This window comes from Micropterus salmoides, unplaced genomic scaffold (genome assembly GCF_014851395.1).
Source record: "Micropterus salmoides isolate LMB-PRFRI ecotype aquatic unplaced genomic scaffold, ASM1485139v1 Ms_hic_scaffold_2, whole genome shotgun sequence".
Lineage (NCBI taxonomy): Eukaryota > Metazoa > Chordata > Actinopteri > Centrarchiformes > Centrarchidae > Micropterus > Micropterus salmoides.
In genome coordinates, this window is record NW_024041150.1 from 45,976,574 (window position 1) to 46,035,856 (window position 59,283).

Sequence of the window (59,283 nt, forward strand, 5' to 3'; positions counted from 1 at the left end):
AATGTAGCTAGAGTTATCCTAATGTTACACTTGTGAGCTGTTTCTATTAGAAGCGTCTCACTTGGTCCTGACTCTCCCTGTTCTGTCACTTCATCTCACATCTAGAAAACAACACGTTTATGAACCCAGAACTGGCTTCAGTGCAAACTCGGACTTGCCACTGGCCTAACAAAGTCATTTTACTGTGTGAATTTTAGAAGGTACTAGACAGCATGTTTACTAACTGTCCATTTAACTTACAAACTCGTCCTCCTCAGTTTTCTCTACTCCTCTGTCCTCTTCAAATACTGCAGGATGAACCTTTTCAGGTTGTTCATGGACACGTAGCAGAGACACGCACACCTCAGGACACAAGTTTTTAAGGTCAGGGATGGTCAGGGGAAGAGAAGAGGCCCAGGACTTTGTCCCTGGTCAGCCCACTCTCCAGACATGTCCATTTGTCAGGGTCTCTATTCCTAGAGCTAAATGAGCCATTGAGAAATTTTCAAAACTACTCAAAACTCTCCTAAAGTACATAAATCAGCTCAGCTGAGCCTTTGAGTTAGTTAAATAAATAAGTTGTATCACCATCATACTTACCATAAACTGGTGCTGTGACTTTGTTCCCCTCATCTATTGCTCTGTGCTGCCTGGCTCATGCTCACCAGCCTAGTGCTGGGGCTGGGGGGGGGGGGGGGGTGCTCAAGAAAAAGTGCAGTTACTCCCAAAAACATTCATTCAAGTAAAAGAAAAAAAAGACAAACCTGCTCAAGTAAAAGTAGAATACCGAGGGAGAAGTATTAATACACACATCTGTACTCTGCGTTACTGAGGACAAGTATTACTACACACCATCTGTACTCTGCGTTACTGAGGAGAAGTATTACTACACACATCTGTACTCTGCGTTACTGAGGAGAAGTATTACTACACACATCTGTACTCTGCGTTACTGAGGAGAAGTATTACTACACACATCTGTACTCTGCGTTACTGAGGAGAAGTATTACTACACACATCTGTACTCTGCGTTACTGAGGAGAAGTATTACTACACACATCTGTACTCTGCGTTACTGAGGAGTAGTATTACTACACACATCTGTACTCTGCGTTACTGAGGAGTAGTATTACTACACACATCTGTACTCTGCGTTACTGAGGAGTAGTATTACTACACACATCTGTACTCTGCGTTACTGAGGAGTAGTATTACTACACACATCTGTACTCTGCGTTACTGAGGAGTAGTATTACTACACACATCTGTACTCTGCGTTACTGAGGAGTAGTATTACTACACACATCTGTACTCTGCGTTACTGAGGAGTAGTATTACTACACACATCTGTACTCTGCGTTACTGAGGAGTAGTATTACTACACACATCTGTACTCTGCGTTACTGAGGAGTAGTATTAATACACACATCTGTACTCTGCGTTACTGAGGAGTAGTATTAATACACACATCTGTACTCTGCGTTACTGAGGAGTAGTATTAATACACACATCTGTACTCTGCGTTACTGAGGAGTAGTATTAATACACACATCTGTACTCTGCGTTACTGAGGAGTAGTATTAATACACACATCTGTACTCTGCGTTACTGAGGAGTAGTATTAATACACACATCTGTACTCTGCGTTACTGAGGAGTAGTATTAATACACACATCTGTACTCTGCGTTACTGAGGAGTAGTATTAATACACACATCTGTACTCTGCGTTACTGAGGAGTAGTATTAATACACACATCTGTACTCTGCGTTACTGAGGAGTAGTATTAATACACACATCTGTACTCTGCGTTACTGAGGAGTAGTATTAATACACACATCTGTACTCTGCGTTACTGAGGAGTAGTATTAATACACACATCTGTACTCAGCGTTACTGAGGAGAAGTATTAATACACACATCTGTACTCAGCGTTACTGAGGAGAAGTATTAATACACACATCTGTACTCTGCGTTACTGAGGAGAAGTATTAATACACACATCTGTACTCTGCGTTACTGAGGAGAAGTATTAATACACACATCTGTACTCTGCGTTACTGAGGAGAAGTATTAATACACACATCTGTACTCTGCGTTACTGAGGAGAAGTATTAATACACACATCTGTACTCTGCGTTACTGAGGAGTAGTATTAATACACACATCTGTACTCTGCGTTACTGAGGAGTAGTATTAATACACACATCTGTACTCTGCGTTACTGAGGAGTAGTATTAATACACACATCTGTACTCTGCGTTACTGAGGAGTAGTATTAATACACACATCTGTACTCTGCGTTACTGAGGAGAAGTATTAATACACACATCTGTACTCTGCGTTACTGAGGAGAAGTATTAATACACACATCTGTACTCAGCGTTACTGAGGAGAAGTATTAATACACACATCTGTACTCTGCGTTACTGAGGACAAGTATTAATACACACATCTGTACTCAGCGTTACTGAGGAGAAGTATTAATACACACATCTGTACTCTGCGTTACTGAGGAGAAGTATTAATACACACATCTGTACTCTGCGTTACTGAGGAGAAGTATTAATACACACATCTGTACTCTGCGTTACTGAGGAGAAGTATTAATACACACATCTGTACTCTGCGTTACTGAGGAGAAGTATTAATACACACCATCTGTACTCTGCGTTACTGAGGAGAAGTATTAATACACACCATCTGTACTCTGCGTTACTGAGTAGTATTAATACACACCATCTGTACTCTGCGTTACTGAGTAGTATTAATACACACCATCTGTACTCTGCGTTACTGAGTAGTATTAATACACACCATCTGTACTCAGCGTTACTGAGTAGTATTAATACACACATCTGTACTCAGCGTTACTGAGGAGAAGTATTAATACACACCATCTGTACTCTGCGTTACTGAGTAGTATTAATACACACCATCTGTACTCAGCGTTACTGAGGAGAAGTATTAATACACACATCTGTACTCAGCGTTACTGAGGAGAAGTATTAATACACACATCTGTACTCTGCGTTACTGAGGAGAAGTATTAATACACACATCTGTACTCTGCGTTACTGAGGAGAAGTATTAATACACACATCTGTACTCTGCGTTACTGAGGAGAAGTATTAATACACACCATCTGTACTCAGCGTTACTGAGGAGAAGTATTAATACACACATCTGTACTCAGCGTTACTGAGGAGAAGTATTAATACACACATCTGTACTCTGCGTTAATGAGGAGAAGTATTAATACACACATCTGTACTCAGCGTTACTGAGTAGTATTAATACACACCATCTGTACTCAGCGTTACTGAGTAGAAGTATTAATACACACATCTGTACTCTGCGTTACTGAGGAGAAGTATTAATACACACATCTGTACTCTGCGTTACTGAGGAGAAGTATTAATACACACATCTGTACTCTGCGTTAATGAGGAGAAGTATTAATACACACATCTGTACTCTGCGTTAATGAGGAGAAGTATTAATACACACATCTGTCCTCTGCGTTACTGAGGAGAAGTATTAATACACACATCTGTCCTCTGCGTTACTGAGGAGAAGTATTAATACACACATCTGTACTCTGCGTTACTGAGTAGTATTAATACACACCATCTGTACTCAGCGTTACTGAGTAGTATTAATACACACATCTGTACTCAGCGTTACTGAGGAGAAGTATTAATACACACCATCTGTACTCAGCGTTACTGAGTAGTATTAATACACACATCTGTACTCAGCGTTACTGAGGAGAAGTATTAATACACACATCTGTACTCAGCGTTACTGAGGAGAAGTATTAATACACACATCTGTACTCAGCGTTACTGAGGAGAAGTATTAATACACACATCTGTACTCTGCGTTACTGAGGAGAAGTATTAATACACACATCTGTACTCTGCGTTACTGAGGAGAAGTATTAATACACACCATCTGTACTCAGCGTTACTGAGGAGAAGTATTAATACACACATCTGTACTCAGCGTTACTGAGGAGAAGTATTAATACACACATCTGTACTCAGCGTTACTGAGTAGTATTAATACACACCATCTGTACTCAGCGTTACTGAGTAGAAGTATTAATACACACATCTGTACTCTGCGTTACTGAGGAGAAGTATTAATACACACATCTGTACTCTGCGTTACTGAGGAGAAGTATTAATACACACATCTGTACTCTGCGTTAATGAGGAGAAGTATTAATACACACATCTGTACTCTGCGTTAATGAGGAGAAGTATTAATACACACATCTGTCCTCTGCGTTACTGAGGAGAAGTATTAATACACACCATCTGTCCTCTGCGTTACTGAGTAGTATTAATACACACCATCTGTACTCAGCGTTACTGAGTAGTAGTATTAATACACACATCTGTACTCTGCGTTACTGAGGAGAAGTATTAATACACACATCTGTACTCTGCGTTACTGAGGAGAAGTATTAATACACACATCTGTACTCTGCGTTACTGAGGAGAAGTATTAATACACACATCTGTACTCTGCGTTACTGAGGAGAAGTATTAATACACACATCTGTACTCTGCGTTACTGAGGAGAAGTATTAATACACACATCTGTACTCTGCGTTACTGAGGAGAAGTATTAATACACACATCTGTACTCTGCGTTACTGAGGAGAAGTATTAATACACACATCTGTACTCTGCGTTACTGAGGAGAAGTATTAATACACACATCTGTACTCTGCGTTACTGAGGAGAAGTATTAATACACACATCTGTACTCTGCGTTACTGAGGAGAAGTATTAATACACACATCTGTACTCAGCGTTACTGAGGAGAAGTATTAATACACACATCTGTACTCTGCGTTACTGAGGAGAAGTATTAATACACACATCTGTACTCAGCATTAATGAGGAGAAGTATTAATACACACATCTGTACTCTGCGTTACTGAGGAGAAGTATTAATACACACATCTGTACTCTGCGTTACTGAGGAGAAGTATTAATACACACATCAGTACTCTGCGTTAATGAGGAGAAGTATTAATACACACCATCTGTACTCAGCGTTACTGAGTAGTATTAATACACACCATCTGTACTCAGCGTTACTGAGGAGAAGTATTAATACACACATCTGTACTCTGCGTTACTGAGGAGAAGTATTAATACACACATCTGTACTCAGCGTTACTAAGGACAAGTATTACTACACACCATCTGTACTCAGCGTTACTGAGGAGTAGTATTAATACACACATCTGTACTCTGCGTTACTGAGGAGTAGTATTAATACACACATCTGTACTCAGCATTAATGAGGAGAAGTATTAATACACACATCTGTACTCAGCGTTAATGAGGAGTAGTATTAATACACACATCTGTACTCTGCGTTACTGAGGAGAAGTATTAATACACACATCTGTACTCTGCGTTACTGAGGAGAAGTATTAATACACACATCTGTCCTCAGCATTAATGAGGAGAAGTATTAATACACACCATCTGTACTCAGCGTTACTGAGTAGTATTAATACACACCATCTGTACTCAGCGTTACTGATTAGTATTAATACGTACCATGTGTACTCAGCGTTACTGAGTAGTATTAATACACACATCTGTACTCTGCGTTACTGAGGAGAAGTATTAATACACACCATCTGTACTCAGCGTTACTGAGTAGTATTAATACACACCATCTGTACTCTGCGTTACTGAGGAGAAGTATTAATACACACATCTGTACTCTGCGTTACTGAGGAGAAGTATTAATACACACATCTGTACTCTGCGTTAATGAGGAGAAGTATTAATACACACACATCTGTACTCTGCATTAATGAGGAGAAGTATTAATACACACCATCTGTACTCAGCGTTACTGAGTAGTATTAATACACACCATCTGTACTCTGCGTTAATGAGGTGAAGTATTACAGTTTTTTTCAGTCGCTAACTAGCGCTTACCCATACTTCAGATACTTTTTCTAAACTCTTAACACAGACTCAATCCTACAAAACACAATTGGCCAAATGGATAATTTTCTTCTCAAAAACACATTTTGTTAAATATATACTAACTCTTCATTTCAAAATATAACACATTTTTCTCTGCACACACCATCTTTACCAAAACACTGGAAATCTGACTCAAAATGAAATTATTCTGTCAAAGAATGACACTTGTTTTCACTTCACAAAGTACATGCAGTCAATCAAAGTACACCAGGTTTCAAAATACTGGCTATTGTTGACATTACGAAAACTACATAGACTTTTATGTTTCAGTTTTACAGGTATTTGCATGCAAAACATGCAATCCACCGTTTTTACACTAAATTTCTTGGTTGGTAACTGTATGACCACAGTAATGTTCACATTCAAAAGCATTCCAGTAAAAAGCAAATCCGTTTTTTTCTTTCCTTTACTGTTTACTACAGGAGGTACAGTAGAAACACGGTATGATAGAACAGAAAAAGTTTTACAGTATTTCTTACAGTGAACAAAATATCCATCCAAGACCATTCTGAACAAAAAAACAACAGCAAAAAGTCCAGATAAAAATTGGGGGAACTAAAAAATAAAAAACATTGCTGTATCTAATCTCTGCGATCTTCAGGGTTAGGCCACATGTTTTCATCAACATCACATCTGATATTATCCAAGGCGATGCACCTGGGATAAAACCGCTTGGTATGTCGGATCCACCCTTGACAATCCTGAACTGTGATGTCCCTGCAGCCAGCATCCATGGCGTCAAGGAGGGACATCTGGTCATGTGGCTGATGGTCATAAACCTTCCACCTCCATGCTGAAAAGAACTCCTTTAAGGGGTTGAGGAAAGGTGAATAGGGTGGAAGGAAGAGACTTACCAGTCTTGGGTGAACTTCAAACCATGTTGTTATTGCTTGCGCATGATGGAAAGCCACATTGTCCCAGGTAATCACAAAGGTCCTCATGTTTTCACCCTCCCGATCCTGCTCTGGAACCAGGCGCTGGTGGAGATCATTGAGAAAGGCAAGGATGCGCTCAGTATTATAGGGTCCAACCTGACATCTGTGAAGGAGTAATCCTGCATTTGCAATTGCTGCACACATGGTAATGTTTGCCCCTCTCTGTCCTGGCACATCAACTGTGGCCCTTTTTCCAATCACATTTCGTCCACGTCGACGCCTTTTGGCCAGATTGAATCCTGCCTCATCTATGTAAATGAATTCATGAGGGAAACAAAGTTTATGTAAATCATGTCATTACTGTAATCCATACTGTACTGTAACCTATTACTGTGTAGGTTACCTACTTGCAAAGTGCAAAGCTTATAGAACTGGACATTGAATTGAATATACACTATACCTGGACATATTGTCGACTCTCTCACTGTTCCTCTCAAAGGGAACAGTGTAGAGCTGCTTCATCCGCACTCTGTGTTTAGACAATGTCCGCGTAATGGTTGTGAGGCTGATGCTATCGATGTTATCAAACATCTCATGGTCCTCCACAATTCTAGTCTGAATTTCACGCAGTTTTATTGCATTGTTTGCAACAACTATTTCTACAATGGCAAGCTCTTGATCATTATTGAGGAGCTTTCCTCTTCCCCAGAGGGTGGAAGACGTTGCATTCTTTAGAGGGACAAAAAAATTAAACATATGCATTACTGTATGACCTTATTGACATGTCAAGTGAGAATAGAAACAATCCATGTAAAATGCAATACTTACCTGTTGGTTTGTTGAAAGATGCGTATAATGGAAGCAACCGTTGACCGCCTCAAATTGGGCTGCACTCTTTCACCAGCCTCTCTTAGTGAAAGACCGTGGTTGATTACATGGTCAATGATAGTGGCACGAATTTCATCACTGACTACTGTTCTTGGAGCCCTTGGAATGATGCCACCACCACGCATTCTTACACCTCTACCTGCTCCTCTCCCTGCTCCTGCTCCTCTCCCTGCTCCTGCTCCTCTCCCTGCTCCTGCTCCTCTCACTGCTCCTGCTCCTCTCACTGGCCCTGCTCCTCTCACTGCTCCTGCTCCTCTCCCTGCTCCTGCTCCTCTCACTGCTCCTGCTCCTCTCCCTGGCCCTGCTCCTCTCACTGGCCCTGCATCTCTCACTGGCCCTGCTCCTCTCCCTGCTCCTGCTCCTCTCCCTGCTCCTGCTCCTCTCACTGCTCCTGCTCCTCTCCCTGGCCCTGCTCCTCTCACTGCTCCTGCTCCTCTCACTGGCCCTGCTCCTCTCCCTGCTCCTGCTCCTCTCCCTGGTCCTGCTCCTCTCCCTGCTCCTGCTCCTCTCACTGCTCCTGCTCCTCTCACTGCTCCTGCTCCTCTCCCTGCTCCTGCTCCTCTCCCTGGCCCTGCTCCTCTCACTGGCCCTGCATCTCTCACTGGCCCTGCTCCTCTCCCTGCTCCTGCTCCTCTCCCTGGTCCTGCTCCTCTCACTGCTCCTGCTCCTCTCACTGCTCCTGCTCCTCTCACTGCTCCTGCTCCTCTCCCTGGTCCTGCTCCTCTCACTGCTCCTGCTCCTCTCACTGCTCCTGCTCCTCTGACTAGTCCTGCATCTCTCCCTGGCCCTGCATCTCTCCTTGCTCCTGCTCCTCTCACTGGCCCTGCTCCTCTCACTGGCCCTGCTCCTCTCACTGGTCCTGCTCCTCTCACTGGTCCTGCTCCTCTCACTGCTCCTGCTCCTCTCCCTGCTCCTGCTCCTCTCCCTGCTCCTGCTCCTCTCCCTGCTCCTGCTCTTCTCCCTGGGCCCCTTGCTCTTACTCTTCCTCGTCCAGACATTTCAGTGTTTGTCTTTTTCGGTTTCTGTTTCCAAACACATCACTCCTCAAAGTCCTCCTTTTATATATGTGTCAATGTAATAGAAGAAAAAAACCCTGCCACTAAGCCAGACTGGAATCAGCTGTGGTTGGCCCAATTTACCCAACATAAATCAGCTGTGTGTCAATTATTTAAATGTTTGTTTATTATCAGCCAAGATATATTGTTTTCGAACTGATATCATTGCAGAAACAGAGGTTTTTATACTGTATCTAAGGTTTGGAATATTGTTTTTGCTATTGTGAGATGGTGTGTCTTAACATTCATAAATACTACAAAAATAATCCATAATTTTGTTGGGAGGTATAGCTTGTCTGTTAAGAAAATTTAAGCATTGTGGAAATGTGTTCACTGACTGCGTATTGTGTGAAAACAACATGAAATGTGTGAATGGTATGGCCACAAAAGACCGATGCTGTGCTAACTGTGTTTAGAGTTTTGAAAATGTGACAACTGATTGGACAAACGCTTGTTAGCGACTGAAAAAAACTGTAATACACACCATCTGTACTCTGCGTTACTGAGGGGAAGTATTAATACACACCATCTGTACTCTGCATTAATCCATAGTTAGTTTCCTTACCAATAATATTCATCGGCTGTTTGTCTCAGGAAGGTAACGTTCTGTCCACGTCACAAAGCCATAACAGAACGCTGGAGAAGAACTAAATGAAATTACAATCCAGCTACATGTTTTTTCTACCAGCGCAGTAAAAGTTCAGCTGCTGATCTGAGCTTCGATGCTGGAAGCTGCCCTTTTATTGTCAATATGTCCTCACGAATGTACACCGCTGAAAACAGAGTTATGGATATCATATTGCATTTCTGTCAATAGATCCTCAGAAATATTACACACTGGACCTTTAATACACAGCACCTGATAAAACATTTTTAGATTTCATCCTGACATGTTCCACTGCGGCTTCAGCTGAAATGAAGTTATTCTGAACACATCACGTTCAGACAGCGAGCCCTGCAGCCGAGCTGTGATTTTAGAGAGGAGATCTTAATTAACGGGACAGTTTCTGAGGCTCTAACTGAAAACTCCTGAGTGTTTTCACATATTCAGATTGCCTATTTTGCGTGTCCAAAAAATACGGAGCCAGGTGGAGGTTAATAACCGAGAAAAATGTGTCAAATTTACAGGAACAAAAATCCTGAATTTCCCTGACATAAAAGTCAAAAAAAATAAAAATCACTCTGGTGTTTTCTTCTGAATACGCCCAATCCAAGGCAAAGTCTCTGATGTGCATGATAGTGATTGTGGGCTAAACTCACGAGTATTTCCTCACTGTTTAATATAACTTTCCACCACATGCACACTACACGGCAGACGTGTGTGTGATGTTGCAGCCTTGCAAAGTGAAGTGCGTGACTACAATATAAGGAGAATATTCAAGTTTTTTACTTGGAGATTAATCTTGGAAAGATGCCTATGAAGATTCTCAGTCATCCAGGTCATAGTTCTCCAACGAATGTTAAAATCAAGGGCAACTGGACTTGGTTGAAGATACTGGAAGACGTTTCGTCCCTCATCCAAAGGACTTCTTCAGTTCTGACTTGGAATCTTGGAATCTGTCTGTTTCTATTACAGTGGACCTTATGTGCAGTTGTACCTTTACATCTTAATCATATAACACATAAAAATAAAATACAGAACAGAGATTTGAACTACAATAAGAACAAATTTACTCCATGCGATGCCAACAAGCCTCCCTGGCTTTATAATACGGAGCATGCGCTGTTGTGAAGAAACTCTGCCTGCACGGCCGAACACGCCCCTTTTATGTGAACCAACTGCAATTAAGTTAACACCAACTCATCTAACCAACACTGTCGTAGTACCGTTTAACTCCAGTGTAGCGGTCAGAGTTTATTACCCTGAGTTTGCCTGATAACACGAGTTAACTCTGAGTAGGATGAACTCCCTTCATAGTACAGGCCACAGGTCACCTTAATGCAAGTCAGACAGTTAGTTCCTCCAAGATTTTGCTGCATTTTTGTGATCGTTGTGGAAAAAAATGTAAGATGTTCTTGGGTGTGTTTTTGTGTTGAAAGTGTGGGAATCTGTAAAAACTGCAAAGGTAGAACAAACATTTGTTGGGACTAATCCTGACCCGGCATATTTCAACCAGCTTACCTTGATTCTTTAAGGGATGCAGCAGCCTGTGTGAGACGTTGGTAACATGTCTGTTGCATCTTGTAAAAAAAGAAGTGAGTTTGCTGGTGTGTGACAACGTTCTGCAGGAAAAGGCAAAGATAGGTCACATTTCCAAATTGTTGTAATGGCGACATGGCAAAATCCTGAAGGGACTGTGCAGTCTCACTGGCGCAAAGCCAGTTGTAGGTGGAGAGCAGCGCAGAGATTTAAAAACATTTAATTCAATAGGTCAAATTTGCTAATCCTCATCCGAAAACATAGCCTCACCGAGTTTGAAAAAGTAGGTTTCACACATTTGCCGATTTTGCAAAAAACAGTATATTTTTATTGTAAATAAACACGTGCGTATAAGGTTTTTGAATGCAAGACATTATGTGGGAGTTGTCTGAACAATTTTAGTGTCAGCTAAAGGCCTCAGGGTGACACAGGAAACTAAAGGCCCAAGTTCCATGTTAATCATACTGATGTGGAGATATGAGATCACTTCATTTTTAGCACCACCTAGTGGCTAAATGGTGCCACATTTTGGGTAGAGTCTCTGTGGGGTATGTGAATGTACCGCCCCAAGTTGCATGTTGATCAGACAGACCTACACGGACATATGACATCACATCCTGTTTTCACTATAAGATACAGAAGGATGTTATTTTTGGAGCGTCCATGGATTCTACATGCAAAGGTCTGCGCAGATCGGACTCTCTGCCTACGAGGAGTTCCCAAAGTAGCCTTGGCATATTTTGCTAGGTATAATGGGCGTGGCCTATATCACAATTCAGACAGACTTCTGGATTCTTCGTGAAACACTACAGTCCTCAGGATGAGTTTACAGCCAGTATGCTTCAGTACCCCTGGGTTCTATCTTCTTACCGCTGGGTTTCTCCTAAACCTAACCATATTTAGTTCTGCTCTCTCCGGTGTAGGTGCACACTGCCAGGAGAACCCAGAGTAACATGTGCTGGCCGGTGTCCTGCCTTCGCCCCTCTTCCCCAAACCTTGAAGTTGTCAGACGACACGGGGAGAGGCATCGAGACAGATTTTTACCCCTAACCTTTAAAAGTGAATACTAGAATGAACACTGAAATATGAAATATACTACAAACAACATTCAACAAACATTTTACTGACTGACAGTGACAGTTTTAGTGAATATTTAATTTAATTAAAATACAGTAATAAATAAGTTCTGAAATCTGGGATCATTACAGGAAACAGTGATGGCAAAGGTAAAAATAATACTACTGGTGGCTTCTGGGATTATTACAACTTTGATTTACACTTGGAACCATAACACTTGTAGTGCTAAGCTCACATCTGCCCATCATTTATTTTGTCACTTTCGAAGGTCATCCAAGCTTGTATGCTGAGATTCAGTTAGAGGTCTTTAAAGACGGCTGGTTCGATTGAAAGGATGATGGGAAGTTTTCTCATGTATAATGAGATCTTAATATATTTTTCATGTTCTGTTCCTCTTTAATAATTCAGATATTTATCTAAAGATATTTATGACATCTTGTGACTTTAGACCAGAACAAACTACAGCAAAGTAATGACTCTCACTGTCTGAAATAATGGATAAATCAAACTGATTATCGATCACTGCAGCTCCATTAGGACAAAATGTTAAGAGGTGGGTAAGGAGGATATGAAAGCAGAAAAACATTCATTCATTCTGTACGTTGGGGGGGGTGTCTTTCCCAGCATGTAGTGCACTGAAGAACATGCCACTACAGTATGGGAAGGTGTTTGTTATCATTGGGTATGTACAGCCATACAGCAGGGTCAGTACTGTTAATTTACATGTATTATGTTAGGATGCTATAACTACTTAAAGCTGTCTTGACTGTGTTATGTATTATAGACCCATGTGAGGCACAGACAATATTAATGTGATGAAGGGAAGTTATTGACCAATCAGAGCCAAGCGTCTTCCAGCTACAAACAGAAAGTCACTGTCTTTTCAGAAGTCGCTTTAGTTTTCATGAGTTTTGGCTGAAAATGTCTCATCAGCTGATTTTAAACCAGAGTCCAGTCCTCGAGGTAGTGTGTGTTAATACATATATATATATGGGAATGTGTGTCTGTGCGTTTATTCATGTGTCTGTTTGTTCAAGCAACATTATGAAGTCATTCTATTAAGATGACAACTTCAGAACCCTTTGGATGCTACACTGACTTGAAATATCTGCCAGTGCCACTCTGGGCCCTGTGCTATTATTGTAACACTGAAATCCAGGCCGGTCATTCATCGTGAAAATGGCGTGATGCTTTACGGCACCAACATGAATCTTTAGCGAGCTATCAGAGGAAGCAACAAGTATACACTGTTAAATTTGTGGTATGTATGGATATCATGGCAGAATCTGAGAAGAGATAGAAGAACTCGTTGTCACATGGAGATAGGAAAAGTGACCAGGCAAGAGACTGACAGACGTTGGTGAGAGCTTTGTGAAATAAAAGGCTGTGAGACAGACAGCGAGCTGGCCTTCTTCCTGTTGGACTTGTCTGTAATATCGCTGTTTCATGTCTTGTTGCACCTGCTTGATGCTGCAAAGTTTGTGATTTGCTAGTTTTTGTTCACAAAATATGAAAATCACACACAAAACCACATCTTTCATAATGTTGCTTTGAGAAATATGTGTACATGTATGATTGTGACGGTCACATGTGTGTTGGCATCATTTCTTTATATTCTTCTGTCGGTCCAGAAACTTTTGTCTTCGTGCAACTGGAATCTCATCCAGGCTGATGCCATGGTTACTGGCCCTGAGAGAGAGACAAGTTAAAGACAGAGAGGGAGAGGCAGGTTAGGTGATGGAACAGTGGATAAGACACATGCCTTTGCTGTGGGAGACCCACGTTTGAATACACTGTGACACATGCACCACTGTGTCCCTGAGCAAGACACATAACCCCTCGCTGCTCCTGAGGCGTGCGACCTCTCTACATATAGCAGTTAGTCGCTTTGGATAAAAACATCAGCTAAATGTAAGTGGAGAGAGATCTTTTAATGTTAACTTAAAAATAGTTGAAATTTTTTTTTTCAAGCACAGTTGACTAATCGGACAGGCCGAGGTACCCACTTACTTGTCGGGAACAGAAACTAAATATTCACGTGGACGGACAGGCCGAGGTACCAACTGCCTGTCGGAAACAGAAGCTAATCATTCACGCGGACGGACAGGCCGAGGTACCGACTGCTCGTCGGAAACAGAAACTAAATATTCACATGGACGGAGAGGCCGAGGTAACCAACTGCCTGTCGGAAACAGAAACTAAATATTCACGCGGACGGAGAGGCCGAGGTAACCGACTGCCTGTCGGAAACAGAAACTAAATATTCACATGGAAGGACAGGCCGAGGTAACCAACGGCCTGTCGGAAACAGAAGCTAATCATTCACTCGGACGAGAGGCCGAGGTACTGACTGCCCATCGGAAACATGAACTAAATATTCATGCCAACGAAGAGGCCGAGGTACCGACTGCTCGTCGGAAACAGAAACTAAATATTCACATGGACGGACAGGCCGAGGTAACCGACTGCTCGTCGGAAACAGAAACTAAATATTCATGCCAACGAAGAGGCCGAGGTACCGACTGCTCGTTGGAAACAGAAGCTAATCATTCACGTGGACGGACAGGCCGAGGTAACCGACTGCCTGTCGGAAACAGAAGCTAATCATTCACGCGGACGAGAGGCCGAGGTACCGACTGCTCGTCAGAAACAGAAACTAAATACTCACACCGACGGACAGGCCGAGGTAACCGACTGCCCGTCGGAAACAGAAACTAAATATTCATGCCAACGAAGAGGCCGAGGTAACCGACTGCCTGTTGGAAACCGAAAATAAAAATTCACGTGGACGGACAGGCCGGGGTACCGACTGCTCGTCGGAAACAGAAACTAAATATTCACATGGACGGAGAGGCCGAGGTAACCGACTGCCTGTCGGAAACAGAAACTAAATATTCATGCCAACGAAGAGGCCGAGGTACCGACTGCCCGTCGGAAACAGAAACCAAATATTCATGCCAACGAAGAGGCCGAGGTAACCGACTGCCTGTTGGAAACCGAAAATAAAAATTCACGTGGACGGACAGGCCGAGGTACCGACTGCTCGTCGGAAACAGAAACTAAATATTCACATGGACGGAGAGGCCGAGGTAACCGACTGCCTGTCGGAAACAGAAACTAAATATTCATGCCAACGAAGAGGCCGAGGTACCGACTGCCCGTCGGAAACAGAAACCAAATATTCACATGGACAGAGAGGCCGAGGTACTGACTGCCCGTCGGAAACAGAAACTAAATACTCACGCCGACGGACAGGCCGAGGTAACCGACTGCCTGTCGGAAACAGAAACTAAATATTCACGTGGACGGAGAGGCCGAGGTACCGACTGCCCGTCGGAAACAGAAACTAAATACTCACGCCGACGGACAGGCCGAGGTAACCGACTGCCTGTCGGAAACAGAAACTAAATATTCACATGGACGGAGAGGCCGAGGTACCGACTGCCTGTCGGAAACAGAAACTAAATATTCACGTGGACGGAGAGGCCGAGGTACCGACTGCTCGTCGGAAACAGAAACCAAATATTCACATGGACAGAGAGGCCGAGGTACCGACTGCCCGTCGGAAACAGAAACCAAATATTCACATGGACAGAGAGGCCGAGGTACCGACTGCTCGTCGGAAACAGAAACCAAATATTCACATGGACAGAGAGGCCGAGGTACCGACTGCCCGTCGGAAACAGAAACCAAATATTCACATGGACAGAGAGGCCGAGGTACCGACTGCCCGTCGGAAACAGAAACTAAATACTCACGCCGACGGACAGGCCGGGGTACTGACTGCTCGTCGGAAACAGAAGCTGATCATTCACGTGGACGGAGAGGCCGAGGTACCGACTGCCTGTCGGAAACAGAAACTAAATATTCACGTGGACGGAGAGGCCGAGGTACCGACTGCTCGTCGGAAACAGAAACCAAATATTCACATGGACAGAGAGGCCGAGGTACCGACTGCCCGTCGGAAACAGAAACCAAATATTCACATGGACAGAGAGGCCGAGGTACCGACTGCTCGTCGGAAACAGAAACCAAATATTCACATGGACAGAGAGGCCGAGGTACCGACTGCCCGTCGGAAACAGAAACCAAATATTCACATGGACAGAGAGGCCGAGGTACCGACTGCCCGTCGGAAACAGAAACTAAATACTCACGCCGACGGACAGGCCGGGGTAACCGACTGCCTGTCGGAAACAGAAACTAAATATTCACGTGGACGGACAGGCTGAGGTACCGACTGCTCGTCGGAAACAGAAACCAAATATTCACATGGACAGAGAGGCCGAGGTACCGACTGCCCATTGGAAACAGAAACTAAATATTCACATGGACGGAGAGGCAGAGGTACCGACTGCCCATTGGAAACAGAAACTAAATATTCACGTGGACGGACAGGCTGAGGTACCGACTGCTCGTCGGAAACAGAAACCAAATATTCACATGGACAGAGAGGCCGAGGTACCGACTGCCCATTGGAAACAGAAACTAAATATTCACATGGACGGAGAGGCAGAGGTACCGACTGCCCATTGGAAACAGAAACTAAATATTCACGTGGACGGACAGGCTGAGGTACCGACTGCTCGTCGGAAACAGAAACCAAATATTCACATGGACAGAGAGGCCGAGGTACCGACTGCCCATCGGAAACAGAAACTAAATACTCACGCCGACGGACAGGCCGAGGTACTGACTGCTCGTCGGAAACAGAAGCTAATCATTCACGCCGACGGACAGGCCGAGGTACTGACTGCTCGTCGGAAACAGAAGCTAATCATTCACGCAGACGGAGAGGCCGGGGTACTGGCTGCCCGTCGGAAACAGAAACTAAATACTCACGCCGACGGACAGGCCGAGGTACTGACTGCTCGTCGGAAACAGAAGCTAATCATTCACGCAGACGGAGAGGCCGGGGTACTGGCTGCCCGTCGGAAACAGAAGCTAATCATTCACGCAGACGGAGAGGCCGGGGTACTGGCTGCCCGTCGGAAACAGAAACTAAATACTCACGCCGACGGACAGGCCGAGGTACTGACTGCTCGTCGGAAACAGAAGCTAATCATTCACGCAGACGGAGAGGCCGGGGTACTGGCTGCCCGTCGGAAACAGAAACTAAATACTCACGCCGACGGACAGGCCGAGGTACTGACTGCTCGTCGGAAACAGAAGCTAATCATTCACGCAGACGGAGAGGCCGGGGTACTGGCTGCCCGTCGGAAACAGAAACTAAATACTCACGCCGACGGACAGGCCGAGGTACTGACTGCTCGTCGGAAACAGAAGCTAATCATTCACGCAGACGGAGAGGCCGGGGTACTGGCTGCCCGTCGGAAACAGAAACTAAATACTCACGCCGACGGACAGGCCGAGGTACTGACTGCTCGTCGGAAACAGAAGCTAATCATTCACGCAGACGGAGAGGCCGGGGTACTGGCTGCCCGTCGGAAACAGAAACTAAATACTCACGCCGACGGACAGGCCGAGGTACTGACTGCTCGTCGGAAACAGAAGCTAATCATTCACGCAGACGGAGAGGCCGGGGTACTGGCTGCCCGTCGGAAACAGAAACTAAATACTCACGCCGATGGACAGGCCGAGGTACTGACTGCTCGTCGGAAACAGAAGCTAATCATTCACGCAGACGGAGAGGCCGGGGTACTGGCTGCCCGTCGGAAACAGAAGCTAATCATTCACGCAGACGGAGAGGCCGGGGTACTGGCTGCCCGTCGGAAACAGAAACTAAATACTCACGCCGACGGACAGGCCGAGGTACTGACTGCTCGTCGGAAACAGAAGCTAATCATTCACGCAGACGGAGAGGCCGGGGTACTGGCTGCCCGTCGGAAACAGAAACTAAATACTCACGCCGACGGACAGGCCGAGGTACTGACTGCTCGTCGGAAACAGAAGCTAATCATTCACGCAGACGGAGAGGCCGGGGTACTGGCTGCCCGTCGGAAACAGAAACTAAATACTCACGCCGACGGACAGGCCGAGGTACTGACTGCTCGTCGGAAACAGAAGCTAATCATTCACGCAGACGGAGAGGCCGGGGTACTGGCTGCCCGTCGGAAACAGAAACTAAATACTCACGCCGACGGACAGGCCGAGGTACTGACTGCTCGTCGGAAACAGAAGCTAATCATTCACGCAGACGGAGAGGCCGGGGTACTGGCTGCCCGTCGGAAACAGAAACTAAATACTCACGCCGACGGACAGGCCGAGGTACTGACTGCTCGTCGGAAACAGAAGCTAATCATTCACGCAGACGGAGAGGCCGGGGTACTGGCTGCCCGTCGGAAACAGAAGCTAATCATTCACGCAGACGGAGAGGCCGGGTACTGGCTGCCCGTCGGAAACAGAAACTAAATACTCACGCCGACGGACAGGCCGAGGTACTGACTGCTCGTCGGAAACAGAAGCTAATCATTCACGCAGACGGAGAGGCCGGGGTACTGGCTGCCCGTCGGAAACAGAAACTAAATACTCACGCCGACGGACAGGCCGAGGTACTGACTGCTCGTCGGAAACAGAAGCTAATCATTCACGCAGACGGAGAGGCCGGGGTACTGGCTGCCCGTCGGAAACAGAAACTAAATACTCACGCCGACGGACAGGCCGAGGTACTGACTGCTCGTCGGAAACAGAAGCTAATCATTCACGCAGACGGAGAGGCCGGGGTACTGGCTGCCCGTCGGAAACAGAAACTAAATACTCACGCCGACGGACAGGCCGAGGTACTGACTGCTCGTCGGAAACAGAAGCTAATCATTCACGCAGACGGAGAGGCCGGGGTACTGGCTGCCCGTCGGAAACAGAAACTAAATACTCACGCCGACGGACAGGCCGAGGTACTGACTGCTCGTCGGAAACAGAAGCTAATCATTCATGCTGACGGAGAGGCGCTACCTCCAAGTCCCATATGTGGTTTCTTACCCTCCAGTGACGTCTGGGGGAATAGGAAGGGGTTTATCAAAACCATCTCGACCCATCAGCCAGTACGTGTCCACTGTTCCCTTCACCTACAAAGACAAACATTTCATTGGATCACATTTCTAAACACATTAACATCACTGTTAATCAGATCTCGAGCAGATGCTTGTTGAGCTGACGGTTCTGGGGCTGGTCAGTTTGTACAGAAGTAAATCAACAACAGAACGGCAGAAGAAAGTACACCTTCTGGAGTGGCTCAGCCAGAGTCCTCATTTCAACATAGCCATTCACACCAGACACTCAAGAATATTGCTGAACTGAAATTGATTTTTAAAGAGGAACGGTCCAAAATTTCTCCCGACCGTTGTTCAGGTCTGATCTACAGGAAATGTTTGGTTGAGGTTATTGCTGTCAAGAGGGTCAACCAGTTATTAAATCCAGGGGTTCACATATATTTCCTACCCTGCACTGTGAATCTTTCCAAGGTGTGTTCAATGAAAACATGGAAAATTGTTTGTGTGGTATTAGTTGAAGCAGACTGTGTTTGTCTGATATTATCAGTTCCCACCATGAACACTTGGTCACGGTGGAAATGAAAGCTCCAACAAATGGCATCAGCATTCAGCCTCTTTCAACCAAAATGTTTTTATCAACACTACATCTTTTGTGACTACTACATATTTTTATGCTTTGAACATTAGATGGCTTAGTCATTTACTTAAAAATTACACTTTTACAATCACGTAACATTTATTAGGTTAAAATCACCAAAGATCTTTTTGTAAACAACCCCTATTGTTTAAAATTTCATTTGCATTTGATCGTTGCATCATCAACTGACATCCCAAAACTAACAACCTGTGTTTGCTAATGAGTGTCACGCTGCGTACCTGTGCCTTTCTGGTGTCTATGTGGTATCCCAGTTTGAGACTGGTCAGGACCTTCACTGTACTCAGACTGATGTGGATCCTGTAGGCTGGAGACCACAGAATCATCACTGAATACCACCAAACAGAACAAGAGGTTTTATGTCTAATGCGCTGGTTTAGTTCACTGATTGTTTTCTACGTACGCAGTCCGCTGGCCTCCATGTGCGAGGCGGTGGTCACCGTGTCTCCAAACAGACAATACCTGGGCATGGTGAGGCCAACCACGCCTGCTACCACCGGCCCTGAAGACAGACCGACAGAGAGACAGGTCCAGTCAGGTGTTCAGCCCTCAGCTTTGACACACTCTGATTCCAAACGTGTGTGTGTACCTGAATGCAGTCCGATGCGTATTTTGACTTTAATCTCGGGCATGTGTTTGATCTTAAAAGCTGCTATGGAGTGCAGGATGTCCAGAGACATGTTGGCCACTTCAGCTGCGTGTCGATTTCCGTTTCTGTTGGGGACACCTGAAGCCACCATGTAGGCGTCTCCGATAGTTTCTACCTGTAAACAGAACGCATAGCGGTCTGAGGCTAAGTTTATATTTTGATTTAATTTCTGCAACATGCATCAGTGAATCATTGATCATGACATTTGTTAGCACAGAAAGATAAAGCTTCTATTCAGATATCTGATGAGTTAGAAACTCTCAACACTAGTTTTCAGTTAATGAAACAGCTGAGTGATGGGATTTATCCAGATGGAAAATGATCACAGAGAGAGTTGTCTTCTTAACTTCAGTGCCACACAGTCCACTGTGAGCAGCTCCAGTCTGTTTCTCTGTGCAATTACAATTACCCAAGTGCAGGAAATAAATGTGCAATTACACAAAAGAATCATTGTAGAACATACAGTACTGTGGTTCAACAGGACAGGTTCCACTCAGAACAGGCCTCGCCATGGTCGGCCAAAGAAGCTGAGTGCACGTGCTCAGCGTCATATCCAGAGGTTGTATTTGGGAAACGTCTGAGTGCTGCCAGCATTGCTGCAGAGGGGTGGGGGGTCAGCCTGTCAGGGCTCAGCCCATATGCCGCACACTGCATCAAACTGGTCTGCATGGCTGACATTTTGTGTCCTTGTGTCCTCACTTTTGTTGCCAGCGGTTTGGACATTAATGGCTGTGTGATTTTGAGAGCACAGCAAAAAATATACTGCGGGTCCAGGGATTTAGCTAGCACTGATAAGATGGAATCAACAAAGGAAGTTGAAAAGAACATTAAAGTGAGGATATGTGGCTGCTCCCGAAAACGTACCGCACGAGCCTGACTCGACGGCGGACACACTAACAAGGAGGCTAAAAACCCATGGGCACTAGCGTCGGTCACCAGTGTGTCTCTTAAGGTGTAGGAGAGTGAGGTTTACTCATTGCACAGCTTTACATTTCTGTCACACGGGCTTATAAAAGAAATACAACAAACCTCTCAGTTGTTACTGACAAAAACAAATGCAATGATTTATGTCGGTTTTTCCGAGCATTTAGAATAGCAAAACATTTGTGTCCTTTTCTTTACTCTGCATGTCACCATGTTTGTGGGAGCGGCCGGTAATGGTCACAAAATCAGCAGGAGTGGGATCACAGGCCCGCGCAGGTCTCTGGTTCCTACCTTGTAGACGTCATGAGTAGCAATGATAGCATCAAACATGGTGTAGAGGTCATTCAGCAGGTCGACCACCTGCACACACACACACAAAGTGTCAGTAAAACAGTGATGGAAACAGATGATCAGCAAGTGTCTGAACAGTTTGTACCTCGATGGGTTCACTGAGAGCTGAGATGGTGGTAAACCCAACGATGTCACTGAAGTAAAGGGTGCAGTCTGAATAGTGTTCAGGTCGGACCGGCTTCCCCTTCTTCAGAGACTGAGCCACGGATCTGAAACACATGCGTTTAGTAAGATTTAGAGAGAGCCAAAGGGCTGAAAGCAAACTAAAACCCAAATGAACCAGACTGAGATTCTAAAGCAGACTACTACCCAAATGAACCCAGATCAGATTCTAAAGCAGACTACTACCCAAATAAACCCAGATCAGATTCTAAAGCAGACTACTACCCAAATAAACCAGACTGAGATTCTAAAGCAGACCAGTACCCAAATGAACCCAGATCAGATTCTAAAGCAGACTACTACCCAAATGAACCAGACTGAGATTCTAAAGCAGACTACTACCCAAATGAACCAGACTGAGATTCTAAAGCAGACTACTACCCAAATAAACCCAGATCAGATTCTAAAGCAGACTACTACCCAAATAAACCCAGATCAGATTCTAAAGCAGACTACTACCCAAATGAACTCAGATCAGATTCTAAAGCAGACTACTACCCAAATAAACCCAGATCAGATTCTAAAGCAGACTACTACCCAAATGAACCAGACTGAGATTCTAAAGCAGACTACTACCCAAATAAACCCAGATCAGATTCTAAAGCAGACTACTACCCAAATGAACCAGACTGAGATTCTAAAGCAGACTACTACCCAAATAAACCCAGATCAGATTCTAAAGCAGACTACTACCCAAATGAACCCAGATCAGATTCTAAAGCAGACTCCTACCCAAATGAACCAGACTGAGATTCTAAAGCAGACTACTACCCAAATGAACCAGACTGAGATTCTAAAGCAGACTACTACCCAAATGAACTCAGATCAGATTCTAAAGCAGACTACTACCCAAATGAACCAGACTGAGATTCTAAAGCAGACTACTACCCAAATGAACCAGACTGAGATTCTAAAGCAGACCAGTACCCAAATGAACTCAGATCAGATTCTAAAGCAGACTACTACCCAAATAAACCCAGATCAGATTCTAAAGCAGACTACTACCCAAATGAACCAGACTGAGATTCTAAAGCAGACCAGTACCCAAATGAACTCAGATCAGATTCTAAAGCAGACTACTACCCAAATGAACCAGACTGAGATTCTAAAGCAGACTACTACCCAAATGAACTCAGATCAGATTCTAAAGCAGACTACTACCCAAATGAACCAGACTGAGATTCTAAAGCAGACTACTACCCAAATGAACTCAGATCAGATTCTAAAGCAGACTACTACCCAAATGAACCAGACTGAGATTCTAAAGCAGACTACTACCCAAATGAACCAGACTGAGATTCTAAAGCAGACCAGTACCCAAATGAACTCAGATCAGATTCTAAAGCAGACTACTACCCAAATAAACCCAGATCAGATTCTAAAGCAGACTACTACCCAAATGAACCAGACTGAGATTCTAAAGCAGACCAGTACCCAAATGAACTCAGATCAGATTCTAAAGCAGACTACTACCCAAATGAACCAGACTGAGATTCTAAAGCAGACTACTACCCAAATGAACTCAGATCAGATTCTAAAGCAGACCAGTACCCAAATGAACTCAGATCAGATTCTAAAGCAGACTACTACCCAAATGAACCAGACTGAGATTCTAAAGCAGACTACTACCCAAATGAACTCAGATCAGATTCTAAAGCAGACCAGTACCCAAATGAACTCAGATCAGATTCTAAAGCAGACTCCTACCCAAATGAACCAGACTGAGATTCTAAAGCAGACTACTACCCAAATAAACCCAGATCAGATTCTAAAGCAGACTACTACCCAAATGAACCAGACTGAGATTCTAAAGCAGACTACTACCCAAATGAACTCAGATCAGATTCTAAAGCAGACTCCTACCCAAATGAACCAGACTGAGATTCTAAAGCAGACTACTACCCAAATAAACCCAGATCAGATTCTAAAGCAGACTACTACCCAAATAAACCCAGATCAGATTCTAAAGCAGACTACTACCCAAATAAACCCAGATCAGATTCTAAAGCAGACTACTACCCAAATGAACCAGACTGAGATTCTAAAGCAGACCAGTACCCAAATGAACTCAGATCAGATTCTAAAGCAGACTACTACCCAAATGAACTCAGATCAGATTCTAAAGCAGACTACTACCCAAATAAACCAGACTGAGATTCTAAAGCAGACTACTACCCAAATGAACTCAGATCAGATTCTAAAGCAGACTACTACCCAAATGAACCAGACTGAGATTCTAAAGCAGACTACTACCCAAATGAACTCAGATCAGATTCTAAAGCAGACTACTACCCAAATGAACCAGACTGAGATTCTAAAGCAGACTACTACCCAAATGAACTCAGATCAGATTCTAAAGCAGACTACTACCCAAATGAACCCAGATCAGATTCTAAAGCAGACTACTACCCAAATGAACCCAGATCAGATTCTAAAGCAGACTACTACCCAAATGAACCAGACTGAGATTCTAAAGCAGACCAGTACCCAAATGAACTCAGATCAGATTCTAAAGCAGACTACTACCCAAATAAACCCAGATCAGATTCTAAAGCAGACTACTACCCAAATGAACCAGACTGAGATTCTAAAGCAGACCAGTACCCAAATGAACTCAGATCAGATTCTAAAGCAGACTACTACCCAAATGAACCAGACTGAGATTCTAAAGCAGACTACTACCCAAATGAACTCAGATCAGATTCTAAAGCAGACCAGTACCCAAATGAACTCAGATCAGATTCTAAAGCAGACTACTACCCAAATGAACCAGACTGAGATTCTAAAGCAGACTACTACCCAAATGAACTCAGATCAGATTCTAAAGCAGACTCCTACCCAAATGAACCAGACTGAGATTCTAAAGCAGACTACTACCCAAATAAACCCAGATCAGATTCTAAAGCAGACTACTACCCAAATGAACCAGACTGAGATTCTAAAGCAGACTACTACCCAAATGAACTCAGATCAGATTCTAAAGCAGACTCCTACCCAAATGAACCAGACTGAGATTCTAAAGCAGACTACTACCCAAATAAACCCAGATCAGATTCTAAAGCAGACTACTACCCAAATAAACCCAGATCAGATTCTAAAGCAGACTACTACCCAAATAAACCCAGATCAGATTCTAAAGCAGACTACTACCCAAATGAACCAGACTGAGATTCTAAAGCAGACCAGTACCCAAATGAACTCAGATCAGATTCTAAAGCAGACTACTACCCAAATGAACTCAGATCAGATTCTAAAGCAGACTACTACCCAAATAAACCAGACTGAGATTCTAAAGCAGACTACTACCCAAATGAACTCAGATCAGATTCTAAAGCAGACTACTACCCAAATGAACCAGACTGAGATTCTAAAGCAGACTACTACCCAAATGAACTCAGATCAGATTCTAAAGCAGACCAGTACCCAAATGAACTCAGATCAGATTCTAAAGCAGACTACTACCCAAATAAACCCAGATCAGATTCTAAAGCAGACTACTACCCAAATGAACCAGACTGAGATTCTAAAGCAGACTACTACCCAAATGAACCAGACTGAGATTCTAAAGCAGACTACTACCCAAATAAACCCAGATCAGATTCTAAAGCAGACTACTACCCAAATAAACCCAGATCAGATTCTAAAGCAGACTACTACCCAAATAAACCCAGATCAGATTCTAAAGCAGACTACTACCCAAATGAACCAGACTGAGATTCTAAAGCAGACCAGTACCCAAATGAACTCAGATCAGATTCTAAAGCAGACTACTACCCAAATAAACCCAGATCAGATTCTAAAGCAGACTACTACCCAAATGAACCAGACTGAGATTCTAAAGCAGACTACTACCCAAATGAACTCAGATCAGATTCTAAAGCAGACTACTACCCAAATAAACCCAGATCAGATTCTAAAGCAGACTACTACCCAAATGAACCAGACTGAGATTCTAAAGCAGACCAGTACCCAAATGAACTCAGATCAGATTCTAAAGCAGACCAGTACCCAAATGAACCCGGATCAGATTCTAAAGCAGACCAGTACCCAAATGAACCAGACTGAGATTCTAAAGCAGACCAGTACCCAAATGAACCAGACTGAGATTCTAAAGCAGACCAGTACCCAAATGAACCCGACTCAAAATCTAAACCATTTATAAAAAACTTCAAAATACATAAATAAATAAAAGAAAAAGGTATCATAATTTAGACATGTAGGCTTGAATGGAGACATTTTAAAACAGGATGTGATGAGGAGCTGAGTAAACAGGTGAGGTGGTGATGTCACTGTGATGTCACGTGTTTTCAGGTGATTGTAAATGAAACTGCTCTGTGTTGGTGAACCAATCTGCAGCTATGGAACAGGTTCCATCCTAGATGTGATGGAGGAGGGTGTAAATGAGGTGATGCTGGTGTCACTGCTGTACTTCATGATTTCAGTTTTAAATGAGTGTCTTACTTTGGCAGGAGCTGTCCCACCAGCTTATCTGTCTTGTTTCTCTCAATCTCCAGTTCGTCTGTTCGCTCTCGGATCAGATCCTCCAGGTTTGAACTATACTGCTCCAACATCCTCAACATGGAGTCGATGATGTTGGCCTTCTTCCCTCTGTTAATGCCCCGAAACTACAACACACAAAAAAAAGCACAGGTCTTCCTGGGTCAGGGTAAAACATGGCGAGTACTCAGAAGAAAACATAGAGACAGGTGTCAGGCTGTCTCACCTGTTTGAAGATTTCATCGAAGTTTGGCCTCTTACTCGGATCTTCATTCCAACAATCGTTCATCAGGCTGAGACACTCTGTAGGAGCTTCATCCACCGAAACAAGAGGTCTGCACAGAGGAGGAGGCTGCTTCAGACGCTCCACTATCTCTGAGAGGCAGAATGGTAACCAGACAGACAGGTAATCAGACAGGTAACCAGACAGACAGGTAATCAGACAGGTAACCAGACAGACAGGTAATCAGACAGGTAACCAGACAGACAGGTAATCAGACAGGTAACCAGACAGGTAACCAGACAGACAGGTAATCAGACAGGTAACCAGACAGGTAACCAGACAGACAGGTAACCAGACAGGTAACCAGACAGACTGGTAACCAGACAGGTAACCAGACAGACTGGTAATCAGACAGGTAACCAGACAGACAGGTAACCAGACAGACAGGTAACCAGACAGACAGGTAACCAGACAGACAGGTAATCAGACAGGTAACCAGACAGACAGGTAACCAGACAGGTAACCAGACAGACAGGTAACCAGACAGGCAACCAGACAGACAGGTAACTAGACAGGTAACCAGACAGACAGGTAACCAGACAGGTAACCAGACAGGTAACCAGACAGACAGGTAACCAGACAGGTAACCAGACAGACAGGTAACCAGACAGGTAACCAGACAGAAAGGTAATCAGACAGAGAGGTAATCAGACATGAAACCAGAAAGACAGGTAACCAGACAGGTAACCAGACAGACAGGTAACCAGACAATTAATCAGACAGGTAACCAGACAGACAGGTAATCAGACAGAGAGGTAATCAGACATGAAACCAGAAAGACAGGTAACCAGACAGGTAACCAGACAGAAAGGTAACCAGACAGACAGGTAACTAGACAGGTAATCAGACAGGTAACCAGACAGACAGGTAATCAGACAGAGAGGTAATCAGACATGAAACCAGACAGACAGGTAATCAGACAGGTAACCAGACAGACAGGTAACCAGACAGACAGGTAACCAGACAGGTAACCAGACAGACAGGTAATCAGACAGGTAACCAGACAGACAGGTAACCAGACAGACAGGTAACCAGACAGACAGGTAACCAGACAGGTAACCAGACAGACAGGTAATCAGACAGGTAACCAGACAGACAGGTAATCAGACAGACAGGTAATCAGACAGACAGGTAACCAGACAGACAGGTAACCAGACAGACAGGTAACCAGACAGGTAACCAGACAGGTAACCAGACAGACAGGTAATCAGACAGGTAATCAGACAGGTAACCAGACAGACAGGTAATCAGACAGACAGGTAATCAGACAGACAGGTAACCAGACAGACAGGTAACCAGACAGACTGGTAATCAGACAGACAGGTAACCAGACAGACAGGTAACCAGACAGACAGGTAATCAGACAGACAGGTAACCAGACAGACAGGTAACCAGACAGACAGGTAATCAGACAGGTAACCAGACAGACTGGTAATCAGACAGGTAACCAGACAGACAGGTAACCAGACAGGCAACCAGACAGACAGGTAACTAGACAGGTAACCAGACAGACAGGTAACCAGACAGGTAACCAGACAGGTAACCAGACAGACAGGTAACCAGACAGGTAACCAGACAGACAGGTAACCAGACAGGTAACCAGACAGAAAGGTAATCAGACAGAGAGGTAATCAGACATGAAACCAGAAAGACAGGTAACCAGACAGGTAACCAGACAGACAGGTAACCAGACAATTAATCAGACAGGTAACCAGACAGACAGGTAATCAGACAGAGAGGTAATCAGACATGAAACCAGAAAGACAGGTAACCAGACAGGTAACCAGACAGAAAGGTAACCAGACAGACAGGTAACTAGACAGGTAATCAGACAGGTAACCAGACAGACAGGTAATCAGACAGAGAGGTAATCAGACATGAAACCAGACAGACAGGTAATCAGACAGGTAACCAGACAGACAGGTAACCAGACAGACAGGTAACCAGACAGGTAACCAGACAGACAGGTAATCAGACAGGTAACCAGACAGACAGGTAATCAGACAGGTAACCAGACAGACAGGTAATCAGACAGACAGGTAACCAGACAGACAGGTAACCAGACAGACAGATAATCAGACAGGTAACCAGACAGACAGGTAACCAGACAGGTAACCAGACAGAAAGGTAACCAGACAGGTAACCAGACAGACAGGTAATCAGACAGGTAATCAGACAGGTAACCAGACAGACAGGTAATCAGACAGACAGGTAACCAGACAGACAGGTAACCAGACAGACAGGTAACCAGACAGACTGGTAATCAGACAGACAGGTAACCAGACAGACAGGTAACCAGACAGACAGGTAATCAGACAGACAGGTAACCAGACAGACAGGTAATCAGACAGGTAACCAGACAGACTGGTAATCAGACATGTAATCAGACAGGTAATCAGACAGGTAACCAGACAGACTGGTAACCAGACAGGTAACCAGACAGACTGGTAACCAGACAGGTAATCAGACAGACAGGTAACCAGACAGGTGGTCAGACAGACATGTAATCAGACAGGTAACCAGACAGACAGGTAATCAGACAGGTAATAAGACAGACAGGTAATCAGACAGACAGATAATCAGAAAGGTAACCAGACAGGTAATCAGACAGGTAACCAGACAGACAGGTAATCAGACAGGTAACCAGACAGACTGGTAACCAGACAGGTAAGCAGACAGGTAATCAGAAAGGTAATCAGACAGGTAATCAGACAGACAGGTAATCAGACAGACTGGTAACCAGACAGACAGGTAATCAGACAGGTAACCAGGCAGACTGGTAACCAGACAGACAGATAATCAGACAGGTAACCAGACAGACAGATAATCAGACAGGTAACCAGACAGACAGATAATCAGACAGGTAACCAGACAGACAGGTAATCAGACAGGTAACCAGACAGACAGGTGACCAGACAGAGAGGTAATCAGACAGGTAACCAGACAGAGAGGTAATCAGACATGAAACCAGACAGACAGGTAACCAGACAGGTAACCAGACAGGTAACCAGACAGGTAACCAGACAGACAGGTAATCAGACAGGTAAACAGACAGGTAACCAGACAGGTAACCAGACAGACAGGTAATCAGACAGGTAAACAGACAGGTAAACAGACAGGTAATCAGACAGACAGGTAATCAGACAGGTAACCAGACAGGTAACCAGACAGACTGGTAACCAGACAGGTAATCAGACAGACAGGTAATCAGACAGGTAACCAGACAGACAGGTAATCAGACAGGTAATAAGACAGGTAATCAGACAGGCAGGTAACGACAGGTGGTCAGACAGACAGGTAACCAGACAGACTGGTGACCAGACAGGTAATCAGACAGGTAACCAGACAGGCAGGTAACCAGACAGACAGGTAACCAGACAGACAGGTAATCAGACAGACAGGTAACCAGACAGACAGGTAATGACAGGTGGTCAAGACAGAGAGGTTATCAGACAGGTAACCAGACAGACAGGTAACCAGACAGACAGGTAATCAGACAGGCAGGTAACGACAGGTGGTCAGACAGACAGGTAATCAGACAGGTAACCAGACAGACAGGTAACCAGACATGTAACCAGACAGACAGGTAACCAGACAGGTAATCAGACAGACAGGTAACCAGATAGGTAATCAGACAGACAGGTAATCAGACATGAAACCAGACAGACAGGTAACCAGACAGGTAACCAGACAGACAATCAGACAGACAGGTAATCAGACATGAAACCAGACAGACATGAAACCAGACAGACAGGTAATCAGACAGGTAACCAGACAGACAGGTAACCAGACATGTAATCAGACAGACAGGTAATCAGACAGGTAACCAGACAGACAGGTAACCAGACAGACAGGTAACCAGACATGTAACCAGACAGACAGGTAACCAGACATGTAATCCGACAGACAGGTAATCAGACATGTAATCAGACAGACAGGTAATCAGACAGGTAACCAGACAGACAGGTAACCAGACATGTAACCAGACAGACAGGTAACCAGACATGTAATCCGACAGACAGGTAATCAGACATGTAATCAGACAGACAGGTAATCAGACAGGTAACCAGACAGGTAATCAGACAGACAGGTAATCAGACAGGCAGGTAACCAGACATGTAATCAGAAAGACAGGTAATCAGACAGACAGGTAATCAGACAGACTGGTAACCAGACAGGTAACCACACAGACAGGTAACCAGACAGGTAACCAGACAGGCAGGTAACCAGACAGACAGGTAACCAGACAGGCAGGTAACCAGAAAGACAGGTAACCAGACAGGTGGTCAGACAGACAGGTAACCAGACAGGCAGGTAACGACAGGTGGTCAAGACAGACAGGTAACGACAGGTGGTCAAGACAGACAGGTAATCAGACAGGTAACCAGACAGACAGGTCACCAGACATGTAATCAGACAGACAGGTAACCAGACAGACAGGTAATCAGACAGGTAATCAGACAGACAGGTAACCAGACAGGCAGGTAACCAGACAGACAGGTAACCAGACAGACAGGTAATCAGACAGACAGGTAACCAGACAGACAGGTAACCAGACAGACACGTAACCAGACATGTAATCAGACAGACAGGTAACCAGACAGACACGTAACCAGACATGTAATCAGACAGACAGGTAACCAGACAGGTGGTCAGACAGACAGGTAACCAGACATGTGGTCAGACAGACAGTTAACCAGACAGGTAATCAGGCAGACAGGTAATCAGACAGGTAACCAGACAGACAGGTAATCAGACAGGTAACCAGACAGACAGGTAATCAGACAGGTAATCAGACAGGTAACCAGACAGGTAATCAGGCAGACAGGTAATCAGACAGGTAACCAGACAGACAGGTAATCAGACAGGTAACCAGACAGACAGGTAATCAGACAGGTAACCAGACAGGTAATCAGGCAGACAGGTAATCAGACAGGTAATCAGACAGTCTGGTAACCAGACAGGTAACCCGACAGACAGGTAACCAGACAGACAGGTAATCAGACAGACAGGTAACCAGACATGTGGTCAGACAGACAGTTAACCAGACAGGTAATCAGGCAGACAGGTAATCAGACAGGTAACCAGACAGACAGGTAATCAGACAGGTAACCAGACAGACAGGTAATCAGACAGATAACCAGACAGACAGGTAATCAGACAGGTAACCAGACAGACAGGTAATCAGACAGGTAACCAGACAGACAGGCAATCAGACAGGTAACCAGACAGGTAATCAGGCAGACAGGTAATCAGACAGGTAACCAGACAGACAGGTAATCAGACAGGTAACCAGACAGACAGGTAATCAGACAGGTAACCAGACAGGTAATCAGGCAGTCTGGTAACCAGACAGGTAACCCGACAGACAGGTAACCAGACAGACAGGTAACCACACAGACAGGTAACCACACAGACAGACAGACGTCCTGTCTTACCGTGGGCGGGCATGTCCATCATGGCGTAGGGCAGTGTTCGTGAGATCACTTCCTGTATGATTATGGAGAAACTGAAGACGTCTCCAGCAAATGAGCCTCCTCGGACAGGATTCCTCAAGAGCTCCGGAGCTGTCCACAGCAGCTCTGACAGAGAGACAGGTATAGACAGAGACAGGTATAGACAGAGACAGGTATGGTTAGACGAAGGTACAAACTGATGCACAGCTTGTGAATAGACAAGACAGACAACTGCTTGGGGCCCTGGGCCTTTAGGGGACGGTCCCTGGGGAGGGTCTGAGTCATCACCTATCCCCACCTATAAGGTCGCTTTGATCTCTTCCCAGGAACGACCTTAACGACTGTCAGGAGCATTAATGAACCAGCAGTATTCATCACCTTGGTGTCGACCTCACAGAGGTTAAATAGCTGGGACTCCCTGCCGACCAATCAGAGCTGATGAACCCTCTCGGATGAGAGACAAAAAGGTCCAGCTGTCCCTGATTCTTTAACCTTCCTCAGATCTTATCTGGACACAAACCTTCAGCTTCATGTTTCCTTTTTCACATTTCATGCTTTGAAAGTTTTTACCTTGTGGGTCCTCAGGAAGGCTGATGCTCTGAGAGTGAAGGATCATAGGAAGTCCATAGTCGGTGACTTTCAGAACAAAGCGTCCATCGACTAAACAGTTTGTGGACTTCAGCCGGCCATGACTCAAACCTCGCAGATGAAGATACTTCATCCCCTGGAACACACAGAAAGCTTCTTAACATTAAATATTAAATCATTTTAAACATCCAGACAGAGGCAGAGGATGGAAACTGAAAATAGAAACAACGAAGACAAATAAAACGGCTCTGCTTTGGACTCTATTGTTTTTCACGTCGGTGGAAATGACTCCTGGTTACGCCAGTCGGAGGTCACTAAGATTAATGGTGAGTCGGTCTGTACATATGCAAAAACAATGTCGGACACCGTAGTTTTCTCTGCACGGGTGCAGAGAAAGTAGAAACATGTCGTCATTCCGCCGCTGGTTGTCGAGGTGGTGTCCAGCATATTAATACTCACATTCCTCGAGGCACAGGCCTAGTACAGCTTCAGTACTGCGTTTATCTCTCTGTTAGATTCCATCGGCTTCTCTCTGACTGTTCATGAACCGACTCACTGTTTTAACCACACCCTCGACCTTGTTTTGGTGTATGGTATTGAAATTGAACATTTAGTGGTGTTCCCACAGAATCCCTCTTTGTCCGACCACTGTTTGATAACTTCTGAGTTTGTATTGCTGAACTACACGCCATTGGGTAAAAATGTCTATACAAGATGTTATATCTATCGATCAAGCCAGATGAAACTCATCAGTTAGCTAAACTTCAAATGTGCCTTCAGGATGTTAAAACCTGGATGACCTGTAATTTTCTCATGTTAAACTCAGATAAAACTGAAGTTAATGTTCTGGGGCCTAAGCACCTCCGTGACGCATTATCTACTATCTCTGTCAGCCTGGCTAAAGTGCTGAAAACAGAGAGATGAACGCAGTACTGAAGCTGTCATTCTCAACGTCCACATGAATATTAAAATCTCCTACAATAATAACTTTGTCCGTTTTAAGGACTAAAGTTGACAAAAACTCTGCAAATTCAGATAAGAATTCAGAGTACGGGCCAGGTGCTCGGTACTCTATAACAAAAAGAATTGGTTGCAGTGATTTCCAACTTGGGTGTGAAAGACTAAGAACAAGGCTTTCAAATGAGTTATAGTTTAGTTTAGGTTTAGAGCTGATTAGTAGGCTAGAGTGGAAGATAGCTGCAACTCCACCTCCTCGGCCTGTGCCTCGAGGAATGTGAGTATTAATATGACTGGGAGGGGTGGATTCATTTAGGCTAACATATTCTCCATCACCCAGCCAGGTTTCAGTAAGACCAAATAAATCAATATCATAATCTGATATTAGTTCATTTACTAGTACACCTTTAGAAGAGAGAGATCTGATGTTTAAGAGTCCACATTTAACTCTCCTATTCGTTTGCACTATTGCTCTTGTGGTTTTAATTTTTATGAGGTTTTTATGCACAGCTCCTCTTCTGTTTACCTTTTTAAATAATTTCGCTGGTCGGGGGGCAGACACCGTCACTATAGGATTTTCACTAAGTAACTCCTGAAATGGAGGAGCAGAGAAGTGTGTTAGACTGCGACTCTGCGTAGGGTTTTGGGTGGGTAACTGCTGAAAAAGAAGGGCAGAGAAGTGTGTTAAACTGCGACTCTGCCTCCTGGTCTCAACTCTGGGTTGTCATGGATTTGGTCCACTAATAAACTTGGCCAGATTTCTAGAAATGAGAGCTGCTCCTTCCCAAGTGGGATGGATGCCGTCTCTCCGGATCAGACCAGGTCTTCCCCAGAAAGTCTGCCAATGATCAACAAAGCCCACATCGTTTGCTGGACACCACCTCGATAACCAGCGGCGGAATGACGACATGCGGCTATACATGTCATCACTGGTCAGATTTGGCAGGGGTCCAGAGAAAACTACGGTGTCCGACATTGTTTTTGCATATGTACACACCGACTCAACATTAATCTTAGTGACCTCCGATTGGCGTAACCAGGAGTCATTACCGCCGACGTGAATAACAATCTTACTGTATTTACGTTTATCCTTAGCCAGCAGTTTCAAATAAGAATGGTGGTTACTCGTGTTCCTGCTCGACACCCTCTGCTACAACAACTATTGTTACTAGTCCTATTGTTATTATTGTTATTATAATCATTAACATTACGATTGTTACCATTAACACTATTATAAATATCTGTACCATTTTTCATTTAGTCTATAGCAACATCACCTTTACTGTCTGTACCTCTGTGTGTACGTTATAATCAGGTTAGTTTGTTATGAGGGTGGTTTATTGTCTGGGAACTTTATTATAGTGGTAGGTGGTTATCAGGGTAGTTTGTTATGAGCGTACTTTATTATAAAGGCAGTTTGTTATCGGGGTATTTTATTATCAGGGTAGTTTAGTACTAGTAGTAGCAGTAGCAGTAGTAGAAGAAGGAGTAGTAGCAGCAGTATGTCAACAGTAGCAGTAGTAGCGATAGCAGTATGTGAGTAGTAGTAGTAGTAGCAGTAGTAGTAGTATGTCAGCAGTAGTAGTATGTCAGCAGTAGCAGTATGTCAGCACTAGCAGTAGTAGTAATATGTGAGCGGTAGTAGCAGTAGTAGTATGTCAGCAGTAGTAGAAGTATGTTAGCAGTAGTAGGAACAGTAGTAGCAGTAGCCGTATGTCAGCAGTAGCAGTAGTCGTAGTATGTGAGCAGTAGTAGTAGTAGCAGTAGTATGTCAGCAGTAGTAGCAGTAGTATGGTAGCAGTAGCAAGAACAGTAGTAGCAGTAGCCGTATGTGAGCAGTAGTAGTAGTAGCAGTATGTCAGCAGTAGTAGCAGTAGTATGGTAGCAGTAGCAAGAACAGTAGTAGCAGTAGCCGTATGTGAGCAGTAGTAGTAGTAGCAGTAGTATGTCAGCAGTAGTAGCAGTAGCAGTATGTCAGCAGTAGTAGCAGTAGTATGGTAGCAGTAGTAGTAGTAGCAGTATGTCAGCAGTAGTATTAGCAGTATGTCAGCAGTAGCAGTAGTAGTATGTCAGCAGTAGTATTAGCAGTATGTCAGCAGTAGCAGTAGTAGTATGTCAGCAGTAGCAGTAGTAGTATGTCAGCAGTAGTATTAGCAGTATGTCAGCAGTAGCAGTAGTAGTATGTCAGCAGTAGCAGTAGCAGTATGTCAGCAGTAGCAGTAGTTGCAGTATGTCAGCAGTATTTGCAGTATGTCAGCAGTAACAGTAGTAGTATGTCAGCAGTAGCAGTATGTCAGCAGTAGTAGTAGTATGTCAGCAGTAGTAGCAGTAGTAGTATTATGTCAGCAGTAGCAGTAGTCGCAGTATGTCAGCAGTAGCAGTAGTAGCAGTATGTCAGCAGTAGTAGCAGTAGCAGTAGTCGCAGTATGTCAGCAGTAGCAGTAGTAGCAGTACGTCAGTAGTAGCAGTATGTCAGCAGTAGCAGTAGTCGCAATATGTCAGCAGTAGTAGCAGTAGCAGTATGTCAGCAGTAGTAGCAGTAGCAGTAGTCGCAGTATGTCAGCAGTAGCAGTAGTAGCAGTACGTCAGTAGTAGCAGTATGTCAGCAGTAGCAGTAGTCGCAATATGTCAGCAGTAGCAGTAGTAGCAGTATGTCAGCAGTAGTAGCAGTAGCAGTAGTCGCAGTATGTCAGCAGTAGCAGTAGTAGCAGTACGTCAGTAGTAGCAGTATGTCAGCAGTAGCAGTAGTCGCAATATGTCAGCAGTAGTAGTAGCAGTAGCAATATGTCAGCAGTAGCAGTAGTCGCAGTATGTCAACAGCAGTAGTAGCAGTATTTCAGCAGTAGCAGTAGTAGCAGTATTTCAGCAGTAGCAGTAGTAGCAGTATGTCAGCAGTAGTAGCAGTAGTATGTTAGCAGTAGCAGGAACAGTAGTAGCAGTAGCCGTATGTGAGCAGTAGTAGCAGTATGTCAGCAGTAGTAGTAGTATGTCAGCAGTAGTAGCAGTAGCAATATGTCAGCAGTAGCAGTAGTAGCGGTATGTCAGCAGTAGTATTAGCAGTATGTCAGCAGTAGCAGTAGTAGCAGTATGTCAGCAGTAGCAGTAGTCGCAGTATGTCAGCAGCAGTAGTAGCAGTATTTCAGCAGTAGCAGTAGTAGCAGTATGTCAGCAGTAGTAGCAGTAGTAGTAGTCGCAGTATGTCAGCAGTAATAGCAGTAGTATGTTAGCAGTAGTAACAGTATGTCAGCAGTAGTAGTAGTATGTCAGCAGCAGTAGTAGTAGTATGTTAGCAGTAGCAGGAACAGTAGTAGCAGTAGCCGTATGTGAGCAGTAGTAACAGTATGTCAGCAGCAGTAGTAGTAGTATGTTAGCAGTAGCAGGAACAGTAGTAGCAGTAGCCGTATGTGAGCAGTATAGTTGTAGCAGTAGCCGTATGTGAGCAGTAGTAACAGTATGTCAGCAGTAGTAGTAGTATGTCAGCAGTAGTAGTAGTAGTATGTTAGCAGTAGCAGCAGTAGCAATATGTCAGCAGTAGCAGTAGTCGCAGTATGTCAACAGCAGTAGTAGCAGTATGTCAGCAGTAGCACTAGTAGCAGTATGTCAGCAGTAGTAGCAGTAGTATGTTAGCAGTAGCAGGAACAGTAGTAGCAGTAACCGTATGTGAGCAGTAGTAGTAGTAGCAGTAGTATGTCAGCAGTGTAGCAGTAGTATGTTAGCAGTAGCAGGAACAGTAGTAGCAGTAGCCGTATGTGAGCAGTAGTAGCAGTATGTCAGCAGTAGCAGTAGTCGCAGTATGTCAGCAGTAGCAGTAGTAGCAGTAGCGATATGTCAGCAGTAGTAGTAGTCGCAGTATGTCAGCCGCACCTTAATGAGGTCCATGAGCAGCGAGGACTTGAACATCCAGTCCAGCCTCACGTTGTTGTCGGCCAGCAGGTCGGCCAGACTTCCTCGAGGACAGTGTTCAACCACCAGAGCAAAGATCCCAGAGTCCACAAACAGACCCACGTACAGGTTCAGGTTCTCGTGTCGCATTTCTCTCAACTGGACGGAAGCGAGAGAGAGAACATGATGTTAAAATATATTCTGTCAACATGTGATCAGTATCTGAGAGGTAAATGTACCCGTATCATTAGTAATCTCTATACTGTGACCATAAATAATCGCAACCCTGTAAACGGCGGCTGTGGCTCAGGAGGTAGAGTGGGTTGCCTGTTAACCGGAAGATCGGCGGTTCAATCCCTGGTCAGCTTCAGTTTGAGCACTGATGTAATGTAAAAGCCCTTTGAGTGGTTGCAAAGACTAGAGAAGTTTTAGAACTGAGCATTTACATTTTAAGCCTGCTTTTTTACCTCCAGCCTCCTTGGCCTGTCCTGTGCCATCTTAATCTCCAAACAGTCGTGTTTAGATTGTTGAGCGTCAGATCACTCACAAATAAATATATTTTTTTAATGACTTCATAATCTCCAAGCAGTTCGATCTGTTTCTGATAACTGAGACCAGTCCAGATGACCGTGTTGCCCTGAACCAGGCATGTCCTCCCAAGTTTCATTGTTTCCACAGTCAGTCGAGGGCTCCCCCCATCCTGGACATCGTCCTGTCCTCTGGTTTTAATACTGGTAGTAGCAACATGATGCACTGAGCTCCTCTCTCCTCTACTTTCTCTCCCTCTGTATGCAACCTCATCCCATTATTGCATGTTACTAACACAACTTCTCCCCTTTCTGGTAGTCTTGTGCTTTCTCGTCCCTCTCCTCTCTCCTCCTGTCACTTCCTGCAGGTGTTTCTGGCTCTGGAGCTGTGGAGTCTGGATCTGTGGTTGCGGGTCACCTGCTGCCCCCGTGTTCCTGCTCGACACCCTCTGCTACAACAACTATTGTTACTAGTCCTATTGTTATTATTGTTATTATAATCAATTACATTACGACTGTTATCATTAACACTACTATAAATATCTGTACCATTTTTCATTTAGTCTATAGCAACATCCCCTTTACTGTCTGTACCTCTGTGTGGATATTGTGTAGGCTGCCTCCCTCCCCTCTCTCTCTCCCCCTCTCAATTTTGTGATTGTATTATTGAGGGTTTTATTCACGTGCCTGACCTCTGCCGACAGCAGTGAACATAACGCTCCAGGTCACATCAAAGCAATAACTAAATGAAGCCCTCAGCTGTGTGGGAACACGTTAAACTGAGTGATGACAGCAACAGTGTGGAAGCTCTAATTTTACAATTGCTTAATTTCATTACAGATCGAAAAAGTCAAGTTTCCAACATTTTAAAAATAATCAGTAGCCTGTAGGCTGGAAACAAACAACAACATAATGAACACTTTTAAACAATTATATGAGGCCGACTGTAGAAGAAGAGCATTCGGTCACTATAATAAAAGTTAAAAGTGAATTTTGCATTATAACGTGTTCGATTTAGTTCCTCTACCAGAAACACCGCTCATCCCGTCTGCTCCCCGCCCGGCTAAACTATTCCCGAATTCTGCTCTGGGCCTGCTCGGATCAGACTCTCAGCTAAGGTTCCCCCTGCTCTGCACAGAGGCCACCAACCCAGTTCGGCATCTATTTTCACTCTGCCTCGCTCTTCACCTGCTAAGTATCCGATCCCTTTACCCTGCAACAAACATTCCTCTTTTATCTAAGTCCTCCCTTTCTTAATCCTGGACTTGGGTTGCTAGTCTTGCCAGTTAAAAACAAAGCGTTGATTATTCGCTGTTAATTACTCTCAAAGAGGTGCCTCTCAAAAAATAACATTTGGGCCTATCGTATCTACTGAGTACCTACTGTGTATCTACTGTGTATCTACTGAGTACCTACTGTGTACCTACTGAGTACCTAGTGAGTATCTACTGTGTTTTTACTGAGTACCTACTGAGTATCTACTGAGTACATACTGTGTATCTACTGAGTACCTACTGTGTATCTACTGAGTACCTACTGTGTACCTACTGAGTACCTAGTGAGTATCTACTGTGTTTTTACTGAGTACCTACTGAGTATCTACTGTGTTTTTACTGAGTACCTACTTAGTATCTACTGAGTACCTACTGTGTACCTACTGAGTACCTAGTGAGTATCTACTGTGTTTTTACTGAGTACCTACTGAGTATCTACTGAGTACCTACTGTGTATCTACTGAGTACCTACTGTGTATCTACTGAGTACCTACTGTGTACCTACTTAGTACCTACTGAGTATCTACTGTGTTTTTACTGAGTACCTACTGAGTATCTACTGAGTACCTACTGTGTACCTACTGAGTACCTAGTGAGTATCTACTGTGTTTTTACTGAGTACCTACTGAGTATCTACTGTGTTTTTACTGAGTACCTACTTAGTATCTACTGAGTACCTACTGTGTACCTACTTAGTACCTACTGAGTATCTACTGTGTTTTTACTGAGTACCTACTGAGTATCTACTGAGTACCTACTGAGTATCTACTGTGTTTTTACTGAGTATCTACTGTGTTTTTACTGAGTACCTACTGAGTACCTACTGAGTACCTACTGTGTACCTACTGAGTACCTACTGAGTACCTACTGTGTACCTACTGAGTATCTACTGAGTACCTACTGTGTTTTTATTGTGTACCTACTGTGTTTTTACTGAGTACCTACTGTGTTTTTACTGAGTTGCATCATACCTGGCTGAACAGACTCTGGGTGTTTTGATTGATTGTTATAGTCTTTCCAATAGGAATCTTTTTCAGCCAAACCCAGTCGCCCTGGTCACCACACAATAATCAAAGCATAGAGTCAGTAAGTCAGAGAAGCCAACAGTAATAGGTCAAATTACAGGTAAACAGAAGGGTGCAGGTGAACAGAGGGGTACAGGTAAACAGGCAGGTGCAGGTAAACAGAGGTGAACAGGTAAACAGACGGGTGTAGGTAAACAGAGGGGTACAGGTAAACAGAGGGGTGCAGGTAAACAGAAGGGTGCAGGTAAACAGAGGGGTGCAGGTAAACAGACGGGTGCAGGTTTACAGGGGTGCTGGTAAACAAACGGGTGCAGGTAAACAGAGGGGTACAGGTAAACAGAAGGGTGCAGGTAAACAGAGGGGTGCAGGTAAACAGAAGGGTGCAGGTAAAAAGAGGGGTACAGGTAAACAGACGGGTGCAGGTAAACAGAGGGGTACAGGTAAACAGATGGGTGCAGGTAAACAGGGGGGTACAGGTAAACAGGGGGGTACAAGTAAACAGATGGGTGCAGGTAAACAGAGGGGTGCAGGTAAACAGAGGGGTACAGGTAAACAGAGGGGTGCAGGTAAACAGGGGTGCAGGTAAACAGAGGGGTACAGGTAAACAGAGGGGTACAGGTAAACAGACGGGTGCATGTAAACAGACAGGTACCAGTAAACAGAGGGGTACAGGTTAACAGACAGGTGCAGGTAAGCAGACGGGTACAGGTAAACAGAGGGGTACAGGTAAAAAGACAGGTGCAGGTAAACAGACAGATGAAGGTAAACAGAAAGGTGCAGGTAAGAAGACGGGTGCAGGTAAGCAGACGGGTGCAGGTAAACAGAGGGGTGCAGGTAAACAGGGGTGCAGGTAAACAGACGGGTACAGGTAAACAGGGGGGTACAGGTAAACAGGGGGGTACAAGTAAACAGATGGGTGCAGGTAAACAGAGGGGTGCAGGTAAACAGAGGGGTACAGGTAAACAGAGGGGTGCAGGTAAACAGGGGTGCAGGTAAACAGACGGGTACAGGTAAACAGAGGGGTACAGGTAAACAGAGGGGTACAGGTAAACAGACGGGTGCATGTAAACAGACAGGTACCAGTAAACAGAGGGGTACAGGTTAACAGACAGGTGCAGGTAAGCAGACGGGTACAGGTAAACAGAGGGGTACAGGTAAAAAGACAGGTGCAGGTAAACAGACAGATGAAGGTAAACAGAAAGGTGCAGGTAAGAAGACGGGTGCAGGTAAGCAGACGGGTGCAGGTAAACAGAAAGGTACAGAGTAAACAGCGGGGTACAGGTAAACAGACAGGTGCAGGTAAACAGAGGGGTACAGGTAAACAGACAGGTGCAGGTGAACAGACGGGTGCAGGTAAACAGAAAGGTACAGAGTAAACAGACAGGTGCAGGTAAACAGAGGGGTACAGGTAAACAAACGGGTACAGGTAAAAAGAGGGGTGCAGGTAAACAAACGGGTACAGGTAACAGCGGGGTACAGGTAAACAGAGGGGTGCAGGTAAACAGAGGGGTACAGGTAAACAGAGGGGTGCAGGTAAACAGAGGGGTACAGGTAAACAGAGGGGTGCAGGTAAACAGAGGGGTGCAGGTAAACAAAGGGGTACAGGTAAACAAACGGGTACAGGTAACAGCGGGGTACAGGTAAACAGACGGGTGCAGGTAAACAGAGGGGTACAGGTAAACAAACGGGTACAGGTAACAGCGGGGTACAGGTAAGCAGACGGGTACAGGTAAACAGAGGGGTACAGGTAAAAAGACAGGTGCAGGTAAACAGACAGATGAAGGTAAACAGAAAGGTGCAGGTAAGAAGACGGGTGCAGGTAAGCAGACGGGTGCAGGTAAACAGAAAGGTACAGAGTAAACAGCGGGGTACAGGTAAACAGACAGGTGCAGGTAAACAGAGGGGTACAGGTAAACAGACAGGTGCAGGTGAACAGACGGGTGCAGGTAAACAGAAAGGTACAGAGTAAACAGACAGGTGCAGGTAAACAGAGGGGTACAGGTAAACAAACGGGTACAGGTAAAAAGAGGGGTGCAGGTAAACAAACGGGTACAGGTAACAGCGGGGTACAGGTAAACAGACAGGTGCAGGTAAACAGAGGGGTACAGGTAAACAGAGGGGTGCAGGTAAACAGAGGGGTACAGGTAAACAGAGGGGTGCAGGTAAACAGAGGGGTGCAGGTAAACAAAGGGGTACAGGTAAACAAACGGGTACAGGTAACAGCGGGGTACAGGTAAACAGACGGGTGCAGGTAAACAGAGGGGTACAGGTAAACAAACGGGTACAGGTAACAGCGGGGTACAGGTAAACAGACGGGTGCAGGTAAACAGAGGGGTACAGGTAAACAGAAAGGTACAGAGTAAACAGAGGGGTGCAGGTAAAAAGAGGGGTACAGGTGAACAGAGGGGTACAGGTAAACAAAGGGGTACAGGTAAAAAAAGGGGTACAGGTAAACAAACGGGTACAGGTAACAGCGGGGTACAGGTAAACAGACAGGTGCAGGTAAACAGAGGGGTACAGGTGAACAGAGGGGTACAGGTAAACAAAGGGGTACAGGTAAAAAAAGGGGTACAGGTAAACAGACGGGTGCAGGTAAACAGAGGGGTACAGGTAAACAGAGGGGTGCAGGTAATCAGAGGGGTACAGGTAAACAGAGGGGTGCAGGTAAACAGAGGGGTGCAGGTAAACAAAGGGGTACAGGTAAACAAAGGGGTACAGGTAACAGCGGGGTACAGGTAAACAGACGGGTGCAGGTAAACAGAGGGGTACAGGTAAACAAACGGGTACAGGTAACAGCGGGGTACAGGTAAACAGACGGGTGCAGGTAAACAGAGGGGTACAGAGTAAACAGAGGGGTGCAGGTAAACAAAGGGGTACAGGTAAACAAACGGGTACAGGTAACAGCGGGGTACAGGTAAACAGACAGGTGCAGGTAAACAGAAAGGTACAGAGTAAACAGCGGGGTACAGGTAAACAGAAAGGTGCAGGTAAACAGACGGGTGCAGGTAAACAGAAAGGTACAGAGTAAACAGCGGGGTACAGGTAAACAGACGGGTGCAGGTAAACAGAGGGGTACAGAGTAAACAGAGGGGTGCAGGTAAACAAAGGGGTACAGGTAAACAAACGGGTACAGGTAACAGCGGGGTACAGGTAAACAGACAGGTCCAGGTAAACAGAAAGGTACAGAGTAAACAGCGGGGTACAGGTAAACAGACAGGTGCAGGTAAACAGACGGGTGCAGGTAAACAGAAAGGTACAGAGTAAACAGCGGGGTACAGGTAAACAGACAGGTACAGAGTAAACAGCGGGGTACAGGTGTACCTCCAGTATTCCTATATTGGAGCTCTCAGGTGTTGTCAGGATGTAACTTCGGGGTATCGAGGGCAACGGAGTTTTCATTTCCAGAAGACTCCTCATGATCGACTCATCGTTCAATTTCTACAAAGAGAACAATTAAATCATTAACAACAAAACATGACAACAACAAGGCAAACAACAAAATCAAGAAGACAAATAATATTAACAACTTAATCAGCAAGATAAACAACTAAATTTGAACGGTCAGCACTGTAAGGTGTTCTGGGTCTGAACACTCAGAGTGAAAGGCTGACAGGCTGACTGTGTGACTGTTCAGACCCAGAACACCTTACAGTCCTGTCACTCTGTCAGCCTGGTCCAAGCTAAGACAAGAGGTTGTTCAGTGCCATGGTGCCTTGCTTATACAAACTGAAGAGGCAGGTGGCATCCTAAAGTTTCTTGAAGGTCTTCAGCATGATCTGATTCACTTTATAAACCCCAAAACACTATTAGTATTAAAATAACAGCAAACTCACTTAAAGTTCTCTGCGGCGCAGTACACCCCTGGAACATCACTTTTGCCCAGGATTCTACTGTGTTTTTAACCTTTCTAAAAAATAACAATGCTGGGCATATTTGAAATGTTTGCTACATCCCCCTCCGGTAAAGTCAGATGCAGTATGTAGCTGGAACAGAGACAGGAAGTCAACGGCCCAATAAAACAAGCAGAGCAGAGTAGCAGAGCGAGGGAACCAGGGACCAGGGACCAGCTTTGAGTGGTCGAAAAGACTAGAAAGGTGCTACACAGAGCATTTACATGTACATGATGCAGGGCTCTGCAGAGTATTTCACCATCCCATCTCAAAATATAAATACATGGCAGTAGAAAAACTATTTGCGAGCACAGTGTGTGAGTAAAAACTACAACCTACCGTAACTGTTCTGCATGAATGGTTGTGATTACTGACAAGTATTTACTGAGCATTGACAAAGTAGAGACCAATGAAGATAATTTTTCTGCACATGGATTTTATAAATAGAAACGGCTGTAACTCTGGGCAGTAGTGTTGTAGTCCTTGAGACCGGTCTTAAGACCACTTTTTTGGTCTTGATGGCATTTGTACTCGGTCTTCTCTCGGTCTCTGGATTTCATTTCAAGACCAGTCAAGACCATAATGTGTTTTAATGGGAACGTGCATCTTTCAGATCAGTTTAAGACGTACCTATGAACTCGTTCCACATTTTATTCTGTGTCATGTAATGTGGGGGACTAGTCTTGGTCTCTACTTGGTCTCAGCCCCCAAAAGTCTTAGTCTCGATAAACTCTGGTCTTGGTCTTGACTCGGTCTTGGTTTGGGCGGTCTTGACAACAACACTACTGGAAATGTAACAGGTTACCATTTTTAAAATGTAACAGTAGCCTAGTTGAACTATTTCAATGACCCTGTCAAAGTAAACCAATCAAAAAGCATCAGAACAGCATCAAACGTAGTAACGCAGTAACCAGGGCTGAACCAGTTATCGTTTTCAAATCGAAATTGCGATTTGAATGGACGCGGTTAGCTAATGGTGAAGACGGCGATTCAAATGCAGGTTAATGAAACATCTGACAGATCTGACACGTGCAGTTACAGATTCATGCCGTTGTCATCCTTGTGTGACAGACTGTTACGGTCCGACTCACCAATCAGAGCGGGCACAGGGCGGGTATATTTTACAACAACCAACCAAACTAGAGGAAAAAGTGTTGGATAATGGCGCCAGCTGAACCACCGTGAACTCACACTGAAGTCTTTCAGCAGCGGAGCGTTTAGCCTGCACGTTGTTAGCATGCAATTTATTTTTTTTTGTCTGTTTTAACTGTTTTTATTGTTGATATACAATCAGGAATCTGCAAAATCGACCGGATTCTCTCTGTTGTTCTGTGTCTGACTTCCTGCCTGGTTCATCTGCTCTGTGCTGCTTGACGTGGCTTGAATCATTATCGAAATATCTGGCAGAAAAATCGCAATACGATTTGTTCCGCAAATTGTTCAGCCCTAGCAGTACCGCAGCATTCCTTGGATCAGTAACTGTAATAATATTTTTTAAATAGTAATCTGTTAAAAACTAAATATTGATACAGTTCCTGCCCAACACTGCTAACAGTAGATCTAGCTATGACGTTAGTTTTAATTCAATGTTAGAATATTACACTAATAGAAATTATTCATACTCCACAGATTCTGGTGCATCATCACGTCTCATGACCCAAATGTATCATCCTGCCCCTGATCTGAGCCGTTATGTCCCCAACACTTTTCAACACAAAGTGAGGCCCTTGACTGACCCGCTTCCGGTCTGCACCAGCTCCTCTCTAGTTTGCTGACTTATACTCTATATATAACACTTTTGCAAGGTATTGTATACATGCTACAATCTCATGAGGGGCTGAGCACCCCTAAAGGTCCGATCCTAGTACAGAATCTGGGAGGATCACTTTAAAATGTAACCCGGTACAATTACTAATAGTCAAATAATGTAATCAGTCTCGTAATACAAGTACCACAAAATAAAGTAATGTAACCTGATTACTTTTGGATACCTTTGGATTACTTCAATACGAAATACACAAATAGACAAGAGTGTATCAAAGATCTCTGCACAGTGTATTTTTACAAAAACACACAACGATAAAATATCCCGTCATTAGCTGCAAAACGATTTAAATCGTTGATGAATCCTCCTGCACTGGGAGCCTGTATTAGTTTAGTGACCAATGGAAAGGTTTTTTTGTTTTTAATGACGGTGCTGAACAATCGTGTTTCTGGGACCGGGCCCACTGATTGGATCGTATTTGATGGAGAATATCTGGTTTCCTCTCTGATGCTGCTCTGCCTCAACTCTGTGATTTACTGACTCCCCTGATGGAAAGACAGCTTTACATGTTGCTGTAGCAAGTCAGCTAACTGCTGCTAGCTAGCTGCCATTATCATTATTATAGCCAGCAGCTACTGGTCAGCTCACTCTGCCCATACTGGGAACTCGCCGTGTGTGTTTAGGTTTACACCTTTACTCAAGCACTGGAGGTTTTGAGGCCAGGGGCAGGGGGACCCAGCGGGGAATCATTGCAGGGAGCGGCGCAGGGTGAGCGGGCAACGAAACTGCGCTCAGCAGCCTCCCAGTGAACACGACATAACGAGGACCGAATACAGCCTCATTAGCTGACTCAGCCCCAAACCGGCAAGAAAACCACCTTTGTGCTGTATGTGGTCAGACTGGCCTCCGTCGGTCTCGGAGGCTGTGCTCGGGTCCAGCTGCCGTGTTCACTACCTGGAGCTGGAATCGGTCTGCACAGAGTCTGCATAATTTACTGGCTACACGCTGATCAATATCTGCGACAGATCCTCACTAGCTGTGTGTTTTTACATGGAAACTAAGTAATCCCTATGTGTAATCACCGAGTTTACAAAATTTACCTGTAATCTGATTTTCAGTTACTTTATTTTTGTATCTGATTACGTAACGTCGTTACATGTAATCCGTTACTCCCCAACCATGGTTAAGTACTTTGTTGTAGTAACCAGCTGCTAACCTTCCTGCTGACTTGAGTATCGATGAAGACGATGTCGTCCAGAGTCAGGATGAGTTTACTGGTGTTCACCGCTCTGCCCTTGTACTTCCTGTACACACAGATTACTTTGGTTAGTAGTATTAACAGTAGTAGCAGAAGTAGTACCAGTGGAAGTGTTGATATTTCTTCTGAAGAGGTTAAAAGATTAGCATGACGAGTACAGACCGACCTGCAGGACTACTATGACTGTGTTAATGTTCACCTGGTCCAGTAGCACAACGCTCCAATCACAGCGCAGAACAACAGGAAGACCAGGACCACTGTCACCGGGTCCAGACCTGCAGGTAAACACAGGAAGTAGTTCAACACATGACGTCATCATGATGGACAGCAGGGGGCGCTCTACAGAGATCACACCATTAGAGAGCATAGACATCCTGAACTTTCCCAGTAACACCTGAACACCCCTCACAGGTCAGTGAACACACCCCCTCTGCAGGCGTCCTCTGGACTGAACCAACAGAAGCTAGCGGTGGGGGGTTTTCCTCCGGGGAAGTTGAAGGAGTGACTCAGTGGCCTCAGACCTCCGATCGTCGGGTCGGTGTGGGTGGGAGCAAGCGAGTGTGTCGGCATGAATCGGTCACCGTCGCTGTCCAACACCACGTACCTGGCCTGCAGGCCACTCCCTTCCTTACCTCCATACAACATCTGAGAAAAAGGAAACAGACGTGGTGACAACAACATCGTCTTCACTCCACTTGTTGTTTTCTCATGTGAAGTAAAATAAAAACAGCAGCACCTCAGTAGGAACCTTCAGAGACCAAATTAATTAATTATTTAAACTGCACCAAATTTAGCTGTAGGGATATTAAAAGGAAGGTTTCTCACTCATTCCCAAAGACTGATGCTGTTTTGAAGCAAAGGGTCAATTACTGATCTGATTTAGCTCATTTTGTTAATTGATAAAAAATAATCTATTCACAGGTTTACTTGTAAAAGCATTCTTACTTTACAGCACTTCTCCTCACCGGCCTAAAACCTTTGCACACTACTGTACATTTAAGGAAATCTGTTCATTTCTACAACTGGCTCTGCCATCCCTTCACACAAAGCAATCCCAGTCCCGGCTGTTCTCATCTGTGACACCACAATGGTGGAACAAGCTACCACATGCCCTCTCTGACTTCAAGAAGCTCCTGAAAACTCATCTCTTCCAAGAACACTTCCTCCTTTAACACCTCTAACTCCTAACTTCTAACATGCACTTCCTGTGCTCTTCTTCTATCCCCTACAATTATCTTATTTTGATTGCACTTTTTTTGTTAACTCTTACTTCCTTCCCTAGGTATGTGATATGAACTATGAACTCTTACTAGTATTTATTGCTGCTGTTAAAAAGTATGTATTGTCAGTTGGAGATCTGTATTTGATGCTCTGTTGATGCTTGTATGTTGTTCCTCAAATGTAAGTCGCTTTGGATAAAAGTGTCTGCCACATGGGTAAATGTAAATGTGAAAAATGGGTCCACCTTTCACATCAGAACAAAGCAGTTTTAAAATGAGTACATGACAGAAAGATGAACAACATTTAACAGAGTTGTTTAGTGGCAGCAGATCCAGTTTAACAGGTTTACAATAATCTCCCTCATCCATATAAACCACAGTATCATCAGCATGTGAAATATAATGTTTTTACAGTGTGTTACAGTGGGTGTGGGAGGTGAGGTAATGAAAGGAGGCCGCTCTGCCTTGTATAAACTATAACAGGGGAGGTGGATAGTAGTTTTCTTGGTGTCCACGGCCAGAACAGCAGCTGGTGTAACTCTTAACAGATGCATCATTAATGTCAATGTTTGGTTTGCCCAATATACAGGTCTGTGCATTCCTCACTGCACTGGAGAGCATACACTAGACTGCTTTTCTTGTGTTAGGGGGTGCAGTATTTGGGGCATCGGCAGACCTTTCTAATGCGAAGCACCCCCTTCTAACCTCACCATCCAAGAAATCAGAGCTGTGACATCACTGAGCAAGGCCACTGGTACAGGTATGTGGATGACACTTCAAAATTAAAACCCAAGAAGTGCAAGCCTCCACAGAACACATCAACTCCATGGACAGTAACATCAAGTTCACACAAGAAGATGTTCACAACAACAGTTTGTTTTCCCTGGACTGCGCTGTACACATTGAAGAGGACAGGAGCCTGCAGATTGGGAATTACAGTAAACCCACACACACAGACCAATACCTACTGTTCGATTCCCACCACACACTGGAGCATAAGCTAGGGGTCATGAGGACACTGCACCACAGAGCGGAAAACATACCAACAAGCGCCCAAGCCAGAGAGAAGGAACAGAACCACCTGAAGGGGGCACTTACAGCCTGTGGATACCCTAAATGGACGTTTGAGAAAACTGCCAAAAAATCCAGGAAGAAGACCAAGACTACAGGGGATGATGAGAAGAAGGTCAAACGCAACAACATTGTGTCTGTCTGGAGTATCAGAGAAACTTTTCAACAAACACAACATCCCTGTGTTTTTTAAACCCAAGAACACACTAAGACAGATGCTGGTCCACCCCAAAGACCGCACACCCAAACACAAGAAAAGCAATCTTGTATATGCAATCCAATGTAGTGAGGAATGTACAGACCTCCTGGTGCACATTTGGATGGATGGTTTGAAAGAGGTGTCAGTGAAGCCATTAACAACCGGGTCGAGAAACCATCGTTGAACAGAGGAGGGGGTCTACACCACCACTTATCCCCCACTTACAATGCTGTCCTTTCATCACTTCCCAGGAAACTCAACAAGCATTTCCTCTTGGTCCCAGGTGAAGATGCCAACGATGGCCATGGGTGGCTCTAACGACCATGACGACTGTCATTACCAGAGCCAGGAGCACTAACAAACCAGCGGAATCGACGATCCAGGCAAACAACCCCACTGAGGTTGTTGATTTTATTAAGTGGTGTGTGGATGATGACTGCCTGGGGTTGTTTTCTGGGAAAAAACTGTCTAGCGTGAGGAACCTTGGTGTCATTTTTGACTCTGAGCTTAAATTTGACCGGCAAATCAATGCTGTCGATACAGAATACAATACAACGCGTTGTTGTATGATTTTAAGTCTCTGCATGGCCTAGCACCAGAGTATGTTACTGATTTAATCAGCTGCTGTCAATCCGGTAGATCTCTGCGCTCAAATGATCAATTGCTTCTCATGCGATCCCGTTTAAAATGTAAAGGTGATCAGGCTTTCTCTGTTGCTGCTCCTAGGCTCTGGAATGACCTTCTTCTGTCTGTAAAAACTTGTCCTTCATTGAGTACTTTTCAGAGCGCTTAAAACTTATTTGTTTTCTTTAGCATTTGATAATGCTCTGTAATTGTGTATGTTATATATTTACGCTGTTTTTTTGGTTTCTGTTTTTATTTTCTCTTTTATACCTTCTGTACAGCACTCTGGTTCCACTTGTGGTGTTGAAAGTGCTCTATAAATAAAGTTGAGTTGAGGTTAAATAGCTGAGTTTTCCTATCAGTCAGTCAAAACTGAAGAAGTGGATTAGGGACAAAACGCCTTCTAGTATCTTCTACCAAGTCCAACTGCCCTTTAACCTTCTTTGGATAACTCGTTTAGATCAGTTAGGTGTCTGTTTGAGGTCTTAAAGGTTGTGATTCTGGTAACCAACTATAATCTTACCTAAAGGTTTACATCAAGAAATCCATATAAAGCCTAGATCTCTCACCTGGAGTTAAGTCCAGTGAACTCAGGATCTAATTTTTAAATTAGTTTGTTTAATCCTTAATTAATCCATTATGACTGCAGTTTCAATTTGTCTCATTTCTCAGGCATCACTTCTTAACGCACTGGTCATCCCCTTTAGTGTCACTGTTCAACGCTTCAACTAGGCCTACTTTAAACAAGTCAAACACTGGACAGGAGACTGGTGTTAATTTCCCATGTGAAACAAATAGTCAATGTTGATTATTTTAAGCTACACGGGTACATACATAACAGACTGATTTTTACACAAACTACAGCCTTTTCCTAAACCCAAACTGTGACCATTTCACAAAGTTAACCACTACTTTTATTTTGAAAGTCTAACAGGATGTTGCAGATTTATTATTGCTAACTTGACCATCTGCAGGTTGAAAAAATGACAATAAAGGGCGTTAACAAGCGACGCTGAGGGGTCTTTGCCAAGCGTCCACATGTGAGAAGTTGGGAGTGAACCTGTTGAGAAATATTTTTCATTTGTTTGTTTTGTTAAATATTAAAAATGTTTATCACCTGATTAAAGCCCTGGAAATCAAAGCCTCCGTCTGATTGGACGAGTTGATCACCCTTCACCCAGTGCCCGCCCCCTGCCTTACGACGCTCCTCCACTGCCTTAGCAACGAAGTACACCATGTTAAAGATGGTCCCAAAGACCGGAGACACCTGTAGACAAAATGCAGGACAAAATTAATAAAAGGTTTTTTATATATTAATACACATTTATACTGTACATTAGTACTTCAAGTCAACACAAACGGTGGTGTCTGCATCAGAGTCCTGATTGGACAAAGGTCAAAATGTTTAGCCCACCTCAACAGGTTGCTGTTCTGATCCTTCAGAGGTGTTAGACCATCTGCTGTCTTCAGGAAGTGACGCAGTGATTTATTAGGCTATAGGTGGTTTTGACAGCACTGTCTGGATTCAGGAAGAATAGATCGACAGGATCTTCATAGACCGGCAGCTTCAGGAAAGGTCCCAGGACATGTTGATGGCCTTTGTCAACCTCTCAAAGCATTCCACACTGTGCAGAGAGGGAGCTCTTATGGGATGTCCACCTCAGGTTTGGCTGCCCCAGGAAATCTGTTAACTTCCTCTGCCAGTTGCATGATGGGATGACTGCTCGGGCCAACATTTTTTTTATGTAAAACAGTCTAAAACTTTCTTGTCAGTTTGAATCGAGACACGTCATTGAGACTGGGTCGGACTGAGACTTTCCAACCACATGTCCATCAATAAACTGTGTCAGTTTGAATCGAGACACGTCATTGAGACTGGGTCGGACTGAGACTTTCCAACCACAGGTCCATCAGGAAACTGTGTCTGTTTGAACCGAGACACGTCATTGAGACTGGGTCGGACTGAGACTTTCCAACCACATGTCCATCAATAAACTGTGTCTGTTTGAACCGAGACACGTCATTGAGACTGGGTCGGACTGAGACTTTCCAACCACAGGTCCATCAGTAAACTGTGTCTGTTTGAACCGAGACACGTCATTGAGACTGGGTCGGACTGAGACTTTCCAACCACAGGTCCATCAGTAAACTGTGTCTGTTTGAACCGAGACACGTCATTGAGACTGGGTCCGACTGAGACTTTCCAACCACAGGTCCATCAGTAAACTGTGTCTGTTTGAACCGAGACACGTCACTGAGACTGGGTCGGACTGAGACTTTCCAACCACATGTCCATCAATAAACTGTGTCTGTTTGAACCGAGACACGTCATTGAGACTGGGTCGGACTGAGACTTTCCAACCACAGGTCCATCAGTAAACTGTGTCTGTTTGAACCGAGACACGTCATTAAGACTGGGTCGGACTGAGACTTTCCAACCACAGGTCCATCAGGAAACTGTGTCTGTTTGAATCGAGACACGTCATTGAGACTGGGTCGGACTGAGACTTTCCAACCACAGGTCCATCAGTAAACTGTGTCTGTTTGAACCGAGACACGTCATTGAGACTGGGTCCGACTGAGACTTTCCAACCACAGGTCCATCAGTAAACTGTGTCTGTTTGAACCGAGACACGTCATTGAGACTGGGTCGGACTGAGACTTTCCAACCACAGGTCCATCAGTAAACTGTGTCTGTTTGAACCGAGACACGTCATTGAGACTGGGTCCGACTGAGACTTTCCAACCACAGGTCCATCAGTAAACTGTGTCTGTTTGAACCGAGACACGTCATTAAGACTGTGTCGGACTGAGACTTTCCAACCACAGGTCCATCAGTAAACTGTGTCTGTTTGAACCGAGACACGTCATTAAGACTGTGTCGGACTGAGACTTTCCAACCACAGGTCCATCAGTAAACTGTGTCTGTTTGAATCGAGACACGTCATTAAGACTGGGTCGGACTGAGACTTTCCAACCACAGGTCCATCAGTAAACTGTGTCTGTTTGAACCGAGACACGTCATTGAGACTGGGTCGGACTGAGACTTTCCAACCACAGGTCCATCAGTAAACTGTGTCTGTTTGAACCGAGACACGTCATTAAGACTGTGTCGGACTGAGACTTTCCAACCACAGGTCCATCAGTAAACTGTGTCTGTTTGAACCGAGACACGTCATTGAGACTGGGTCGGACTGAGACTTTCCAACCACAGGTCCATCAGTAAACTGTGTCTGTTTGAACCGAGACACGTCATTAAGACTGTGTCGGACTGAGACTTTCCAACCACAGGTCCATCAGTAAACTGTGTCTGTTTGAACCGAGACACGTCACTGAGACTGGGTCGGACTGAGACTTTCCAACCACAGGTCCGTCAGTAAACTGTGTCTGTTTGAACCGAGACACGTCATTGAGACTGGGTCGGACTGAGACTTTCCAACCACAGGTCCGTCAGTAAACTGTGTCTGTTTGAACCGAGACACGTCATTGAGACTGGGTCGGACTGAGACTTTCCAACCACAGGTCCATCAGTAAACTGTGTCTGTTTGAACCGAGACACGTCATTAAGACTGTGTCGGACTGAGACTTTCCAACCACAGGTCCATCAGTAAACTGTGTCTGTTTGAACCGAGACACGTCATTAAGACTGTGTCGGACTGAGACTTTCCAACCACAGGTCCATCAGTAAACTGTGTCTGTTTGAACCGAGACACGTCATTAAGACTGGGTCGGACTGAGACTTTCCAACCACAGGTCCATCAGTAAACTGTGTCTGTTTGAACCGAGACACGTCATTGAGACTGGGTCGGACTGAGACTTTCCAACCACAGGTCCATCAGTAAACTGTGTCTGTTTGAACCGAGACACGTCATTAAGACTGTGTCGGACTGAGACTTTCCAACCACAGGTCCATCAGTAAACTGTGTCAGTTGGTCCCATGTTTTCATCTCCAGGTATTTAGTCCCGTCAGGTTCCAGCTGAATAAATCTATGTAACCATCGACAGTAACACACAGACTATATGACAAATGGAACAGTGTTGTGTCTTTGTTGTTGCTGTGTACATATGATCCAGTGAAGGTTGAGGTCAAGGGGAGTTGGAAGAAGAACATGTACATGTTGTGCAGTAGCCGTGCAGTACATGTTGAGTAGTAGCTGTGTAGTATTTGTTGTGCACTGACCTCAGTAGCGGCCACAGCAGACCGGATCTCTCGGTTGATCTGAGCCTGACGGAAAACTTCGTAGAAACTCTGGTCGGACGCCATGGTAACGGTCAGAACGGCGCTGTAGGCGTGACGAAGCTGCGTGCTGTTAGTCAGCTGAGGGAATACTGTGTCCTGATTGGACAGAGGAGACAATGATGAAGGAGGACTTCCTGCTTGAGGCACTGAGTTTTCTGTTAAACAGCGGCTCCTCAGGTCACAGGTGGAACTGCAGAGTTTCAGAGAAAGTCAGCTGAACTCTCTTACCTGGTACGGCATGGCATACAGCAGGGCGTCGTACGGGATAAACACGTAACCGTCGGAAACCATCCCCATGTCCAGAGCAGCCAATAGGAGCTCTCTCTGATCCTCTCCACCAATCAAGACTGAGCTCATGCACATGATCACCACTGAAAAAGAAAAGTGTTCTAATGGACTTCACACACACAGCATTTCCTCTGCAGCTTCGTGTTTCATAATCAGACTTCCTCTTTTAGCTCTGACCTTTGACCTTGTCGGCCTCTCTGATGGCTCTGAGCGCCTTCCGAGGTCCGCCCTTGTTCTTCCTCTCCATGGTAACCACCGGATTGATCGGCAGGCCGAGAGATCTGAGCGCCGAGGCGACTTCCTGTCCGGTGCTTTCCCAAAGGTCGGACGGAGCTGAAGAAGACAAATAATAAGAGGTCACAATACAGACCGTTATCTCACATTACCACTAACGTGTACAAACCAAACATGTAGGAGTGATAAACACACCAAAACTGTCTCTTACTCATCAGTTAAACTGTTTATTATTTTATTTTATACTCTGATGAAGCTCTAGAAATAGAAGACGGCGCTAACGAGCTTCATTTATTAAACGTGGAAATACTCAGCTTAGTGATAGAGAAAGGCTGAATTTCCTGAAAAAAAACCCCACTAAAGAGAGACCACACCCCTTACTTCAGACCACGCCCCTGCTGTGTCATCATCCCTCATGCCAGACCACGCCCCCTCACCTGAGATGACGGCGACGTGCGCCCAGCGGAAGTACCTGAGGACAGTAAACAGGACTCTGCTGGGTGGAGTGACGGGCGGCAGGTTCGGCCAATCGGCATCCAGGCAGCCTGGAGAGGCAAGCCCTGCCTCCCAGTGCTGAACCAATAAGGAGGCAGCGTGACAGAGGACGGGGTTAAAGAGTCCGATGTAGGCGTTGCCGTAACCCTCCATGTCCTGGAGTTCTGTCAGAGCTGAAAGGAAACCAAAGAAGAAGCAGAGAGTTCAACAGGTTTGTAAAGGTTTGAACAGAACAGATCAAATTTTGAGTTTAATCATTAATGAATGAATAAGCAGAAGTATTTTTTCAAAGATAATTAAAGAAAAGGTGTTTTAGATTTAAAATGGTTTGAGTTTAGGAAACCACCAGAGCAACGTCCACAAAGAGTCAACAACTGAACTGCTGAGCAGAAACAGACTGAAGACTGATTCTCACGCATCACAGCCGTCCTGTCTCTTTTAGAAAGGGCTTTTAATCACAAGCAGTGCTCTGAATGCTCTGGAGTATATAACCGTCCTGTCTGAAATGGTCTGCCAGTCAGGGTTTTCGAACTAATGCAGAGTCCAGGTTAAAAACAAAGGGGGATCGAGCTTTTACTGTCCCAGCTCCTCGGTTGAGGAACAGCCTTCTCCTGGCCTGCAGATCAGCTGACTCTGTTGCTGCTTCTATAAAAAGGCTTCTCCTCCTATACTCCTGTTTGTATATGTATACATGTTGGTATGAATGTATTTACTATGTTTATATGTGTACTATATGGAAGGTGGATAAAGGGAGTCAGGTAAACTGACTGGCTCCCTGCCGTCCTCAAGTCAAGTTGCCCTTTAACCCACATCTGTATTTACACATGTTTTGTTATTTAGCATTTGCACTTTTCTCTAATGCTGCTGATGGCTCAGGAGAGGTGAGGGCTCTATCCAGAGCCTCAAAAGCCTTTTGGTCATGTGATAAAGAAGCTTGCAGCACCGCCAGAGACTGACATCAAGGACACACACTTCTTTTCCTGATGACCTCTTTGCTACTTCCCAGATAGCACAGACACGTCTTGTTTGCAGAGCATTTGCTAACCAGCAAAATGTTGCATAGACGCGGGCCTTTGGTTGATAATGCCCTCCAGACATTAACATGATGAGAAACAACATGCCTGATCTCTAAACTCTGTGTAATGAAGAGACAGAGAGAACTCCAGGATAGAGAAAGGGAGAGAGAAAGTCTGGCAGGTCTGGGGCTCCTCCGGTCCAGATCCTGCAAACATCAGCACATCACTTCCAGAGACAGGACCAGGTTGTTCAGTCAGCACGGCTCTATTGATAAGTACAGATCTACAGGGCTGTTGTGTTCGTCCTGTTTTACAGAAGCACTGACTGACGTTTTAACGTTTGCAGCTGACAGCTCTTATCCTGTCCAGAGCAGCTAAAGTGAGCTAACGTTAGCTGCAGCAGCTCCGCTAGAAACACACCGGCTGCTAGCTATGCTATCTGACAATGGTTTGTAGTCGATTCTCTCTGATCAGTCAGAAGTCTGCCGTGTTTTCACGTCACCTTTTGGTTTAAGATCAGCTCGCCTGGAACCATGACGGAGGTGATACCAAAAAACCTTCCAGGTACCAGATCTGCCTAATGGGAAACCAAATCGAGCTGAGCTGGTTCCATCAGGTGGAAAGAAGAAGAAGTTTTATTTATATAGCGCTTTTCCAGAGCTCAAGGTCGCTTTACATGGTATGTTTACACACTAACACACAACTTACAATTACATAGGATACATAAAGTCACATTTAAACGAAATACATGTTAAATAGATGTTTTTAAATGTGTCTTGAATGTAGCCACAGATGAAATATTTCGAAGTGAAAGGGGCAGTGAATTCCATAATTTTGGAGCATTAACACTAAATGACCTTCCACCTACTGTAGACAACCGGAAACGAGGGATGGACAATAAACCAAGTTCAGTTGATCTGAGAGACCGTGCAGGGCGGTAGGTGAAAAGTAGGACGTTTGTGGATTTCAGCTCAGCTTTCTACACAATCTCCCTCATTAAAGTGACTCTGCAGCTGGATACTGGACTTCCTCACAAACAGACCCCGGTCAGTTCAGGCGGACTCACCGCCTCCAGTGTAGTGCTCAACACCGGAGCCCCCCAGGGCTGTGTGCTCAGCCCCCTCCTGTTCATGCTGTACACCCTCGACTGCATCCCCGACATGGAGAGAACTCTGTTGTGAAGTTTGAGGATGACCACCATCATCGGCCAGATTTCAAACAACGGGAGGAAAGTGATAATCTTTAAGGGTGGTGCTCAGAGAACAACCTGCTGCTCAGCGTCAGCAAAACCAAGGAGACAATTTTTTTATAATATAAAATAATAATATTATTTTATACTATGATTATCATTACAGTTGAGAGTCTCCAGTCCTTACATAAATGTCCAGGCTTATTAATTGATGCACTCCTCGTTAGTTGATTGGTTAACAAACCTTTGGAGGCAGAGCAGTCCTCGTTCAGCAGTTTGACGTCGTACCAGTATCCTCTGCTCAGACCACTGTCAGTTCGTAACCGTGACAACGCCAGGTTGACCGCCGCTGTTGGCATCGCCCGGGAGAAAATGGGGTCACATGACCACGGACCAATCAGAGCCAGCTTAAAGGTCGTCGTCCAAACCTCCGTAATGCATAGCAACCACAGACACGCCCCAAGCAACCATCTGGGAAGCTGCATCCTGGCAACCTGTAGGAAATAAATAATAAAACACACTAGAAACAGTTTGAAAATGTCTCACAGCAGTTTGTTTGGAGAAAAACAGCATGATGTGTCGCCATGAATAAAAACCAGATCAGGTTTCAGACCCCCCCCCCATATTCCTAGGTTCATAAATGTTTCATACTTACATCTTGTGTTTTAAGACAGGCATTATAATTTTATAAGCTTTGGACAGAACACTTTATTGAGAAGGTTTATTATCTGTTAGACTAAAAATGACATCAGAAGTTTGGAGCTCAGTAACAGTTTGATTCAGACAGGAAGTGACCAGATAGAAAACTGTATCATCTGCATTTAGATTTATGTTGTTCTTGATCTATCGATCTTCAATCAATACAATCAATCAACACAGAGGTTACCATGGCAACTATCCAAAACTCTTGACCAAGAATCCAAACTCATTAAGAAACAGAACTAATAACAAAAAGACTGACAGTCTTCCTCCTCTGTCATTGGCAGAAGCTGACTGATTTATTTTGATCAAAAAGTAAATCAGAATTAAACTCGTTAGCCTTGCTGCTTTGATACAAGTTAGTTATTTACAGCTGATTAATGACACTGTTTGTCTGCATGTTATGTTTAAGGTGTTACAGTTTATACTAATGAACTTTCAGGGGTTTGCACATTATGTAAATATATTTGTATATATGTTTAAACATGTGGCAGTAACTCTGTCTTCTTCTCATCTTTAGACCGATCACAGATTGACCCCAGCTGACTGCTGTGACCTCTGACCTCTAAATCCTCTCATGCTGACATCATTAGCTAATGCTAAAGAGCACTAAGAAGGCTAAGTATAGCCACAATGTTAACACACTCACTTAACGCAAGCTGAGAGGGAGAGAGAGGACGTGTCATCAGCACATGACAGCCAACATCGACCTGATCATCACGCTCACCTGGTGACATCATCCAGCTGAGTGTGTTCACATTCATGTCTCAGAAACTCCTGCCTTTCCTGTTCTCGATAACCTTTTGTTTTATACAAATACATATATACAGAGACAACAGCCCACACGTCAGCCCAGATATGATGATGCCAACA

At 44.6% G+C, this 59,283-nt stretch overlaps 1 protein-coding gene across 1 annotated transcript; it reads right to left on the reverse strand.

The window, feature by feature from the left end:
• Positions 1 to 11,305: 11,305 nt before the first annotated feature.
• LOC119913480 (retinal guanylyl cyclase 2-like) lies at positions 11,306 to 58,196 on the reverse strand. Its single transcript, XM_038732915.1, has 23 exons — positions 57,956 to 58,196; positions 55,449 to 55,679; positions 54,955 to 55,110; positions 54,718 to 54,860; positions 54,430 to 54,585; positions 51,367 to 51,516; positions 47,561 to 47,780; positions 47,335 to 47,410; positions 47,094 to 47,181; positions 43,544 to 43,660; positions 40,169 to 40,249; positions 37,379 to 37,555; positions 32,540 to 32,693; positions 31,952 to 32,095; positions 26,457 to 26,605; positions 26,195 to 26,358; positions 21,657 to 21,780; positions 21,512 to 21,580; positions 20,237 to 20,411; positions 20,051 to 20,149; positions 19,869 to 19,954; positions 18,982 to 19,067; positions 11,306 to 13,731 (listed from the first exon to the last, which is right to left on the reverse strand). Exons 1-23 carry the CDS (start codon positions 58,194 to 58,196, stop codon positions 13,644 to 13,646), a joined length of 3,174 nt encoding a protein of 1,057 aa, XP_038588843.1. The 3' UTR covers positions 11,306 to 13,643.
• Positions 58,197 to 59,283: the final 1,087 nt, after the last annotated feature.

Excerpts from the sequence above, each read along its gene's own strand:
- LOC119913480 (XM_038732915.1), bottom strand. The coding sequence starts at position 58,196 with ATGCAGCTTCCCAGATGGTTGCTTGGGGCGTGTCTGTGGTTGCTATGC. Across the intron at positions 55,680-57,955 it reads GGACTGCTCTGCCTCCAAAG|CTCTGACAGAACTCCAGGAC; the intron begins GTTTGTTAACCA and ends GTTTCCTTTCAG. Across the intron at positions 21,781-26,194 it reads GTGGGACAGCTCCTGCCAAA|ATCCGTGGCTCAGTCTCTGA; the intron begins GTAAGACACTCA and ends CATGTGTTTCAG.